Source organism: Chenopodium album, chromosome 4, assembly GCF_948465745.1.
Source record: "Chenopodium album chromosome 4, dcCheAlbu1.1, whole genome shotgun sequence".
Taxonomy (NCBI): Eukaryota; Viridiplantae; Streptophyta; class Magnoliopsida; order Caryophyllales; family Amaranthaceae; genus Chenopodium; species Chenopodium album.
In genome coordinates, this window is record NC_137837.1 from 40675852 (window position 1) to 40747940 (window position 72089).

The window sequence follows — 72089 nt, forward strand, 5'->3', positions numbered from 1 at the left end:
GTTTTCGTAGATTTGGTTGACTTTTACAGGGATTTATGCTTTTGGAGTATTTTCCCGAGATATTTTGGAGCAATCACGAACATTGGAGAAGCACGACCAGAGTTTATAGCCCAGGGCCGGTTAGACCCAAAGAGGAAACCCAGATTGGACCGAGTTTATACCGGGGCATTTGGACCGAATATTCAAGACCCAAAGAGGAAACCCAGATTGGCCCGAAGAATTGGAGCCCAATCGAAGTCCAAATAGTGGCCCAAATGAGCCGCCCGGCCAAAAAGGCTGGCGCCCGGAGGCGCGCCCGGCCGGGCGGGAGAAGCTTAATCTGGCGCTCGGTGACGCGCCCGGCCGGGCGCGAGATTGCTATTAGAGACAAAAAAAGGTGCGCCCGATCGGGCGGTGCCTCCCCCGATCGGGCGCGTGTTTTATTAGTTGATGTTTAACGTAGTTTTAATTTGTTTTAGTTTAGGATTTTTTGTACGGAGTATAAATACTCCTCCGTAATACGTTTTGATTATCTCTTCTTCTTCTCTTCCTCTCCTCTTTACTCTTTCTTTACTCTCTTAATTAATTTCTTAGAATTCTTTCTCTAAACTTTTGTCCTTAATTCTTCCATTAATTCCAGATTACTTTTGGTAACAATTTCTTCCCCTTTAATTTCAGTTATTTTATTTACTCCCTTGATTATGCTTTTATTTATTTATTTGATTAGTTTAGTCATGATGATTTGTGAGTAGTTTAATTTCTAGGGTTTATGAGGATCTAATAAATAATGTGAAGGGGTAAATTATTGTTGTTGATTATCAATGCTAGATTAATTTCCTATTGATTGATTTAATGCTCTGTGACTAGATTAGGCCTATCTTTTATGCATGAGTTTGACAATATTGATTCAAGAATCGAGAGATGAGAATTAATGTTTAGGTCTAGTTTCAATAGGCAAGTTAATTTATAAATGGTTAAGTCAAGATTCGAGAGATGAGATTTAATACCGGTAAATTAATTGTGTGATTGTAATACGTAGCGAGAGCCCTTTACAATCTGGTTAATTGATGTATTGATGATTGACTATTATTGATTATTGGTATTGCATGATAATTTCTTATTGGATTGTTTTAATGTTTTACAATTGCGGCTTGTAAAAGTATAGCAATATTAAATTGATGAATCGAGCAGATGTTAATTTGATATTAAAGGCTATTTTCAATAAGAACTTAGATCTAGTAAATTGCGAGAGCCTGTTAGATCTATGTTGGTTAATAAATTGCGAGAGCCTGTTAATCATGTTATTTATGCAATGTCAATGATTGATTACTATGTTTTACCCTGGAGTATTATTTATTGGTGAACCTATGCCCTAGATCCTTTCATATATTGTTATCTTCCTATTCTCAACCTTAGTAGTTTAGTTTCTTACTTAATTATAAATATTGGTTAGTTAAATAATTTAGATTATAATAATTAATTAGAATTAAAAAGACCTGTTTCCCTGTGGAGTTCGACCCTACTTCCCTATCTACTTTAGTTAGAGATTTAGGTAATTATTTTTTATTAGGGGATACGACTTTACCCTGTCAAAATTTGGCGCCGTTGCCGGGGAAACGGTTTTATTTTTATTTCTGATTGTTTTTGTAGTCTAGATTATTTCCCTCTTTGTCTTAGAGAGTGTTAGTTCTCTAAGACAAATCTCACATTTGCTTCTAGTTTTTTTTTTGTTTATGCCCAGGTGTTCCAGATCAGGTTACATCCCATTCGATCCTGAGATCGAACGTTCCTTTCATAGACAGAAAAATTTCTACAAGCAAATCCTGGCGGATTCTGGTGATAATAACAATAATCACCGCGATCCTCCAACTGATTCCAGCGATTTAGAGGCATCATTAGACGCAGAATCAGAGATGACGGCTCCAAAGAAGCTTAGTGATTATTCACAACCAAAGCTTACGGATTTTCCACATCTCACCCCTACTCCGGCTCTTGATGGGGTTCAATTTGAAATTAAACCTCAATTTATAACGATGATAGAGAGGAAGCAATTCAGTGGAGCCAAGGGTGAAGACCCGAATCTTCACATTGCCGACTATTGTCAATATTGCAACACCATCAGGCAAGCCGGGGTCACTCAAGACCAAATCAGGGAGATTCTCTTTCCTTTCTCTTTAACTGGAAAAGCTAAATTGTGGTTTAATGGCTTAAATAGAACTACACTTGGTATAACTGACTGGGAAACTCTTGTTTTGAATTTCTATAACAAGTATTATCCTGCAGAGAGAACAGCAGTACTACGGAGTGCGATTCAGAACTTTGCCTAAGAAGCCGATGAGTCTTTATACGAGGCTTGGGAGAGGTTCAAGGACTTACAAAGAGAATGCCCTCACCATAATTTAGCACAATGGCAGTTAATCCAAGCCTTTTATAACGACATTGGAAATTCCTCTAGAATAATCTTAGACTCTGCAGCTAGTGGGAGATTTATGAATCTTAATGTTGATGATGCAGGTCAGGTTATTGAAGATATGGCGATACACAATTCCCAATATGGGAATCCCAGAGGATTTGCTAACAAGGGGAAGCATAGTGTCGACTCTGTATCCTTTTTGCAAGCTCAATTAACCGCTATTTGCCAAATTAGATAACCTGAGCACTGCTAATGTAGCTAATGTTTCTGCGATTAATAATAATTCTAATGAGGCTTTCTGTGAAAATTGTGGTATTGTAGGTCACTGGGAGCAAGATTGCAGGAGTTCCGTGGAGCAAGTTAATGCCTTCCAAGCTTATAGGCAGAATAACCCATACTCCAACACTTACAATCCTGGGTATCGGAATCATCCATACCTTTCCTACCGGAGCACTAATGTTCAAAATCCACCACCACAAGAACCACAGGCGCCACAGCAACAGCAGTAGAAATATTATCATCCCAATGCTAGCCAGAAGAACCAACCACAACAACCCTCCTCATCTTCCGACCCTTCTCTGGCGGAAATTAGAGAAATGTTGGTCAATATGCAAAAGCACATGGAGAGCAGAGATGCGACAATTGATCAAATTTTAGCGCATAATAAAATTGTAGATAATCAAATTGCGCAACTCTCCGCTACTCTACAAGCCCGCCAACAGGGAGCCTTGCCGGCACAGCCTACAAGGCCTACGGATCAAGCATTTGCAATTACTCTAAGAAGTGGTTCGAACTATGAAGGGCCCTCTATGCCCAGAGTTGATGAACCTGTTTTACCAAATAATGCTAATCTTGATTCCATTAAACCAAATAATGTAGTTGATAGCCCTGCAGGGCTAAAGGATAATACTAACATATCTAATTCTACATTGCAGGGTACAACTCCAGAGAAGGTGGCTACTCCAGACAAGAATAAGAATGCTCCAAAGCCAATCATCAAACTTCCTTTCCCCAATCGTCAATTGAAGACAAACTTGGATAAGCAGTTTAGTAAGTTCCTGGAGGTGGTTAAAGATTTGAAGGTAACAGTTCCCTTTACTGAATTGATAACACAAATCCCCTCTTATGAAAAATTTATGAAAGAAATATTGACGAGAAAAAGGTCTATTAGTGAGGTAGAGACAGTAGCTTTCACTGTAGAGTGTAGTGCCGTACTTCAAAATAAGTCTCCACCTAAATTAAAAGATCCGGGTAGTTTTTCTATCCCTTGTCATATTGGCAATCTCTTGATTGATAATGCATTATGTGATTTGGGTGCTAGTGTTAGCGTCATGCCATTATCTGTGTGCTCCAAGTTGAATATGGGTAAGTTAAAAGCTACCAATATAACTCTACAAATGGCCGACCGTACTTTCAAATACCCCTTAGGTGTTTTAGAGGATGTCCCCGTTAGAGTAGGTAAATTTTATATACCTGTAGATTTTGTTGTTCTTGATATGGCTGAGGATATGCAAACCCCAATTATTTTGGGTAGACCATTCCTTAACACTGCAGGAGCAGTCATAGATGTAAGAAGTGGTAAGCTAACACTATCAGTAGGGGACGATAAAGTTGTTTTTAATATGAATAATGCCCCTAAAAGCTCCATGACTGAGGAGAAATGTTTTAGTGTTAATGTGGTTGTAAATTATTCTAACAAGCCCCAAGCTCTTGAAAAAGATCCCTTGGAGGCGGTATCTTGTGTTTCATCCTTTTCAAATGAGATAGACAAATGGCAGAAGGAAGTCGATGCAATAGAAAGAGCACTCTACAATGTTGGTCTTGGTTTCGAGGATGAACAAGTGGAACCGATCGAGCAAGTTGTGCGAATCGAGCCTACGGTAAGTGTTCCGCCAGATCGAGCTGCAAGTGTTGAACGCAATGACAATTTGAAGCAACATTCGATGGACTGATATGTCTAGTTTATATAGTGTTTTATCCCCGTCCCTTGGTCGTTATTAGTAGTGTTTTTGGCTCTTTCGGACCACTTTTATTACTAATTTGTGTGTTCTAGTGTTTTCGTAGTTTTAGTTGTATTTTACATGAAATTGCACTCTTGGAGCATTTTCTCGGGCTTTATTGGATCGACTACGGAAGCTAGAAGGACACGACCACTTTTGGAGCCCAAGATCGGTGAGAGCCGGTGATTAAGGGCTCGGTAATAGGGATCACGAGGCATTTGGACCAAGTATTCGAGACCCGTGAGGAAATCCGGATTGGGCCGAGAAATCAAGCCTAATCGAAGTTCAAGCCTCGAAGAAGAAGACCGGGCCCGATCGGGCAAGCATACGCCCGATCGGGCGGCTGCGCGCATAAGGGCCCTCAAGGAAGAGGCGCGCCCGATCGGGTGAGCTAAGCTCGATCGGGCGCGGCACATCAGTAAAGGCATTGTAAAAAAGGCGCGCCCGATCGGGCGGCCCTTCGCCCGATCGGGCGCGTGTTTTCTTAGAAGCTGATTAGTTTAGTTTTAATTCTTGTTTTAGGAGAGGTTTAAATACGTTTTGTACGGAATTATTAGTCACTTTCTTTTCTTAGACTTTCTCTCTCTACTTAGTATTTTTCTCTCTCTTAAATTCTCTCTAAACTTTTGTTCTTAATACTTCCTTTAATTCCAAATTTATTTTTGGTACAATTTCTTCCCTTTTTAATTTCAGCTATTTTAATTGTTTTCTTGATTATGCTTTTAATTATTTATTTGATTGGCTTAGTTATGATGATTAGTGAGTAGTTCCATTCTAGGGTTTATGGGGATCCATAATTAATATGAAGGGATAGTTTGTTATTATTGATTATTGATATTGCATGATAATTTCCCATTGAATTGTTTTAATTCTTTGCAATTAGATTATGAATCGAGCAGATGTAATTTGATTGTGAATGTTTAGCAATATTGAATTGATGAATCGAGCAGATGTCGATCTAATATTAAAGGCTATTTTTAATAGGAACTTAGGTCTAGTAAATTGCGAGAGCCTGTTAGATCTATGTTGATTAATAAATTGCGAGAGCCTGTTAATCATGTTATCTGTGCATTGTTAATTATTAATTACTTCGTTCTATCTCGGAATATTAATTATTGGTGAACCTGTGACCCTAGGTTTCCTTATTATTGATTCTTTTCTCCCTAAACTTATTCTTCATAGTATAGAATTCATACTTAAAAATATTGGTTACTTAGATAATTTAGATTATAATAATTAATTAGAATTAAAAGACCTGTTTCCCTGTGGAGTTCGACCCTACTTCCCTATCTACTTTAGTTAGTGATTTAGGTAATTATTTTTTATTAGGGGATACGACTTTACCCGGTCAAAATTTGGCGCCGTTGCCGGGGAAATGGTTTTATTTTTATTTTCTGATTATATTTTTGTAGTCTAGATTATCCCCCCTTTTGCCTCAGAGAACATTAGTTCTTTGAGGCAAATCTCATATTTGTCTTTAGTCCTTTGTTTATGCCCAGGTGTTCCAGATCAGGTTACATCCCTTTTGATCCTGAGATCGAGCGTTCTTTTCATAGGCAAAGGAGACTCTATAGACAAATTCTGGCGGGTTCTGTGGAGGACAACGATCGAAGAGATCCTCCCCCTGATTCTAGTGACACAGATATTCCTTCAGATTCAGAATCAGAGATGATGGCCCAGAAGAAACTCAGTGATTATTCGCAACCGAAGCTCACAGATTTCCCGCACCTTACTCCTACTCCGGCTCTAGATGGAGTTCAATTTGAGATCAAGCCCCAATTTATCACTATGATAGAGAGGAAGCAGTTCAGCGGAGCTAAGGGTGAAGATCCTAATCTTCACATCGCAGATTTCTGCCAATATTGTAACACCATTAGACAAGCCGGGGTTACGCAGGACCAAATCAGGGAGATTCTTTTTCCCTTTTCTTTATGTGGCAAAGCAAAATTATGGTTTAATGGTTTGAATAGAACTGCACTTGGTATTACTGACTGGGAAACTCTTGCTTTGAACTTTTATAATAAATATTATCCTGCAGAGAGAACAGCGGTGCTAAGAAGTGCTATTCAGAACTTCGCTCAAGAGGCCGACGAAACACTATATGAGGCTTGGGAGAGGTTCAAGGATCTACAGAGAGAGTGCCCCCACCACAATCTAGCACAATGGCAATTGATCCAAGCATTCTATAATGGACTTGGAAATTCTTCCAGATCAGTACTAGATTCGGCAGCTAGTGGGAGGTTTATGAATTTAAATGTGGATGATGCAGGACAGGTTATCGAAGACATGGCAATACACAATTCCCAATATGGGAATCCGAGGGGGGTTACAAATAAGGGGAAACATAATGTCGATTCTGTATCCTTTTTGCAAGCTCAATTAACTTCTATTTGTCAAAAATTAGATAATCTTACTACTACTCCTAACTCTGTAGCTAATGTTTCTGCTGTTGCTAACCATGAAGCTTTTTGTGAAAATTGTGGAATTGTAGGTCATTGGGAGCAAGATTGTAGTAGCTCTATGGAATAGGTTAATGCCTTTCAAACCTATAGGCAAAATAACCCCTATTCCAATTCCTACAATGCCGGTTATAAAAATCATCCTTACCTTTCATACCGGAGTACCAATGTACAAAAACCTCCACCTCCACAACAGCAACCCCCACCACAGCAAAAATACTATAATCCTAATGCCGGCCAGAAAAGCCAAGTATCACCCTCATCATCTTCCGACCCTGCCATGACAGAAATTAGAGCGATGCTAGCTAATATGCAAAAGCACATGGAGAGTAGGGATGCGCAAATTGATTCTATCCTAGCCCACAATAAAATCATGGACAATCAAATTGCACAACTTTCATCTACCCTACAATCCCGTCAGCAGGGAGCTCTACCGTCATAGCCTATCCATCCTACAGATAATGCTAATGCAATCACTCTAAGGAGTGGTTCCCATTATGATGGACCTCCTATGCCACAGGAAGATGGACCAGTTTCTAATCTAGATTCCTCTATATCAAACGGTAATCCTGCTAGCCCTGCAGGGCTACAAAAAGACACTAACCCTACTAATGTTTCTGTGCAGGGTAAATTGCAGGATAAGGGAGGAGTTGTGCAAAGCCCAGTTATCAAGCTTCCATTTCCTAATAGACAACTGAAGAGTAAGCTTGATAAACAATTCGGTAAGTTTTTAGAGGTTGTGAAAAACCTGCAGGTAACAGTTCCTTTCACTGATTTAATCACTCAAGTACCTGCTTATGCTAAATTCATGAAAGACATTCTGACTAGGAAAATGGCCTTTAATGAAGTAGAAACTGTAGCTTTCACAGAGGAGTGTAGCGCTTATTTGCAAAATAAATCCCCTCCTAAATTAAAGGATCCCGGTAGTTTTTCTATCCCTTGTCACATTGGGAATGTTTTTATTGATAAAGCTTTGTGTGATTTGGGTGCTAGTGTCAGTGTCATGCCATCATCTATCTGCGCTAAATTAAATATGGGAGAATTAAAAATTACTAATATAACTTTGCAAATGGCAGATCGTTCGGTAAAATACCCCTTAGGTATTTTAGAGGACGTACCTGTCAGAGTTGGTAAATTTTTCATACCTGTTGATTTTGTTGTTTTAGATATGGCAGAGGACACACAAATACCCATTATATTAGGTAGGCCTTTCCTCCACACTGCAGGAGCGATTATTGATGTGAAAAATGGTAAACTAACCCTTTTTGTAGGTGACGATAATATTATCTTTAATTTAGGGAAGGTTTTGAAAGGGCCTATGTTAGAGGAAAATTGTTGCTACATTGATACAATTGATATAATGGACGATATTTGTGATGATATCTTGCCACAGGTTCTTGCGAAGGATCCCTTAGAGGAAGTTCTCTGCGGGAATTTATCTAGCGACAATGCAAGCGTTTGGGGTGATGAAGTACAGGATATTGAAAAGGCTCTTTCCTTAGAAGAGTTAAGCCCCAAGGAGACAATGAAGGTAGTAAATTTAGTTCAGGAATCAAAACCTGCAGAGGTCAAGAAACCTGAGCTAAAACCTCTCCCTTCTCATTTAAAGTATGTTTTTCTCGATGAACAGGAACTACACCCCGTGATCATCAGTACTGCACTCACTGACCTACAATCTTCCCAACTTCTAGGGGTCCTCAAAACCCATAAGAAGGCTATAGGGTACAGTATTGATGATCTCAAGGGTATTAGCCCTGATTTTTGCATGCACAGGATTCATCTAGAGGAAAATTACAAGCCCTGCATTCAACCCCAACGAAGATTAAACCCCAACATGCAGGAAGTAGTCAAGAAGGAGGTGATGAAATTACTTGATGTAGGTATTATCTATCCTATTTCTGACTCCAAGTGGGTAAGTCCTGTGCAGGTGGTACCGAAGAAGGGTGGGATGACTGTGATAACAAATGAAAAAAATGAATTAATTCCCACTAGAACTCTAACAGGGTGGCGTATGTGCATAGACTATCGTAGATTAAATATCTCCACTAAAAAGGATCACTTCCCTCTTCCCTTTATAGATCAAATGCTTAAGAGGTTAGCCAATCACAAATTCTTTTGCTATTTGGACGGGTATTCGGGATTTTTCCAAATTCCGATTCACCCTGAAGATCAGGAAAAGACTACCTTTACATGCCCCTATGGCACTTTTGCATATCGTAGAATGCCCTTTGGTTTATGTAATGCACCCGCTACCTTTCAACGTTGCATGATGAGTATTTTTTCTGATTTCATAGAGTCTATTATGGAGGTCTTTATGGATGATTTTAGCGTATATGGTTCTTCATTTGATTCATGTTTAATTAATCTCGCTAAAATTTTGAAAAGATGTGAAGAGTGCAACTTAGTCCTTAATTGGGAAAATGTCACTTTATGGTGACAGAGGGAGTAGTCCTTGGCCATATTGTATCTGATAAGGGCATACAAGTAGACAAGGCTAAAATATCAGTGATTGAGCAATTACCTCCCCCAGTTAATGTTAAGGGAGTTAGAAGCTTCTTGGGTCATGCGGGGTTTTATCGCCGCTTTATCAAAGATTTTTCAAAAATTGCTAAACCACTGACACAGCTTTTGCTCAAGGATGCCCCATTTATTTTTACTGACGAGTGTCTTGAGGCTTTTAACAGGATTAAGCAGGCTTTGATATCGCCACCCATCATATGTGCCCCCGATTGGAACCTTCCTTTCGAGATCATGTGTGATGCAAGTGACTTTGCACTAGGAGCCGTGCTCGGACAGAGGAAGGACAAGGTTTTGCATGCTATTTATTATGCTAGCAAAACCTTGGATGAAGCCCAAGTCAACTATGCCACCACAGAAAAGGAGTTTCTTGCTGTTATTTATGCTTTAGAAAAATTTAGATCATATCTAGTTGGTTCTAAAGTTATTGTTTTTACTGATCATGCAGCACTAAAATACTTGATAGCCAAGGCGGAATCAAAGCCAAGGCTACTCCGGTGGGTTCTCTTGCTCCAAGATTTCAACATAGAAATAAAAGATAAAAAGGGAGCAGAGAACGTAGTGGCAGACCACTTGTCACGTATCAGGTATGATGAGGGTAAGGATTCTTTACCTATAGATGATTCTTTCCCTGATGACAACCTGTATGCAGTTGTAGAGCATCACCCTTGGTATGCTGATCTTGCTAATTATTTAGTGGGTGGTACTCTACCTCCTGACTTGTCCTACCAACAGAAAAAGAAATTCCTTTATGATGTTAAACATTATTTTTGGGATGATCCTTTTTTGTTTCGTGAGTGTGCAGATGGATTATTTCGCAGGTGTGTTCCCGAATGGGAGGTTCACGGCGTCCTTACCAGTTGTCATACTTCACCCTATGGTGGACATCATGGCCCCACTAAAACGGTGGCTAAGATTAATGAGTCAGGCTTCTTTTGGCCTACTATGTTTAAAAATGCTAACACTTTTGTGCAGGCTTGTGACTCTTGCCAGAGGGCTGGCAACATTTCACGGAGGCATGAGATGCCCCAAACTGGGATTCTCGAAGTTGAAATATTTGATGTTTGGGGTATCGATTATATGGGGTCGTTCCCATCTTCCAATGGGAATTGTTATATACTTGTAGCCGTAGATTATGTGTCCAAGGGGGTAGAAGCCATAGCTTCACCAACAAACGATTCTAAGGTAGTCATCAAGCTCTTCAAAAAGATCATATTTCCCAGGTTTGGTGTTCCACGAGCTATTATTAGTGATGGGGGTACCCACTTCCATGAAAAACAATTGGATAACCTCCTTAAGAAGTATGGCGTATATCACATAACAGGGCTTAGTTACCACCCTCAAACTAGTGGTCAAGTTGAGGTCTCTAATAGGGAACTCAAGGCGATCCTAGAAATGGTAGTAGCCAAGTCAAGGAAATATTGGAGCATGAAGCTTGATGACACACTTTGGGCATACCGAACAGCATTTAAGACACCGATTGGTACTTCACCTTATAGATTGGTTTATGGTAAGGCATGTCATCTTCCCGTAGATTGGAGTACAAAGCCTTTTGGGCGATCAAAGAGCTTAATATGGATTCTAAGGCCCCGGGTAAGAAGAGACTTCTTCAACTCAATGAGTTGGATGAGTTTAGATTGACGGCATATGATAGTGCGCGGATCTACAAGGAGAAGACCAAGAAGTGGCATGACAAGAGAATATTACCAAGAGAGTTTGCACCGGGTGATAAGGTTCTTCTCTTTAATTCTAGATTAAAGATTTTCCCAGGAAAGTTGATGTCTAGGTGGTCCGGTCCCTTCACTGTCACAAAGGTGAACAAATTTGGTTCGCTGGAGTTGGTGAATGACAAAGGTGAAGAGTTCAAGGTAAATGGCCAAAGGTTAAAAGTGTATCATGAAGGTGCTACCATTAGAGATGTGGAGGAGACTCTCCTAACTCCACTTCCAACATGAGCTTCAAGGTGGTAAGAAGGTCGTGCGGGACCTAGATAAACCAGCGCTTTGCGGGAGGCAACTCGTATTTCATGCTTTCTAGGCTAGTTTTCCTTTTCCTTATTTTTGTTTTTTTAGAGAGGCGAGGAGAGTGATATTTCACCTGTTTTAAGTGTTGTTGTACAGGTATGAATTTGACAGGTATAAAGACTTAGAAAAATTTGAAGAAGAAAAGAAATCAGAGAAAAAGGGCTGCTCAGGCCCGATCGGGCGAGGCTCGCCCGATCGGGCGCGACAGCAACCTAGATTTCAGCAGCAAATTCGCCCGATCGGGCGCGCAAGCAAGCTTGAAATCGGACCTATTTTCGCCCGATCGGGCGAAACAGCCCGATCGGGCGCGCAAGTAAGGTTGAATTCAGAGGCATTTTCGCCCGATCGGGCGAAGATTGCCCGATCGGGCGCTTTTTGTGGAAAATCGAGTGAGAAGGAAAAGATATGTCGGGCGAAGCTCGCCCGATCGGGCGAGCAAAGGGAGAAAATTCTCTTCGCGTTCGCGCCCGATCGGACGGACCTCGCCCGATCGGGCGCGCAACTTGAGTTCTGGAAATCCCCACCTTCGCCCGATCGGGCGAGGCTCGCCCGATCGGGCGCGCCATCAGCCCGTCCCCCTTTATCTTCTTTTCTCTTCTTTCTTTCCTCACTTTCTCCTTATTCCATCTTCTTCATTTTACTTTCTCTCTCTAAAACCTCCATTTTCAAACCTTCAACCTACACTTCAATCCAAGATCTCCTCCAATTCTTCCATCCAAACTCAAAAATTCTTACATATTCCATCTCCCCTCATCCTCCTCTACAATCTACACTAATTTTCCCCTGTTTTCTCTCAAATTTTCTCAAACTCTAAGAGAGAGAAACCTTCAATTTGCCACTATTTTACAAGAAGATGGCCTCAAAGCGTTCAAGGAACCAAAGGGGTGAGAGTTCGAGGGCACCACAACCAACAATCAACCCGGATCTTCAAATTCCGGGATGGGAGGAGGTTGTCATTACCTTGGAGGAGCAACGGGTTAGGATGGTCAACCTCATCGATTGTCAGGTAATCTCTACCCGTTTCATTCATCACCCCACATTAGTTAGGTTAGGCCTAGATAAATATGTGGAAAAATTGTTCAAAGGTATAGGCATGAGTGGTTTCTTTCAAATGTGCCATAATACATGATGCGAGAGCATGGACACTACTTTTGGGCCAAATTGACTATTGTTGACTTGATCAAGTTCGGAAAATATTTGAGCTTAAATTGAATTATTTAGATAATTGTCCTCGTATGTGGGATGTGACTTTGGTTGTATTTATTTAGTTACTATCTTGTAATTAATCCTAGCCTTTTATTTTGTATGGTTTAGATTTAATGAGGTTTAGGGTTTTATTTCATGTATTAGTGCCTCCCTATAAAAGGAGGTATTTTATGATGTTATAGAATAGATTTGTTTTGAATATTGAAATTATGAGAGTTTTTCTCTTCTTTGAGTTCTTTGTGATCTCTCCTTTGTGGTAAAATCTCAATCTTTATCAAACTTTGTGGTTGATTAGATTGAAATCCTTGTTTCTCTAGACTATGTGACTAGTGACTCAAGTTATTTTGCTAGATAATCTTACTTTGTGTTGATTATTTTAGCTTAGATCTTGATCCAAGATCATATCTTTATTTTTTTTGCACTCAAAAACTCACAAAAATTCCTTAAAAATAGATCTTTGTTTTTCTTTTCATACCAAATGGTATCATGAGCCAAAGGTTATCAACCTTTTGATCCAACCAAATTAAAAAAAAAAAAAAGGGAAACCCACGAATTTGTGTTGCTGCCTGTTCAGTTCCCCATTATTAACACCATTTCATTATCACCACCAACCATTATCATATTAATCATCACCGCTCACTAACCTCTCATTCAAGGTCTTCATTTTCTGCGAGAATCCACCGTAAAAAACCAACCTTTCATCCAATTTCTCCAAGAAATTCAAAGACCCACAAATTTTGAACCAACCCAAATATTTTTTATTCGAGCGTCGTCCTTAAGGCTGTTTCCATCACCACATTTTTACAGCTCCACCACCAACCGCGACCACTGTTATTTTGTGTGATTAATACCCAGTCAAGCACCCAACTTGATTCGGTTTTCATCGGGCTTCATTCGGGTCTCTATCGGGCCGCATTTGGGTTTGCTCTTTGCAGAACAGAGGAGTGTGGCTCCGTAGCTTCGAGGCTCCGTAATAGTGAGGAGCGGACGCTTCAATTATAGGAGCGGGTGTTCTGAGATACTGACAGGACAGTTTGGTAACGGTGCTCAATTTCGACATTTATTCTGGATTTATTATTATTGTCATCATTTGAGATTATAAGTTGTTCATATGAGTTATTGGACAATGGGATTGGATTTGTTTGTAGAAAGGGATAATCTTGGCTCCATCTTTGATGAGCAAATTGATTTTGTTGGACCCCCTATTTTTGATGAAGAAATTGAATTTGAACTTAATATTCCCTTTCAAATGTTACCTTGTCTTCCATCGCATGTGTCTCTACTCAATGATTGTTATTACTATGTGAGAGCAAGTATTAACAAGCGAACATGTGAATTCATTTCTAAATTGGGCTTAACTAAGAATGGTGATTTCATTTTGGGAGAGTGGAGAAATACGCTTGGACATCTTAATTGCGTCTTTGTTTGGGTGATGTACTCCTTGGTTCTATATTATTACACTCTTGGATTTGCTATTTGGGTTTTTGATCCGGGAGGTTTGTTGACGATGCTTCTTGGTTATGAGTGATGTTTATTTGCTTTCAATAAATAACATCTCCATTCGTTTGATCATGTCGGCTTGCTGTTACCACTAGGAATTGAGGACAATTCCTTTTGAAGAGGAGGAGTTTGATGCGAGAGCATGGACACTACTTTTGCGCCAAATTGACTATTGTTGACTTGATCAAGATCGGAAAATATTTGAGCTTAAATTGAATTATTTAGATAATTGTCCTCGTATGTGGGATGTGACTTAGGTTGTATTTATTTAGTTACTATCTTGTAATTAATCCTAGCCTTTTATTTTGTATGGTTTAGATTTAATGAGGTTTAGGGTTTTATTTCATGTATTAGTGCCTCCCTATAAAAGGAGGTATTTTATGATGTAATAGAATAGATTTGTTTTGAATATTGAAATTATGAGAGTTTTTCTCTTCTTTGAGTTCTTTGTGATCTCTCCTTTGTGGTAAAATCTCAATCTTTATCAAACTTTGTGGTTGATTAGATTGAAATCCCTGTTTCTCTAGACTATGTGACTAGTGACTCAAGTTATTTTGCTATATAATCTTACTTTGTGTTGATTATTTTAGCTTAGATATTGATCCAAGATCATATCTTTATTTTTTTTGCACTCAAAAACTCACAAAAATTCCTTAAAAATAGATCTTTGTTTTTCTTTTCATACCAATACATATGATTACTTAACATTGGAATTTATCTCAAGTTTTAATGTTATTAAAATGAATGCACTAATTACTCATGTACAATTCCGATTACTAAACAACGATGTGAGACTAACTCTTAAAGAATTTGGAAAGTTGTTTGATTTAAAATCGGATAAACCTATTGAACCCTCTCAAGACCACACCGCCGTGGTCTATAAGAGGCTAACTGGGGAGGATTTAGTGAACCTCCAGCATGCCAAAGGGACGTGGATTCAACATCCCGTCCCAAAACTTTGGCAAAGATTTGCCGGCCTCACTATTTTTGGGAGGCATGAACCGGCAAATGTTAGGAGAGATGAATTGGAACTATTGGCATCCTATATAATTCCCACTGCTGAAAAATTTAACATACCCCATAGGATAGCCAATCACTTCCAAAGGGCGGCCAATGCGGCCGAGGCTAGTAGGTCTAGGGCACCTATTTACTTTGGGGGGTTAGTGACCCACATTGCTAGGAAACACCTAGGTTGGAACCCAGATGGGCATAGGAAAGTTGTGGGATCGAACCTCATGGACCTACCCTATTTAGGGAGTTTGAACTGGGTGCAACCTGTGGGGAGTGATACTTGGTGGATAGTCCACCCACAATCGGGTAGGAGAGACCAAGCCTTTACCTTACCCAACCCCGCCTTGACCAAATTTGAGAGGGGGAAGCCCTCTTATACTTTCGAGATAAATGGTCAAGGTGAGGTTCAACCACCTCACCCCTCACCACAACCCCACCATTCCCCCATTCACCACTCACCACACTACCAACCACCTCCACCCTTCACCTATGGCATGCCCACTTCCTCAGTCGATTACAACGTCGACCCCAATGCCCCATATGACTTTTTAGCTTTTAGGAGCCAATTAGACCGCATCGAGACGGGGCAAGGGAGAGTTGAGGGTATGATGCAAAACCTAGACTCTAGGTTAAGCACCTTAGATGGGCGGGTTGGTCATATAGAGAGGAACCTAGGGAGGGGCCTTTATCCCATGTATGATGATTACGCCCGTCGGGGGGCTATTCCTCCCGATTCACTTACTCCCGATTGGTTCCAATACCCCCAAGGAGGGTATTCTCACCCCGGTGCGTATGGTACTTACGTGGACTACTCTTCGGTCCACGGATATGGGGGTGATGCTCCTTTTGGGGGTATGGGTGGGAATGTGGACCCTAACTACTATGCAGGTGGTTCGGGGTATGGAGGTGGTGGCTCTAGCCATGGAGGAGCCGGTTCTAGCCAAGGCGGGGGCTATTTGAGGATGGATGAGGATGAGGAGTAGGCTACTCTCCCAAGTCAATGAGGGCATTGCTTGATTTGGCTTGGGGGGGTGTTCTTTCACTTGGTAATTCTCTTCCTTTCTCTCTTTATTTGCTTTCTAGTATAGTTTTTATTTGCTTTCCTAGTGTAGTTTTTATTGCTTTCTTATATATGAAAAATACAAAAAAAATTGAAAAATAAAAAAATTCAAAAATACGTTCCAATGAATTGTAAATCATGCTTTCCTGTGCCCCGTACTTGAGAAAAATTGTTTTGATTCTTGGTATTCGATGATGAATATTGTGGATTTGTTGGTCATGATTTGAAGTTTGATTGCTTGGATTCCTAAACATGCGTCAATTTTGTCCAACTACTTGTGAATATAGTGCTTGACTAGTTGATTTGGTTAGGAAATGTGTGATAGTTCCATAATTCCTGGTATGTCAATGAATTTGAGTATTGATTTGCAACTATGAGTAGTGTTTCATGACTTATTATTATGCACATGAGGAGGACGAAGGCGTTCATTCTTTTAGGTAGCCTTCAGAGTATTAGATACATTTGTTCCCTTCTTGTTACCCATGTTGTTGCTTGTGCCCTTTTATTGTTTATTTAGCCACATTACAAGCCTACATGAGCCCCATTGGTTACTAGTCCCAAGCTTGGCTTGGGGGAGCTATTAGTGAGTGAGGTGAGGGAGTTTGTAGTGTGCACATTATTTGCACAATTTGGGTGGGTTTTGAGAAGTAATTCATTCTTGATCATATTTTTGTTTTGTTGAGTTTAAAAGTTGTATATTGTTGAGAAAAATAAAAGTGTGATGAAAAAAAAGAAGTTCAAAAAAAAAAAAGTGAGAAATTTGAAAAAAAAAAAAAAAAAAAAAAAAAAAAGGTGAACTTCTAAGAAAGAAAAAAAAAAAGAAAAAAATGTTTGATGTTCAAATGTTCTAAGTGAAGGTTAATCAAAAGAAAAGAAAGAAAAAGAATAAGTGGTTCAAAGTTTGTTTCAATTCACTCTATTCCATATTATTATATTCTTATGAGTGAAATTGTAAGTGTTGGGATTGTTTATATTTTTTGGAGTATATTTGGTGGATTGTTGTTTGGAGTTGGTTATGTTGGACATGTGTATGATCATTATTTTTGATCATGGGTTTATTAGGATTTGGCTCCTTTTTAGCATAGCTTTTCTCTCACATAATCCCAAATTTATCCTACCTTTACCCTAGCCTTACATTACAAGCTTAAAAGACCTTCCGACCTTGTGCATAGAAGTTATGTAAATGTGAAAGTGTTGTTTATCAATGCAAGTTATGACTTGGCATATTACGAGTCGACTAGTAGGATGAGCGTTCAATGTTTTTATACACACGAGAGTGTGAGTTGGGAGGGCATTGTTCACATTAAAGGGGTTGGTTGGAGAGCGATTGACAGGGTAAAGTCGTATCCCCTAATCAAAAATAATTACCTAAATCACTAACTAAGGTAGATAGGGAAGTAGGGTCGATCTCCACAGGGAAACAAGTCTTTTTATTCTTAATTAATTATTATAATCTAAATTATCTAAGTAACCAATATTTATAATTAAGTATGAAACTAAACTACAAAGAATAAGAGTAGAGAGAAAACGATATATAAAGGGATCTAGGGTATAGGTTCACCAATAAATAATACTCCATGGTAAAACATAATAATCAATCATTGACATTGCATAAATAACATGATTAACAGGCTCTCGCAATTTATTAAACAACATAGATCTAACAGGCTCTCGCAATTTACTAGATCTAAGTTCTTATTGAAAATAGCCTTTAATATCAAATTAACATCTGCTCGATTCATCAATTTAATATTGCTATACTTTTACAAGCCGCAATTGTAAAACATTAAAACAATCCAATAAGAAATTATCATGCAATACCAATAATCAATAATAGTCAATCATCAATACATCAATTAACCAGATTGTAAAGGGGTTTCGCTACGTATTACAATCACACAATTAATTTATCGGTATTAAATCTCATCTCTCGAATCTCGACTTAACCATTTATAAATTAACCTGCCTATTGAAACTAGACCTAAACATCAATTCTCATCTCTCGCATCTTGAATCAATATTGTCAAACTCATGCATAAAAGATAGGCCTAATCTAGTCACAGAGCATTAATCCAATCAATAGGAAATTAATCTAGCATTGATAATCAACAACAATAATTTACCCCTTCATATTATTTATTAGATCCCCATAAACCCTAGAAATTAAACTACTCACACATATTAAAAACTAAACTAATCAAAGTAATAAAATAAATCATGATGAAAGGAATAAAATAAATAACTAAGATTAAGGAAAGAGAAATCGTTACCAAAATAAATCTGGAATTAATGAAAGAATTAAGAACAAAGGTTTAGAGAGAGATTAAGAGAGAGAAAACTAAGTAGAGAGAGAAAGTCAAAGAGAGAAGATTAAGAGAAGAAAAAGAGGTAGAAGTCGTCCTAAAATCGTATTACGGAGGAGTATTTATACTCCGTACAAAAATCCTAAACTAAAACAAATTAAAACGACGCTAATCGTCTCCTAAATATACACGCGCCCGATCGGGCGAGGCACCGCCCGATCGGGCGCGCCTTTTTTTATCTCTAATAGCCATCTCGCGCCCGGCCGGGCGCGTCACCGGGCGCTTCTCCCGCCCGGCCGGGCGCGCCTCCGGGCGCCAGCCTTTTTGGCCGAGCGGCTCATTTGGGCCAATATTTGGACTTCAATTGGGCTCCAATTCTTCGGGCCAATCTGGGTTTCCTCTTTGGGTCTTGAATATTCGGTCCAAATGCCCCGGTATCACCTATACCGAGCCCTTAATCACCGGTTCGATGGCTCTAACCGGCCCTAGGCTATAAAGTCTGGTCGTGCTTCTCCAACGCTCGTGATTGCTCCAAAATATCTCGGGAAAATACTCCAAAAGCATAAATCCCTGCAAAAGTCAACCAAATCTACGAAAACACTGGAAAACACCAATTAGTAATAAAAGTGGCTCTAAAGAGCCAAAAACACTACTAATTACGACCAAGGGACGGGGGTAAAATACTATATAAAATGGACACATCAGCGATCGAGTACATTCTTTACTCGCCACATAAATGAGAGTTGAGTGTGTGAGCACTAGTCTTGAATTCTATATGCTCTTGTGGTTTGCTCTACTTGACAATTGTTGGGGAGGAAGGGTGAGCACTAGTCTTGTGGTTTGCTCTACTTGACAATTATTTTTTATCATGGTTTTATTAGGTTATGGCTCCTTTAACCATAGCTTTTCTCTCACTTATTCCCAAATTTATCCAACCCTTTACCCTAGCCTTACATTACAAGCTTTAAAGACCTTCTGACCTTTGTGCATATAATTGTATGAATGTGAAAGTGTTGCTTATCAATGCAAGTTATGATTTGACATATTTCGAGTCGACTAGTAGGATTGAGCGTATATTGTTTTTATACACACGAGAGTGTGAGTTGGGAGGGCATTGTTCACATAAAGGGGTTGGATGGAGAGCGATCGAGTACATCTTTTACTCGCCACATAAATGAGAGTTGAGTGTGTGAGCACTAGTCTTGAATTCTATATGCTCTTGTGGTTTGCTCTGTTTGACAATTGTTAGGGAAGATTGGTAATTAGAGGGATTTGATTGGTTGATTCTGAAGCATGTTTATTTGATTTACCCTGGATTGTTTGTGCTTGATTTTTACTTTGGGGTGAAGTATATTTATTGATTCATTGATGAGATCTTTGCTTAGGGACAAGCAAAGGTTTGGCTTGGGGGAGTTTGATGTGTCTATTTTATATTGTATTTTACCCCCGTCCCTTGGTCATAATTAGTAGTGTTTCCGGCTCTTTAGAGCCACTTTTATTACTAATTAGTGTTTTCTAGTGTTTTCGTAGATTTGGTTGACTTTTGCAGGGATTTATGCTTTTGGAGTATTTTCCCGAGATATTTTGGAGCAATCACAAACATTGGAGAAGCACGACCAGAGTTTATAGCCCAGGGTCGGTTAGAGCCATCGAACCGGTGATTAAGGGCTCGGTATAGGTGATACCGGGGCATTTGGACCGAGTATTCAAGACCCAAAGAGGAAACCCAGATTGGCCCGAAGAATTGGAGCCCAATCGAAGTCCAAATAGTGGCCCAAATGAGCCGCCCGGCCAAAAAGGCTGGCGCCCGGAGGCGCGCCCGGCCGGGCGGGAGAAGCTTAGTCTGGCGCCCGGTGACGCGCCCGGCCGGGCGCGAGATTGCTATTAGAGACAAAAAAAGGCGCGCCCGATCGGGCGGTGCCTCGCCTGATCGGGCGCGTGTTTTATTAGTTGATGTTTAACGTAGTTTTAATTTGTTGTAGTTTAGGATTTTTTGTACGGAGTATAAATACTCCTCCGTAATACGTTTTGATTATCTCTTCTTCTTCTCTTCCTCTCCTCTTTACTCTTTCTTTACTCTCTTAATTATTCTCTTAGAATTCTTTCTCTAAACTTTTGTCCTTAATTCTTCCATTAATTCCAGATTACTTTTGGTAACAATTTCTTCCCCTTTAATTTCAGTTATTTTATTTACTCCCTTGATTATGCTTTTATTTATTTATTTGATTAGTTTAGTCATGATGATTTGTGAGTAGTTTAATTTCTAGGGTTTATGGGGATCTATTAATAATATGAAGGGGTAAATTATTGTTGTTGATTATCAATGCTAGATTAATTTCCTATTGATTGATTTAATGCTCTGTGACTAGATTAGACCTATCTTTTATGCATGAGTTTGACAATATTGATTCAAGAATCGAGAGATGAGAATTAATGTTTAGGTCTAGTTTCAATAGGCAAGTTAATTTATAAATGGTTAAGTCAAGATTCGAGAGATGAGATTTAATACCGGTAAATTAATTGTGTGATTGTAATACGTAGCGAGAGCCCTTTACAATCTGGTTAATTGATGCATTGATGATTGACTATTATTGATTATTGGTATTGCATGATAATTTCTTATTGGATTGTTTTAATGTTTTACAATTGCGGCTTGTAAAAGTATAGCAATATTAAATTGATGAATCGAGCAGATGTTAATTTGATATTAAAGGCTATTTTAGATCTAGTAAATTGCGAGAGCCTGTTAGATCTATGTTGGTTAATAAATTGCGAGAGTCTGTTAATCATGTTATTTATGCAATGTCAATGATTGATTACTATGTTTTACCCTGGAGTATTATTTATTGGTGAACCTATGCCCTAGATCCTTTCATATATTGTTATCTTCCTATTCTCAACCTTAATAGTTTAGTTTCTTACTTAATTATAAATATTGGTTACTTAAATAATTTAGATTATAATAATTAATTAGAATTAAAAAGACCTGTTTCCCTGTGGAGTTCGACCCTACTTCCCTATCTACTTTAGTTAGAGATTTAGGTAATTATTTTTGATTAGGGGATACGACTTTACCCTGTCAGAACTCCAACATTATAGTTAACAAGCATGTCTTACATCACGTGTTTCCATTTGGAGCGCGCGCATTAGAGAGAAACCAAGAGATATAAAAGGGAAAGGGGGAAGTGAGAGGGGGGAAGGGGGTTTGTAGAGAAGGATCAAGTGCAACCTTTAATTGTCAAAGCCTTTTAGAGGATGAAATAAGGACAAGTCATCTTAATCGTAGCACATTTAACATAAAAGTTAAACATTATGGTAGAATTGTGTTAGATTCATGAGTAAGTGCTTTTTTATGTGTATACAACCACAATGAGAGAAGGAGAGAAAGATGAAGATAGAGGATGAGAGGAAGGGGAGAAGGAGAGAAAGGGAAATGGAGGTAGAGAAACAAGGGCCAAAATAGAGAGAATCATCGAGAAAGAGAAAGGGAACTAGGAAAGCGAAGGGTCTGAAGAGGGAGAAAAGGAGAGGCTAAGAGATAGGGCAGGCCGAAAGATAGAGATACCAGTTTAAAAGAGATAAGGGGTAAGCTAGAAGAAAGGATAAAGGCCGGGAGAAAAGAAAGTTAGAAAAAATGGAAGAGATAGAAATAATATGGGTCATGAAGGAAAGAGGATGAGATAGAGAGAGGCTAAAAAAAATATAGGGACAAGAGAGATGCAAGGGGGTTGGAAGAGAAATAAAGAGAGTGATAAATAGGGAATAGGACTGAGAGAAAAGGACAGAGAAAGAGCATATGATATAATAATAAAGAACGAAGGAGAAGGCTCAAGGGAGAGAGAGAGGGAGTAAGTGCGACCTATAATTTTCGATTATTGTTTTTTCTTTTCTCACTTATTTGAACTCGATTTTGTCACAACATATATTATCAAACAACAAATTTTTGGTGTAGCAAGCCACACCGTGTGGCAGGGGTTACCCAAGTTATTTTGTTAGGGGTAATCTAAGTTATGCAGTAAGGGGTTACTCGAGTTACTCGGTTAGGGGCTATTTGTGGGGTTCAGATAAGGGTTACTCGTGAGGTTCACTCGGTTAAGGGTTACTTGAGGGATTACTCGATCAAGGGTTACTCGAATTACTTGGTAAATGGTTACTTGAGGGATTACTCGAATTACTTGGTCAAGGGTTACTCGAGGAGTTACTCGTTCATGGGTTACTCGAGTTACTCGATCAAGGATTACTCGAGTTAGAAAAGTCAAGAGAGATAGAAGGATCGGAAGGGGGGGGGAGAAGGGCTAGGGGAAAAAAGACCAAGTACAACCTATTATTTTCAAAGCTTTTAGAGGATGAAACTCGGACAAGAAAGAAAGAAAGGGAGAGAAAGAGTTTGGGCTAATAAAGAAATGATTAAGTAAGAGGGGAGCAAGTGTGACCAAGTTGTTGAAGAAGGAATCCCTGAAAATTATAAACTTCCAATACATGATACTATTTCCAATATATAAAATTCTACAACAATAACCACAACTGAAATATACTTAAACTCGATTAAACTGCAGCTAAATCAATATACTATCGACATTCAAATTCATAATAACTATTTAAATTCGATTTAACAAAGTTCTTAAATTCAAATTCCTAATAACCTATTTTTGCACAAAAACGTTTAACAACCCATTTTTTGAATCAACAATTTAATAATGACTTCTACCGCTTTTGAAATCGTGAGTAATTTGCTGAAATTATTTTGCTAATTAACACACACATATATTACATTAATACATTAGCAAAACAATCTTATTTACCTATAAAACATTTGAAATAATCTACACATATAGCAACGACTAATTACATATTAATCATTGAGCATATATCACTAAATTAGGGGACTACAGCGCGGGCCAACAACTAGTATGTACATCAGAACGACTCTAACTTTTGGGACACAAACTAGATTACCGATAAAATAAAATAAAACACGATAAAATATAAATAAATTGAGTGGGACCAATGTCACATTGTCACACAATAGTACACTACTATCACATAAACACAAAAACATTACAACCCTAATCCACAAACTAATTATTGAAACTTACTCTCATCCGTAGAAGTCAGACATGTTTGCCATTCTTTTGATTCCTTCTCCTGTCATTTCTTCTTCCACTTGCACTTTTTAAAACTTTATTCAACCAGAACTCCTCTACCTTTATCACGAGCTCTTCCTGAACCAACAACAATGGCGGAAAAAAGGAAATCTCATAAATCATAAAGCTTCTAATTTTGTCTCAACTCTTCCTCTTTAAGAATCAATTAAAGCTATTTTCCCCACCATTATTCCCTTTCTCTCTCCTATTGTCGGTGATTGTTGAAACTTTCTGGATCTCTCACATTATGTGTATTTCTTTAATGGCGTCGAATTGTTGGGATTATCCTACATTTGGGTTGTATTCGGTTTCGGTTTTCGAATTGAGTTCGATTTTCTCATGAACAATGTTTAGTTTAGCTGAATTTTTTATTTAGCCCAGATTTTTGATTTTAGGGTTAGAAAATGGAGGATATTGGGTTGGTTCAGCAAGGTTGGAAATGGGTGCAATCTCAAAAGTATGCATGTTCATTTGTTCGTACAACTGCTTGTTGTATCAGAGATAGGGTTTGGGTCGCCATTGATCGACATTGGCCAATGGTTTGTAATGGTTGCAAGAATTTCTGTAGGTTTGTGGTTTTAGTGTTGGTTTATTGGAAGGATAGCTTTTTAAGGGGTTTTCGATCGTTGATTGGGCTTCAATCCGCGGCATTGCTGGTCATTATGTGGAGTTGTTTTTTGAGCTTGACCTCCATATCTTGTTTGGTTTATATCTTGATTAGTACGGTAAGTTGTGGATTTGATTTATTTTTCGCGGTTTTAAATTACTCCCCTTGACCCCGTATTTAGATAGATATGTTGATCTTATTAGATTCGTTATTAATTATGTGGTGTTTTGAATAGTCTTGATTATGTGATCGGGTTTCACGTTTGTCACTGTGTGTTAGGATATGGTGTAGTGTGTGTTCTGTGGATGTTATGTCTCGAATATTCTTAGTGATTATGTGACCTGTCGCCTTCTAATAGGGTGGTTGATGATGAGAAATGTGAAGTATGAAGAGAATTGATTACTGGGTTGCAAACCTTGTGGCCAATAAATTGCTGATTCTGCCGATGGGCTTTTGGCATTGTTATACTTTATCATACACGCAGTTTCTTCACTTAGAGTGTTTGGTTATGCGAGTATATGACTGGGTTTTACAACAGTTGCTCTAAATTATGCTAGATTCTTGATGGAAAAATTGTGGTGTACAAGTGTACTGTTGTGTGGGTGTTTTGCTTCCTTGAATTGTTTAGTGACGGAGTTGATTTGAACTGTGGGTTTCTAGAAGGCTAGTTGTTAATGAGAAATGATAATTTTTTACTGAATAACACAGACTTGCTTAATCCTTCTTGGCAATGACATGTAAATTGTAAGTAGTGCTTAGAGGCTGCTCACACACTCTCATACTTTATCTTATCTGAGGTGTCTACGTGTAGAGTGTGTTTGGTTTGGACTAAATTATCTTCCTCCATTCAGTTGTAGAGGGGTGGAAATTGTTTCTTGAGGATGGAACTACTTTTCCCAAGGAAAGTTTGTCCACATGTTCCTTTGTATTTGACTGTTTTTTATTGTTTTTGTTATCCTCTCCGTTCTTTTGTCAATCTTCCATTGGATAAAATGTGACATGAATGATGCATCATCTACACCACTTCATATAAAATAATTTCATGCCACTACATATATGTATAAAAAGAAACATGAAATGCATAATACTTTGTGCTTCTTTAGAATCCTTGACGATTCCTCAGTAGAATCATATCACCGTGATAAAGGCACTCTCTCTTTATGCCTTGTACATCAATGCCTGAACAGCTTCCGCTATTAACTTTTTATGGTTAATTCATCATTATGGAACGAGCTGCCACTTTTCTCTGATTACGTAGTAAGAATGTGTAAGGTTTGATTAGTAAAAGATAATTTGAAAGAATGTGGGTAATTTGCTATTGCACCTGTTGTTCAATAGTTCAATTTTCCAAAGTGCAATATATTTATGAGCATCCAAGTTAAAGTTTGCTTCTAATTCCTGGCTTGTCTTAATGAATTTAGAGCTTGACTAAATTTGAGGATTTTCTTTGAGGACTTCCACAGATGACTAGATGTTGAGTTTCCTGTTCTTTGATCTACTTTGATGTACGTAGTGCAAGAATTTGCTGACTTAGGTTTTCGTAAACTACTGTTGCCATGCATATCTTCCTTGCAAAGTACTGAGTGATCACCACATAATTAACTCAGTGGTAATAATCATCATTTGCTCATAACTAAAGAGAATTTCAATGCTAATCAATTCATTTTAAAACACAGCAGGGCTGAAGTGTTACATCTATTTGATTCTTCCTTTTTTTACTTATCACCAACTAAACTTTATGTGTTGTTTAGATTCCTAATTATGCTACCAAATAGCTTTGGACTTATGCACTTGAATTTGAAAATTTCAGGCAGCTGCTGGAGTTGCTGTTCAGTACTTGGGCTACACACCTGGTCTTTTTATTGTAGGGCTGTTTGCCATTTTAATTTTGTGGATGTATGCTAACTTCTGGATCACAGGAATATTGTTCGTGGTAGGAGGTAAAGTTTATTTTCTTACCTGCTAGGTCTTGCTGTCAAAAGAAATAGATAAATATATCTAACTTTAACGATTCATATGCTTGCTTATCTGCCTTATCGTTTTCAAATACTGCTTGTAGAAATTCAATAGCTTATTCAATGTGAATTTAATGAATTAAAAAAAAAAGATAGTCAGGTTTAGTTAGTTAATGGAGTTTTTTTTTTAATATATTTTTTTTTCAAACGGTGAATAAAAGTAAGTGGAGAAGTGTTATTTTTATTTAAGTACTAGATTTTTGGGTCAAATGGGACTTTTATTTGGGGAAGGATGACATTTGTTTCCTTCTGCTGAAACTTACAGTACCTTTGTTTGTTTTTTTAAAGAATAGGCAATTGTAAAAAGTTAGAAAGACGATAAAATAGATAGAGACAGTGATTTTGGATTGACAGCCCTTGCATAAAATGTTTTTGTTAGAATAATATTTTGTATATTATCAGCTCATTGAACATCTAGTACTTCAAAATTTGAATGGTCATGAGATCCTAGATTTTAAACATGATTACTGAAAATTAACATAATGGAAGGTAGGCAACATAGCTGCTGCATCTTTATTTTCTATTTGTAGAATATATAGGGAGGTAGATTCTAGTTCCCAATAGCCTCATTTGCTGTATATATTAATTTTGTGAGCAAACTATAACGCTTTGTAAGTCTTTTGTTATGCAGGTTACTTGTTTTCCCTAAATCATGCACGATTGGTGGTCTTGATGGCAATGCTTTATTCTGTTTACTGTGTGAAAGTACGAATAGGATTGGTTGGCTCTTTCCTTTCAGTTAACCTTGCATTCCTATCAAATGATGCATTCAATTATTTGTTGCAATGGTGTGATACTCTGAACGAGAATACACGCTATGAGGAGCATAAAGCATCAGAAGAATTTACAGAGGATAATTTTTCTGGAGAATGTGAGTATTCTATTCCCTCTGATGAATCTGAAGAACAGCCCTCATTTACTTCAGCTGGCAAAGCATCCAGTAAAGCTGTAAATAGAACAACTTCTAGTACTGCAACTGTCTTGAAAAATCAGAAAGAAGCTTCTCCTAGTCAGGTGATCAAAGAAGACAAATGTTCATTAACTGAAATGAGAAGAATTTTAAGCTGTAATGACCATTATGAAGCATTGGGATTTCCTCGCCACAAGAAAATTGATGCTACTGTACTAAAAAAGGAATATAGGAAAAAGGTACAAAGTAAATCTTAATTTCCTGTTCAGTTTTCAGCTTACCTTTTAATCTCTTTGTAATTTTGATACTAGTGTCGTTAATTAGATAACAAAACCAATTGGCATTTGTCCGACTGCTATCTACTTTTATTCTTGCGTTGCTTTGATTCCCGAACTTCTACAATACAGTCACTTTAGTGATTGTCCAGCCAGATCTGCTGCTGTATACATGTGGCTACCTTCCAGCTAAATGGATTTAATGCAATTAAATGCCAAAGTTGGTTGTCCTTATGCAGTAAGATCAGTAAACTTTTCATGTTGAAGTGCTGAGCAATGGGCTCTTATAAAGTGCCGAATATTTCATGTTATTGATGCATCTTTCTGTTGCAACAATATGCAGAATGGATGTACGTGCTAACAAAAGGATAAATTTGTTTGCACTTTTATCCTTTACATTCATTTTCTTTTGCTGAATCGTCTCTTTTAATCATTGCTTGGAAGTCAGAAACTTTCTAGAATTGGAATTTTTCTGTTGACATAGCGATGTGACGTGTTTGTTTGTTTACCTTATAATAAAGAGAATTATTCTTGCACTTTATCATCTTATCTGTTTCTTTTGATCTGTAATTTCCTCGCATCAATTCATTCTTTCCATTGTACAGGCCATGCTAGTGCATCCCGATAAAAATATGGGAAGTCCACAAGCAAGTGAGTCGTTTAAAAAGCTTCAGTGTGCTTATGAGGTAATGAATATGGTTCTAATGTTTAATTAAACCTTTTATATTTAATCCATTTGCTTTACTCTACCTGTATTATTATAAGTTGTTTTTGATTACCAGGAAGAATTGTTTGTTACTTTGTATCCACAACTTAGTTCATTACTGATTTCAGGTACTTTCGGATTCTACTAAGAGAAGAGATTATGATGAGCAATTGAGGAAGGAGGAATATAAAAATATTTCCCAAAAGTCTCCTAGCACCTCAAATCAGGTATCAATTGGATTAGTCATTGAATTAAAATATTAATATAATCTCTGTAGGAGCATTTCATATGTTGGCAACTAGCTTCTTAGGTATTTTATCATGATCCATGCTAGTGTTTTGTAATCCACATCATACTAAGAATAGGTAGAGTTTCCAAATATGACTATGCAACTATGCTAGCATCAAGCTTAGAAAGAAGTCAAGTATGCACTTGTGAATGACCTTTTTATTTGAACAATTTAAATATACATTTTTCCTATTACTACCTTTGTTAAAATGTATTTGCAACATGTACCATAAATGGAAACTACAATTTATTTGCAACAAATGGTTTCTTTTTTTACTTGTCATTTCTCTCTATCCCTCTCTCCTCATTTATTTCTCTCTCCATATACCACTCAAACAAATTTTACCTAGATATTGATGAAATGTCACATCACTACAAATAAATTGAAACAGAGTTATTATTATTATTATTTTTTTTTTCAATTGGGGTAGGAGTGTTTGTTAACACAACTTTGGACAGTGATTGTGCTTTGGCTAACAGTATTTATGGCAACACAAGGGTCAAATACGTTTGAGGACATTTCTTATCTGAGATTAGGTGAAAGTGAGGGGGAGGGGATTTCCCGCATTGACATTGGAAAACTTTAAAAGTGAGGAAGGGGGTACAATAAGGATGCTCCCTGATCACTGAACATAATGAGCTATTATGCAATGTTTTTGCTTAGCGTATGGTAGGACATGTTTTCTTTTCAAAGCGTGGTCTAAGTTTGAGCAGTTTATAAAAGGCATGCCTTGGTGCAAGGTGGTGGCATGGACCCTGTGGTTATATTTTTTTGGTCTAGGCACACCAAAAGGTGCACTGAGGCGCACAACTTGTTTTCCAGAACTTTTTTTTCTTCACATTTAGTAAGTGTGCTCAACTCAGTGAGGTTAGGCACGCCTAAGGTTTACAGAAATCCTTATCGCCGTGTTGCGCTTTGGAGCTTTTTCATACACTGAATTCCATGAGATAGAGCTAGCTGTGGTAGTTAAAGGTAGGATGTCATTGTGGCCAGCAGTACATGCTGCTTTCAGTTTTGCTAGACGAAAAATTCATACGTCAAAACAATTTCTCGTCTCTTGTTGAAGCTATCATAAATTGATTATTTTTTCCATTTTAGTTATGTGCTGGACACAGCAGCTTTTCATCCTCTTTTTAACACACTTACACTCAAATTACTCTGCTGTTTTTTCCACTATCAATTTTGGACTAGTTTCTCTGACCTTTAATTTGTTGGCTACATACTACATGCACCAAGGTTATACAAGTGGCTAAGTTTAGTTCTTCGGGTTTTTCCTCTTCTTTTATTCGGGCTCTGTTTGCTTTGATGGAAACCTTTCCTAGGAAAATGATTTGGTTTGTTAAGAGGTGCAAGACAAATTTCCAAAAGGTGGAGGGTAGCTCTTCAATGGTGCAAAACATTTACCTTTTGTAAGAAAGGGATGCCACATATTTTTCCCATAGCTAGAATCCCTACTCTTACATCTTCTCTTTCAATCTCTCCTCCCATTCACCATCTACTCTTTCTCTATATCTTTCCTTCTAAAGAACCTGACAATGGAAAATTATTTTATAATTGTGTTTACCCTTGAAAATTGTTTACTATGGGAATTATTTTATTTTTCATCAAACTAAATGGGGCTTGAATGACTGAATAGGGAACTCAATTATGGACACTTACATTGTGGATATCGCTCAACTATATCAGATGACTGAAAAGCATGTCTGCAAGACTTTGTAGTTGGAGTCTGATGCTTTCATCTTTTGGCTCTGTGAGCCTCTCCAAGTCTCCATAATAAGATTTTCCAGCATTATTATAGGTTATTTCTGGTACATGGCATGATGGCATCAATAATCACCATAAGGTGGTTTTAATTTATTATTTTTGGTGGGTGGTGTGCTCACCATTAAAATGAATGCATACTCATCTTTATGAAACAGTATGTGAATATCACATCTGATGATATTTTTGTGCCTTACACAGGAATCACGTGAGTTTTTCACTGAGGAGTCAAGACGGATACAATGCACAAAATGTGGCAATTCACACATATGGGTTTGTACTAATCGGTCTAAGGCCAAGGCACGATGGTGTCAGGTGCGTGTTTGAGGAATTTAGTCTTTATTGGATGCCTGTGTTGCTTCTCTCATCTTTATTTTGTTCATTATTTTCATCCCAGGACTGCGGTCAGTATCATCAAGCTAAGGATGGAGATGGTTGGGTTGAATACAAAGGATCACTTGTCTTCAATGTACCTCAAAAGGTATGTTTGAATTCAAATAACCATGGATAGATGTTCCAAATATCCTAATATGTTGTTTGCCAAGTTAGTTACTTGAAGAAGATTCCATGGTCCTTAATAATTTTTTGTATAACGTATCTTTCTTTTGTGTGATTTGCCTCTCATTTACAATGAAATTGAAGTTCCTATATCCACTAGGTGCCACACCTCACCCACATATAAAATTTAGTTTGGATGCTTGTTGATACTAGCCCAATGTGATTTTGTTCAGGTAATTAGTGTGTAATTAGTCGTAGTGTATTTATTAATGTAAGTTAATTTGCCTATTGATCAGTTTAGTTATAGTATATAATGAGTAGGTATAGAAGTTAGAGTGGGGATTATTAGAAGGCTTGCATAAGGCATATGCGCATGTTAGTAAGTTCATGTGTATTGGTTAATCATGGAGCATTGAGTTGGCTCCAAAAGCAAACTAAAAGAATAGATATTCGACTCCCAACAATAGGAAAATTAGGTGCAGCACAATCTCTAGTACAACTTTGTCTATTAGCTATTAATATATTTACAATGTTGTAATTGCTTTATAATTACTTAATTATTGATCTATGAGGATCAGATTGCATAATTACTACTAAATACTATAATCGGACTCTGGTTCCTCTATAATTTGAGTCTAATCTAAAGGGTGCAGCTATAACGACTCTTCATTGTTCATAGCTTATCTTCTTCTTATGCCCTACTCAGTAGTGCCTCCCGGTAAATTCTGCTCCTCATGATACTGCAACCACAAACAAATACAGCACGATGAATTGGTTGTCAAAGATCAATTTTTAATAGTTCTTGACAATGACCCATACCGAATTATTTGAACCAATCTCAAACAATATCCAAAATTACACGGCTCGAACAAAAATTGACCTAACCTGAGCTAAAAATTAGTAGGTATATCATTGATAACCAATCATAATAATCTACTTATGAAAAATGAATATGACCCGGGCCAAAATTAAACAAGGTGAGTAAATCACCAAAATTTGCCCCAAAACATAGTGCCTACGCTAAATAATCCCTTTTTGAGCATTCTAGTTCTAACAATCATAACTCATGACAATAATGAGGCCATAAAAAACTTTTCTTACAGGAAAAGCAAAGGGATTACCTGCTTTGCTTCCTTTCTTTCTCAATTTCATCCTGTTATAATAAGCAACAATTGTGAGACAAATTATAGGTGGGAACTTTGGTAGTAATAATACGCGCTTGAAGAGAAAAAAAAACGTTGAATTCAACAGGATACTCAAGTTATTAACAGGACCAATCATTCGGAACAAAACCACATTGTTTATAAATCGTGTCAATAGCAAGATTAAATACTTGCTAAAGCTAGGATTTGACAAAAAAAAAGTATAACTGGTATTGCCAAAAAAAATTAGAATGAACATTATTCACAAAACAATTTGACTACCATTAATTATTTATTTATTTTTTTATAGAGCACATATTCACAACCAGAAGTATCTAAATTAAAATTGGGTCGCGCGAGGCATTATGTTTGATGACAAATTGATAATTCACAGCAACTGCTTACATAAACATTATGCTTAATGAGAGTTCTGTAGTCTGTACAGGGTTAGGCTCATCATTAGTGAACAACATAGCATCATAATCTTCCACTAAGATGAGAGCAAAGAATAAAATTGGGTCAAACTTGACACCTTTTCATTGATGTACAAGAAGAATACTCAGAATAGAGAAGTAACGCATGTAAGGATGTTAATTTGAGCATGTAAGGCTTGGCCAATACTCAGCAACGCCTGGACACATAAATTATGGAAGAAATCAGACACAGAGAGATAACGAGCGCAGTGTTCTATGCAATAATATTCTACACTGAAGCTCCTTTAAGAAAACTTATATTTGTGGCCAACTTTCAAAACACAAGTATAAGCATGTACAAACAAGATTGAAGAGTACCTCTTCAGACCTTGACTGAGGCTGTGTTTGGTTGGGAGGAAAATCATTTTTCTGGGTTACCAGTGTTCTCATTTTCTATTGTTTGGTCAGTAATTGGTGAATATACTTTTAATTTCCCTTTTGTATTGCCACATTTTCTACCCTTCACCTTACTTCTGTCATCCTTCCCTCTTCCTTTCCACTCTAACCTTTCTATCAAAGCGCCAAACAAAGGAACACGGAGTTATAAATTGGGGTTTTTCTTTCCATTGAAAATAAAATTTTGTTCAAAAAGCTTTCTTTTAAAACAAATATGGCTGTGAGCCTGTGAGTGCAAAACTAATAAAGATGAGTAACAAGAACAAGAATTAAGGTTGAGTACTCACGTCATCAAAACTGGCGTTCAAAAGGAAAAAAGCTACCTTTGCTCTTCTGAAGGATTCATCAACCATAGGCAGAAGATATATGCTGCCGCAATAGCAGACAGGAGTGAAAGCATATCTAGAAATCCAAAATGTGAGATATCATTTGCGATTATTGGCTATGCCTAACATCATAAACTCAGCCAAACTGGCACGGAGACCTCTGTCGTCCTAATAAGATTAGCTTTTGATGATGGGATTCCAGTTTGAAGAATCTGCTGGCCAATTACATCATATGACATGTGTCCTAGCCTTGATAAAACCTGCATATCAAAGCAGAATGGGAGATAGAGAGAGAAAACATGACAACTAATAACAGGTGTGTGTATCAAACAATCTGCAACAATAAATGAAACCCTTCATCATCACCATAAGAAACATCTTTAAAAAAAGGGACAATATATGTAGAAGACTACCACAATTTACTAACAATTGTGTCAAATTCATTGGTAAGACGAGCATTTCATCAATCAAACCAAGGTAGATTGAGTTGTAAGATATAATTATGATTAGGAACAAGAAGAATAAGATGGGTGTCTGCTGAGAAAGATTTCCACTCCAGTAAACTGCAACTGCTAGAGCAAGAAGTGATGCCTTGAAAATTAACCTAACAGCCCCAGCCTGCAACATTTTATTTTATTTTATTTTATTTTTATTTTTATTTTATTTTATTTTATTTTTTTTGAGAAAATATCTCAATATGATTTTAAATAAATGAGAGAAAATTTACAACAGCAGCAACCTTTAAGATACCAAGCTCTTCGATGAGTTTAGCAGATGCAAATGTTGCTGCAACACCCATTAAAGCACATAATCCACTAAAAGCACCAATTATGGAGGAGTTAAAACCTGTCAAATACTCCAAAGTTATACGTTAGACATATACTTTTAATATAAAGATATAAATACTTGTGCATGCATGGGCAATGATGCAATGGAAGCAGGTAATCACACATAAAACAGTTCTACCTCCAAAGACTAAATGCAAATGACCAGGTTGTCACTTTTTACAGCTATAGGCCTATAACTATAACAATTTTGATGATTGATATTGACAAAAACTAATAAATCTCATACTAATAGTAATAGAAACAATTTCATTAATATTCTGTGCATGTCTTTGTATCTTCTTACAAGTGGAAGATTATTTTTTTTATCACAAGCACTGACCTTCATATATATTTGGTGACGGGTAATTTTAAGACCTTTGCTACTTATCGTGTGAGTATGATTAGTGTCGAATCCATAAAACTGATTTTGAGAAAGTTATATGTTACTACCACTTTCATCTAACAAACAGAGAACACATATACACTCCATATCACTTGCTCTCCCTACCAGCTTTACTTCTCTTTCCCCCTTACTCTTTCTATCACTTAAGTCTTTATGGTGTTGCAAATTTTAAGTCTTTAAATACTTTTGTTTATTGCTTCCTGGTTATACAATTGACCTCCTGAAGTGCTCCTTATCTCTTTGTCTTCTTTCTCTCACATTGTCACTGTCACATATTGGGCCCTATCTCCCTCTACTACTTTTGTTCCCTCATCATTAGCTCCTCCCTTACCTCCTCTTGCTTCCTATTCTTCTCTCTTTTTTCACTCTTCTATTGTGGTCTTGATAATTGAGTTCGTCCTAATTGCTCCCTCACCCTTTCTCACACCTTTTTTTCATCCCTCCTCTCATTTATCTTATATGTCGTGGTTATTAAAGTTCGTTCTAATTGCTCCCTCATCCTTCCTCATCGCTCCTCTTCTTTATCTTATATTGTTATTAAGATGTTCACTTTTATAATTTATATTTTTGTCATGTCATTAAAAAGATATTATATTGTATAACAGTCTCCTAAAAAAGCTGTAATTGTCACGACTTTTCTCTGCCTAGTATCCTTAGACGACCTCGATCTTTCTTTAACATCTTATCCATCACATAGTCACCTTTTTTTTTGCTCTCTTCCTTATTCCTTTCTCATTCTCTCCCTAACCTGTTTCTCTTGATCCTTATTCTTCTCTCCCCCCCACCCTCTTGCCCGCTCTCTATCTCTGTCACACTCTTAAATGATTTTAACATTTTTTTTTTTGTAATCATAGTCCTACGCCCATATCACTTGATTTTGAGAAAGTTATATGTTACTACCATTTTCATTTAACACACAGAGAACACATATACACTTCCTCTCCCTACCAGGTTTACTTCTCTTTCCCCCTACTCTTTCTATCACTCAAGTCTTTATGGTGTTGCAAATTTTAAGTCTTTTAATACTTTTGTATATTGCTTCTTGGTTATATAATTGACCTCCTCAAGTGCTCCTTATCTCTTTGTCTTCTTTCTCTCACATTGTCACCGTCACATATTGAGACCTATCTCCCTCTACTCCTTTTGTTCCCTCATCATCAGCTCCTCCCTTACCTTCGCTTGCTTCCCTATTCTTCTCTCTTTTTTCACTCTTCTATTGTGGTCTTGATAATTCAGTTTGTCCTAATTGCTCCCTCACCTTTTCTCGCACCTTTTTTTTTTCATCCCTCCTCTCATTTATCTTATATGTCATGGTTATTAAAGTTCGTCCTAATTGCTCCCTCATCCTTCCTCATCGCTCTCCTTATTTATCTTATATGGTTATTAAGATATTCACTTTTATAATTTATATTTTTGTCATGTCATTAAAAAGATATTATATTGTATAACAGTCTCTTAAAAAAGCTGTAATTGTCACGACTTTTCTCTGCCTAGTATCCTTGACGACCTCGATCTTTCTTTAACATCTTAGCCATCACAGTCACCTTTTTTTTTTGCCCTCTTCCTTATTCCTTTCTCATTCTCTCCCTATCCTGTTTCTCTTGATTCTTCTCTCCTCCCCTCTCTCGCCCGCTCTCTATCTCTGTCACACTCTTAAATGGTTTGAACATTTTTTTTGTAATCATAGTCCTACGCCCCCCCCCCCCCCCCCAATGAAATGAAAACCCCTTGTATGGCATGGAAATTGAGCTAAATTTACATTGAATACTAATTGCACCGGTTCATGGAGAAAATTTCAGTCTAAGTGCATAAATAAACAATACTCGTACTATTTAATAGTTTTAACATTTTTAGTAATCGTAGTCCATCGTCCCACACCCCTCTATGAAATGGAAACCCCTTGAATGGAAATTGAGCTGAATTCACATTAAATATTAAATGCATCGGTTCAGGGAAAAAATTTCAGTCTAAGTGCATGAATTAACAATACCCAAATCCCAAAATTCAAAGTCACCAAAATAAATACCAAAAAAAACATGAATAATGGACTAAACATAAATAAACAAAGTAAGATACCTCTCAAAGAATTCAAGGATACCGAAAACTGAAGGCCTGAAGAACAGGAAACTCGCCTAATGCTGCTCTTTCTCTGGCTGTTAGCCTTTTCACTTCAGCTCCGAACCTTTTCACCTCAGTAGTTTCCATTTACTTCCCTGGTTATTCTTTCACGAACAAAGCAAAAATCATCTGAAAAAACAATCATAATTGGATTTTTACATGAAAATAATTCCCGCTCAAAATAAGTGACCTTTGTATAATCAAATACTCCCTCCGTCCCCAAATGATAGTCCCTTATGGGAAAAAATCACGGGAATTAAGAAACTTAAATAAAAGTAGTAAAATTACATTGAAAAGATAAATTTACATTGAGTATGTAAAATAGAAGAGAAAGTAATAAAAGTATATTAAAAAACAAAATTTACATGGGAAAGTTAAATTTGCACAAATATTATCGTAATTGGAGGGAATTTTCATAAAAAATTGATATTAATGGTACTTGAAAAAAGCAAATGAGACTATCAATTTGGGACTAAAAATATGCCATAAGGGACTATCATTTGGGGACCGAGGCAGTACAATATTATAATCAATATAATAAAAAAAATTGAATTGATTAACCCAATATTATATGTTGCATGACCTTTGTTCATTTCAACTCTCTTTTCATCCCTCAAATATTATCAGCTCCTTGACATAACCCGATATTTACACTTTATAACACGTTTCTATTTTAAGTATAGTTTATTTTTCAAACCCATATTTTTATTGTTTCAAGAAACTCATAACACAATTATTTCAATATCAGGCTCCTAAAACCACAATAAATTCTTCTTGCTTAAGAATAGTAACATAAAAAAATCTTAACAAAAATTGTTCATTATAATTTTTCATAGCTTCAAGAATTAAAACCAATAATCTAAGCATATGCAAAGAAAAATGCTGAGTTCATGGTAATTTGATCAAACCTGACCAATATATGATGACAAATAGTGGATCTTCTCTTGGTCATATAATTTCAAAAGATCTTCCAGTTCCATATCAAACAGTAATTTCAAGTTTTTCTTTTTCTTTATGACTGGCTTCTAGAACCAGTGAGGACTCAAGATAACTGCTCTTTTTAAAAACGTCATTATTTCCTACAATGCCTAAATGTTGCCTGTACTTGGATGGATCTAAACCATTTCTTCTCAACCATGACTCAAACGCTAAGAACTTCCACTTTGCTGCCAGGTTTCAGTATGGCAAAAATCCTATTAACGACCCATAGGATACCTGAAAGAGGAGCCAATACATGTAAGATAAAAACAAATATAGAAAACAAGGAAGAACGAATTTGTAAGCTTCAGTCAAATCCGTACCACAAATCCTCTTATACTGCAATTAATTAATTCCACATCCAACTTATCTCAAAGATTAAAGTGATGCTCCAATTGTGTCCAAGCAGTCTCTTCAGTTGCCTACGAGAGCATAGAGGATCAGATCTACCCCCATTAATAGTGGTTAAAACCAGTGGAACATAAGAAATCTAACTTCAGAGGCTGTGGCTGAGAAAATTTTTCCTGGACACCTTTACGATCGAACCTTTCGGGATATGCATGAACCGTACTCTCTTGAATTGGGTAGGATGATGTTTCTTTTACAGATGGGTCTAATCTATTATTTAAAACCCTATTAGCATACTAAACTTGTTAAGGTTAAGAAACATGTGGAAAGAAACCAAAATTTTATACCTTTTTGGTTTTCCCCGGAGAGCAGAATCAACAAAGAACTGAGAGGCAGTCTCTGTTACACCTGAGGAAATACACACCCCGTCTCCATTCCCTGAATTCCCACCATCAGTCTGCTCAAGCTTTTGAATTCCTTGGAAATAAATACTTACAAGCATTAATAGCTAGTCTTCTGCAAATACCTTCAGCCTAGAATAGAATGCAAAATCAAAGGAAATGCATTATGTACCTGCCGGGGAGATCTGTCCTGTCCATCTTGCTTTGAAATCAATTTGCCTCCAAATTCTAGAAACATTTCAGAATAATCCTCTAGCATGTCATCCATTCCATTAGGCATAGAATTGCTTCCAATCCCTTCAGTACCCGGGCACCATGGCTTGGGGTTTCTCCAACAGCATTTCTTCACCAAACCCAGTCAAGCTTTGACCTTCACGATCCATATTAGACTCAAATTTGTTTGCTGGTTTGTTCAGTAGTCAACCGTACACTGATCCATCTCTTGAACCATTTTCATTTGTACCGCCGTCCTCATTCACTTCACTCATGTTAGGCTTCTTTAACAATGTCATCCCACTTTAACTCTCCCTCACTGGTTCTGTCCTCATCGACAATGTCAAATTCGGCTTAATCTTCAACCTCGATGAATTATACAGAACCCTAAATAAACTAAACTGACAATATAAATTGTTGGTCGAATCTCCAAAACCAACATAATTTAGTCTAATTCAATGTAATTCTTCCCCAAACTAACAAAAAATGTGGAAATTTTTCACATTGAGCTATAATACATCAAAATCTAGATTCAATGGAGCTATAAACAATCCATGTAAAGAGATGATCAAGAATTTAGCTGCTATCTTCCCAAAAATTTAAGAAATCAATGACAATATAACAACAATAATCATGAAATCAAATTATACCATATTCCAATTAATTAAACTAAAATAAAACTAAACAATCAATTTAATTACAAAAAATATAGAAAATCTCACCCATAATAATAAGGTAAATTAAAGAGAAGGGTTTCAACAACATAAAAAACCCAAGCATCCTTTTAATTGCCGGAAACATTAGCGGACCTCGCTGATTCCAACTCATCTACGGCGACAACTTCCGAGTTCGACAAGTAATGGTCACTGGTTAATAAAAGCATCGGGTTGGAATGGTGTCCCAAATTCCGGCATCGTCTGTTGTAACGGAAAACCGACATCTTTCGCAGAATAGTTGGTCACATACAAATTTTGAGTTTCGAGCCTCGAAAGATCTGATTAACAAAGCTGCAACATAATTCAATTAATTTGATATTTTAGATTGATAATGGAAAAGAGATTCGGATGAACAAATGAAAATCCAACAATTCAATTTATTGGATATTTTAGATTGAGGAAAAACTTACAAAAGAATTGAAGCCATACAAATTGGTATTTCGAGGAGTAAATTAGTGGAAGGCATGATTGATTGATTGCTTGCTTTGCTTTGATTCGATTAAAGAAGGTCTAGAGCGGTTGAAGAAGAACTCATCAATTGAGGAGAGAGAAAGTGAATGAAGAGAGCAAACACATGGACACCATTACATGGACACAAGTATGATATCTATATCTATCTATACTCTATACTTAGTATTTAAAAACTATAACCAAGGAAAACACATGTCTCCATCCTATTACACTTCAATATATTTTTCTCTAATCCAAATGCCACATGTCTTCTTACATTATTAATTAATTTTTTATTACACTATATTTCTTTAATTCTTTCATTAAACTTATATGCTTCATCTTCCATGTACATTTCATCTTCATCTCCCCTCTTCGATTCAACCTTTTGCTTTTCTCTCTTTAATTTAAATCCCTCCACCCTTTTCTCTCTTTAATTTTAACCCCTCCCTTATTTAATCCCCATTTCAATTACAATTCCAAAAATTAAATTTCTTTAATCATATTTTTGAACACACATATAACCATAGTGGCTTATTGATATTTCCTAATTCATCTTTCAATGTAATTTTTTATGAATAATCCGTGCATTGTACGGGTCAGAAGACTTGTTTTTCAATTCAAACACGTCCCTATATATTTCTAACTGAAACCCGACCTTCGCCAGTCAATCTCCTTGATAAGCGAAATAAAAACAATCAAGATTTGCGACTGTATATATACTTGTAATGTCCAATTAAATCTGTGATTGTTATTGTTAATTTGTTATAGTAAATTTTTATACTTAATTAACGAATTTCTCATTTTCTTCCTTTGAACGTGATCAAATAGCCAATGATCACTATATTTAATCATTGAAAATTTGCAAAAGAATGATTACAACAAATACCTATTGGATCACTTTAACCAAATTTTAAGTTGCACTTAGAAAAAGATAAGGGTTTTTCTACTTGGTACCCCTGAGTTCTTGCTAATTCTACGTTGTGCCCTTCTAAATCAGGAATTCTATACGGTGCCCATGAGTTTAGTCGTAGTTGTAAATTGTACCCTTAATTTTAACAATTTAAAAACATAAGTTAACACATGGTTAAATATTAACCACACTCCCTATAATACAGCTCCTCAACCTTAGTTTGAGAATTAATTCTAACAACTCATCAACATAATAATACTCATTATTAATTAAAGCCATATCCAATACCAATTTTAGCACTGGTGAATTTTGTTGGCTCAACTTTATAAGCTCACTTCTTACACATTCCATGAATTTGTCCCTTATTTAATAGATTTAGGTTCTCTCCCACTTTCTGCAGTAAATAAGTTTGCAATGCAAACGAATTATGATCCAAATATAAAGGGAACCAAATCTTATAGTAGTATGAAGTGCATACTCTTTTCCAGAACTTGGACAAAATGGAAGTTCTTACTGCATCTTTTATGGGAAGAAATGACACTATGTAGTGCATGTTATTGTCTCGTAATTGCGAAATCCGGTTCATTTGCACTATGTTGTTAAGAGTGTTGCCCACTGCAACTTCAAATCCAATTTATTATAGGGAGTGTGGTTATTATATAACCGTGCTTTAGCTAATATTTCTAATGCTGAAATTAAGGGTACAATTTACAAAAATGATTGAACTCATGGGCACCGTATAGAATATTTTATTTAGAAGGGCACAACGTAGAATTGGTAATAACTCAGGGGTACCACGTAGAAAAACCCAAAAGATAAATAGAATAATTATAAATAAATAAATATGCATCTAAACTCGATTTCTTTTATATATCTGGTTAATCTTATGAAGCAAAGAATATATTCGAAAAATAACCCTAGAAATCAAAATTGTAGAAAATAAACCAAATACAAAGAATTTCATGGATTTGATCGCTCAGTCATATACTAATTGATTAAATAAACCTAATATGGACGAAATGAAATCAAATTCAAGCCACATTTCATCAATTTAATAGATTGAAATCGAAGAAGTAACAGTGGAAATTCAATCACCCACATCACAAAAAGATTCAAACAAACCAAATTCAATAATTTCACAATCAAATTAATATGAAAAACAAAGATGAAAAGAGAAACCTCCAGAATTCTTCAACAGTAGAGAAAGTGTAAATGGGTCGAATAGAGCTACACCCAAGCAGCTTGTTTCGAGTTAGCAGTAACCAAAAACTCATTTTAATTAACTGTAAAGGAAATGACGTAGCTAAGAAAGAGCTCCATTGGAGGATTCACAATGTGCATTTCAATCGAAGGGAGAGCTATAAAAAATGTGAGGATAGAAGCAAAAGCAGGAAGGAGTGAAATGGGGAACTGGACAGCAGAGCAAGAGTGAAAACTAAAAAGACAAATATACCCTGGAAAATCGGAGAACTTTGTTCAAGGAGAAGAGGGCAAATAGGGAAATCCACTATTGGTAATGAACAGTAAAATGTGATACAGTAAGGGTGCTTGGGGCTTTTATTAAGGTTAAAGATTTGGCTTTATTGATATTTGGCTTACTTTTCCGGTCATTGCATTGACCTTCAAATCCAACAGAAATAATTCCAGGGGACAAAGTCATTGGCTAACATTTGTTTTCTCTTTTAATTACCAAAATACAGTGAAGAAGCTGCTATACAGCTCACCTGACCATTTTTTTCCATTCATCCAAGGGTTTTACTTAGAATTCTGGCAGAGCTATTTGAATTGTAGTTACTCCTCTAGTCCAATGTTGCAAGAACAAAAACAAGCCCACAAAACTGTAACATTACCCAAAATATGATTGGTAGATGTAAGATTTTCACCTGGTTTTACAGGAATCTCTTCACCTTTCCACCTCTGTTTATCCTCCAACAAGCTTCATTCACTTGTAAATTGTTATTGGAGTAGAATTAAAATGTTTCACTCACTAAAAGCATAGGAATGATGTTTATATTCACTCTCTAAATGAAAAGTGACAAAAGAATTGCAAAACTTTGTTGGGGAATTTTTCTTGTTATTTAAGTAAAAACCACCATTTTATCAAAAGCACAATTGCACAAAGCTATCATTTGAATAGCTGAAACTTAAAAAGTGTGTAAGACTTTACATTGTCCCGCTGATCTGTGGGCTCAGAAAGAGTAGGAGAACTAAATAAAGTCTTAAACCTTTAAGAATAAAACTGCAGAGAATTTAAGTACAAAGCAACCAAACTCAGTAATAGTGTACCATCAATCAACATTATCCAAGAAGGATAAAAAGAAGCCTGGAAATGCACAATACTCTTATTAGTGTAATCGCATCATATCTTGTTATGGCATTACTGATGTTATATGGCTACCAACTCCAATATAGACGTACACAAAATTAAATGATTGATGATTAAAGGATATTTGAATTCATATCTCTAATCATGGGTGTATGCTGAACGTAATCGCCTAACAAGGAATGGGCAAATATGCATGGTGATAGAACCTAAGAAATATTGCATTTTAGGAATTAATTTAGTATAACAATATCAATTAGTGTCTGCTGTCTGGTGACTAAATCAGTTAAATGCAGCCATCATTGACCCAGAGGGATTACTTACTGGGTCTTGAGCTTATTACATTTTATAGTTGGCATTTTTTGACATTTTGTTTTATTTATTTATTTATTTTTTTTTCAAGAAATTGTTGCCCATTCTTAATTCATTGCTTTCCAGATAGATGTGGCGGAGCTTGAAATATAATAATTGTCTGTAATGGAAAGAAAGATAAGTTGGAAAAAACATTCTAAAGCTATTTTGGATTGTTCTCGGCAGTTTCAATTTTGTATCCAGCCACCCATAATCTATGAAGAGAAAGGATGTTAACGGGTATAATAAACAATCTATGCTTATGTATGAGAAAAGATGAATTATAATATTGAAAACCATAATATATAAAAATAAATTAAAAGCCATCAGTACTAAAGTGTTTTAAGTCCTGTAAGGGGTCTGAAAACCAAGCTTTTGAACAATGAACTTGTACTTCCTCGGATGAAAATAGTAAAGATATGATTATCTTTTTTTTTTTCTTTATTATTATTATTGTTATTGTTATTGTTATTATTGTTATTGTTATTGTTATTATTGTTATTATTGTTATTATTGTTATTATTATTATTATTGTTATTATTTTTGGTGGTGGGATTTTCTAAGTAAGTGAGTAATAATATTATTTAGTGGATGTAATGTTTTTATATCATATTCACCAAGTCAAGCGAAAAATGGGGAGTTTTTGTGGGACAAACAATAAGAGAGATGACTAGATGAGAAGTTTTTTGTGAGTCGGAGGAAGACCTTTTTACCTTAAGATTAGTCTTTGTTTTATCATCTTTCTGGTTATTAAATTGAGGGGATGTTGGTTAGATATATGAATAAACTCGGGGTGAGTAGGTAACTGATAACAATAAGGCTACTGTTGCATACATACATACTTTTTATGAGTCTGGTGTCCTGTATTCTGCTCTGTAAATCACAAGCATTTCCTTAAAATGTTTTAACATTCATTATGACTAATCATGTTACTGGCCGTATATTTGTCTGGTCACATTGTATTTGTCTATTTATTTATTTATATTATTTGGTACATGTAAATTTGCAATTTTGTGAGTATGTGTTTGATGTTTGTGTCGTTAATTGTATTTGCTGACAACTATTTTATCTGCTGACAGATGGAAATTCCTCGTGCCTTTGTTTGTGCTGAAAGTAAGATATTTGATGTTTCAGAATGGGCTATCTGTCAGGTATATTTACCCACTTTACATTTGTACCCTTTTTTATGCAGCTAGTTATGAAGTTTACATTACTAGGTTTTATTTTGGAGGCTGCTCTTACATCCAATTTATCTGCTGTTAAATCTTTCTCAAGGCTGCTTTATTGCACAACTTTTTTCTGCTTTTAGTTTGGAGGAAGCAGCATTTCAATATTTACTGTTAAAAAAGTATAACCCCTGTTCGCGGACCTAATAAATGAGCAGAATCATCATAGGACTCGGTTTGTATCATCATCCATTACTATTAAGTATAAACCATATTAGGTAAGTAGTCTAAGCTATTGATTTTGCATCACTGATATAAGTTAAAGATACAATTATGGTTGTGTATTACAACCATATCACATATCTGAGGGTTGTAGTATTCCATGATGATTTACTAATTTCCCTTATATCTGAAGATTAACTAGTAATTAAGCTCTTGAGAAGCCTGCTATAGTTCATCCGGATGGCAGTTGCTTTGAGTGTGCTACATTATTGAGGAGATGACATTTAGCAGACAGGCCTTCAGTTTATTTATTATTTTTTCCCCCTTAATGAGTTGCTATATGCAGCATTATGGAGGGATTGGCCTTCATTGACACACAATCAGTTTTCCCCGCCATTTCATAACAAATTTAGTATCTTCATTTAAGCAAAAGATTTACTTGAATTTGCTAGGTGACAAGTTAAATCCATCAATTGGTATTAATTGTAAATCAATGACGATGATTCAGATTAAGGATTTAAGCTAGTTGGGCCATCCAGCCTATGTCTTTATGAAGTGATGCGGCTGTTGTCCTTGTGGATTTCCTTTCTCTTCACCGGTTCCATTTTGAGTTATCGAGATGACTAAGGGATATAAAGTCTAGTTTAAAACAGTGTCTTTCATGAATAAGGATGTAAATTAACGCTACTAGGCAGTGGTTTATTGCTACATATCTTTTTACTGACTAACTGAACATATTTCCCTTTTTTTATTTTAAAATGGAAATAAATAATCCCACCTTTGCGTGGTCTGACAATAACAATCCCACCTTTTGATTATTACGAGGCAATCCCACCTTGGTATGTGATTTTCTTTTAATAGACCTTTTGACCTACAACCTGTTAAACAAGTTAATTTTTTTTTTTAGTTTTTTAAAGTCATCAACCACCAGCCACCGCCCACCGTGAATTTCTAACACTTACCCTAGCCCCACCAAAAACCAGACGACCGCAACCCTAAACCCCAGAAAACTGCCGGCCGGAACCCTCAAATACCAAAATCATCTTTGCCGACCAAAAGCCACCCCCGAAACCACCCTGGGCCCAAATCCCACCCCCGGAATCACCTTAACCACAACAGCCACCACCCTAAAAACCCCACCTAGCCGCCGAAAAACCTCCGAAACCTACCTCTCAGCCCCGGAAAACCCCCGAAACCTACCTCTCAGCCCCGGAAAACCCCACCCAACCTCCCTAATCATCCCGAATGTCCCCATCTAAGCCCGAATAAGCCGCTTAAAACACCCTAAAAACCCGACCCTACTGCGCAATTTCCACCGTTTACATGATGGGTAGGTGTCGACCAGCCGTTTCGGAGGTAAAGGAGGGCGGCCGGCCGGTGTTTGATGGTAGCTAGGGTAGGGGCTGGAGTTCACGGTGGCTAGGGTTTTTAGTTGGTGGCAGGGGTTTTTTTCTTTTTTTTAAAAAAAAAATTTTGTTTTCTGTATTTTTGTTTTATTTATTGTTTTTATTTTTTTTAATTTTTTTTTTTAATTTTTTTTTTATCTTATCATTCAAAAAATAAAATGAACCTATTAAAAATTGATAACCTACAAAAATAAGTCACCAAGAGGTTAAGGTCTATTAGAAGAAGATCACATACCAAGGTGGGATTGCCTCGTAATAATCAAAAGGTGGGATTGTTAATGTCAGACCACGCAAAGGTGGGATTATTTATTTCCATTTTCCCTTTATTTTATGTATAATTATTTGATTAGAATCATGATTTTATTCAACATGTTTTAGTTTTGATATTATAGCCTTTGACTTTCTGATTTCCTCCAAAATATTGCTTTTTTTCTTTTATCAAATTTTGCATCATTGATGCAAGAGATAATATTTAACAGACAAATTGAAGGACTTTTGTCAAGTAAATAGATCCTTCAGTTTTTCAGAAAACAAGAGTAAAGATTACTCTGCAGTCTATCTGGTATCTATCAGTCTATCACATTTGGTATTTGCTTTTACTTTTGGTTTTGCTTAAACTTTACATAACTGCTATTGAAAATGAATCATAAATAAATTAATATCCAGTTTCTGAATATGTAAATTAGGTACTACCTTTGTTCACATTTTTTGCAACTTTGAAAGGTGCACGGGCTTCTTGGCAAAATTTGTTTGTGAGTGTAAGACAAAGAGAAAAATAGGAATGCATGTGACAAAAGGCAAAATTTGTTTGAGTGTAATATTTAACAGACGAATTGAAGGACTCTTGTCAAGTAAATAGATCCTTTGCACTTACCAAACTGTCGGGTTATATGGCTCTAGCAGAAGTTAGAAACTGTGAGTAAAAGCCATTGATATATGTGATCCGTTTCTCTGGTAGTGGTGCACCTGTCATTTGGATCTGGTACAGTGAAACAAATAGATGCTGCTAATTTGTCCTTGAATTGCTTGTCATCTGTTTAAATTCATGATAGGAGTATTGCTGATTGTAATTTCATAACCAAGTCCAATTAGATGTGGTAGTGAAGTCGATTAATGTGGTCATTCTCTAACCGATAGAAGTTTTTCAGGGAATGGCTTGTAGACCCAATACCCATCGACCGAGTTTCCATGTAAACATGGTTGGTTTGGAGAAGACAACTCGTTCAAACTCGAGTAGATTCCCATGGGGTTTGGATGCAGAAATGATGGATGAAGATGAAGAAGAGTTTGATCTGTGGCTTCAACAGGCTCTGGCATCTGGTCTTTTTTGTGAGACTTCAAAACGGCGAAAGACCTGGAGTCCATTCAAATTAAACCAAAAAAAAAAGCAATGGCGAAGATCATCTTCAGGATTGACTTAAAACGTGGAATCATAATTTGATTTCCGTTTAGATAATCCTGCTCGTTAATCAAAGAAATGATTGATTATAAAATTGGGTAATTGTCACAAGATGGTGGCTGTTCCTTGACCTCTGCAACGTATGATTCGAAGAGGATGACTTCGATGGGGGGTAGCTGTACCGAGAAAGTGAAATATGAGTCCCAGTATCAGTTTGACGTTCCCAAATTGTAAATATGAATGTAAATGCAACTTTGTATTTCTTAGCAAATATCAATTTTGTTGCATTTCGGGACGGTCCATGATAAACCCCTTGAGAGCAGTATGTGGTACGCAAATGCTAGGATGTGCCCACTGTACATTATTAAAATTGTAAAAGATGATGTACTGTTTGGTTGTAATAAATAAAAAAAGGAAAAAGAAAAAAAAACATTTTTCAGAAAACAAGAGTAAAGATTACTCCGCAGTCTTTGCTAATTAATTTACTATCTGGTATCTATTTGGTTTTTGCTTTCGAAAAATATTGTGTAGAACGGACTCATGTGAGTCCGTTCTTTTAGTTGGCCCGCACGCGGCCCATTTATTAACAGTTCAGCCCGCGCGCGGCCCGAACATTAAATAAACTTTTTTTTTTTTTTCATTTAAAAAAAAATCAAAATTCATTCCAACGTTCCGCTTTTCTCCTTCTTCTTCTTCCCCACGTTTTCTGCAGTTACACTCCATTACTATCAAATTGCCTCCATTTTCCCGAATATTTCGCATAACTCCTTCAGTTTCTAACTTAAATTTTATTTGCAGTTACACTCCATTACTTAATTTTAATATTTTTATATAAACCCTAATATCGTCCTTTTCGACTACATTAATGGTTGACCTTTCATCTCTAAAAGTTTATAAGAAACGAACTAAACAATCACCAACACAGAAGCAGATAGTCGCAATGGCTGAAATGTTTATTATTTTTCAATTATTTTTGGGTTATACTTTTTTAAAAAAATTCTTATTCACTAATTTATTATTTTGTTCTGCAGGGATCATTCACAGCCTCCATTGAAGAAGCGTGGTCCAAAACCAGATTCTAAACGAAGTCGATCTGTTAGGTGTGACATTTGAAATAAATTATTTTAAATTCGGAAAAAATTTTGTTTGTATAACCAGATGCATGCTAGGTGTTCGATAAAATGCAATTTGTTGTTAGTAAACATAGCACTTAAGGTATTTATGTAGAATATTTTTGTGTACAATTAGCTTACTGTTGTATGTAATTATATTGCTGTAATTTGATAATACATTTTTTTTGTAAGGATTCACTATTATATGTTTAGGAATTATATTCTTTCTATCAGAAATTAGCATTTTATAATATTATCTTGAATTTTATTATTTTATTTTGATAATAATTTATATTTGTCATGATTGAGATGATTTTGATAAGAAATTAAGTTCTTCTTGTCAGTATTGAAATTACTTCAGTAATGAATAATATTTCTTCAATTAGGATTAATATTATTTTGGTCAGAAATTAAGTTATTTTTGTCAGGAAAAAGATAATTTGCCTCAGAAATAAGACTACTATTATCAATGATAACATAATTATTGTCAAGATTAAGATCGTTTTATTCTTTTCACAATTTTAATGTGATATTTGGTCAAAAATTAAGTTCTTCTGAGTATTGAAATTACATCAGAAATGAATAATATTGCTTCAATCAGGATTAAGATTATATCTTTTATCAGGATTAAGATTATATCTTTTATCAGGATTAATATTATTTTGGTCAGAAATGAAGATAGTTTTGTCAGTAAAATGATAATTATGCTCATAAATAAGATTATTTAAATCAGGCCTAAGATATGTGTCATTACATTTTATAATGCTTTCATCATGATTAAGATTAGTCAGAAATGAAGTTATTTTTGTTAGGGAAAAGATATTTATGCAAAGTAATAAGGTTACTATTATCAGGGATAACATAATTATTGTCAAGAATACGTTTGTTTAATTCATCTTATAATCTAAATACATTATTTTTGTCAGGATGCACTATTATATTGTCAGGAATTATATTCTTTCTATCAAAAATTAGTATATGTTTGTCAGGATTTAGATGATTTTGATCAGAAATTAAGTTCTTCTTGTCAGTATTGAAATTTCTTCAGCAATGAATAGTATTTCTTCAATCAGGATTAAGATTATTTTGGTCAGAAATTAATTTAATTTTGTCAGGAAAAAGATAATTAGCCTCAGAAATAAGATTACTATTATCATGAATAACATAATTATTGTCAGGAATATGTTTGTTTTATTCATCTTATAATTTTAATGTTATTTTATACTTTTTAATTTTTCAGTGCTCTTACTAAAGATGATATTTCAGACTTTGAACTTGGAAATAAATCTGGTCCTAATTATCTTTGTTAAATTCTAGAAGATTTAAGTGATGAGCAAAAGAAGGATGTAATAGACATTGGTTTTGGAGGATTGCTTCATATGAATCTGAAGGAAAATATTATCCGTCAGTTGTACAGTTATATAGTAACTCATTATAATCCCAAGGCTAGAAATCTGATTAAGGGTAAAAAGGAACATGCAATTCATATTGATAGTTCTGATATTGCTGATGTGTTGGGTATTCCTTATACCGATATAGCTGTGAAAGAGATTTCTAAAAACAAGAAATCATTTAATCCTGATGAGTATTTGAAGATAGAGTGGAGGAATTTTTTGTGTTTGGATATAGAAGATGATTTAGAAAAAGGAAATGAATCTGAAGCACAGAATAAAAAGAAGAGGAAAACAGAAGAAAAAGCTGTTCCAAGTAAGAAGGAATCCGAAAAAGCTGTTCAGAGTAAGAAGAAGAAGACATATGTCAATTTTCTTACTTATCAAATGTTGTTTGAGAAAAATAGACAGGGTGGTACTGATTTTAAGAAACTATTTGTTATGTTTTCCGTCTCTAACTTTTTGGCTCCAATGGGTGATAAGTCCCCCAATTTTAACATCATCAAGTCTTTAGAAGATGTACGTTTCATTAAGTCTTTCAATTGGGCTGGTTATGTTATGGACGTCTTATGTAGTTCAATAGTAGACTTTCAAGCATTTCTTTTGAAGAAGAAGGCAGGAGAGGAGTTGAAAACTAAATCCAAACAAGTAAATGGCTGTCTTGTTGCTTTTGTAATTGCATTTTTGCAAAAGTTTGAGTTTGGAACCACTTTGCATCGGAAGCCATTTGTAATGAATTGGAGTTGTGAAAGTCTGAATGAGAGGATTAAGTCTGTTGCAGAAAATATTGATTTTGGTACTGTGAAACTGTATCCTCCTGTCATACCAAAACAATATGCTGGTGTAGGGAATAATTTCAAGCCTTTAAAATCCCACTAGCTCGAACCCCACTGTGATCATACACTAAAGTACGGTGGCGTCCAAAAGGGAAGAAGATAGAGCAAAAGAGTCGCCAACAAGTTTTTAAGGAACTTGTAAACCGTTCATAGGATGAAGGTTACACCCCTTAACGATCCAAGAGATCGTCAACTCCATAAGGTCATGAACCAAATAAGGGTTCGGGGATGAAGGTACAAATCCAACCTAAAAGAGATTGAACCTGCCCTAATAATAGGCCTCTACTTTATTCTGATCGTATTCATGTGTGCTTTCTGACTAACATACAATCAGTAGGATTAACCCTAAACCTGTTTAATCTATGTTGGTTGAATTTAATGCACAAATAAACTATTATTGGTGATCACTTGAATTATAATCACAATAACCCTAACAAGATTATTAATTATCTTATTAAGCGTGATTACAAGTACAAATTCCCTTTAAACACGCATAAAAGGTGATCAAGCAATAAATAATAAATATCATCAAGCAACATAATAAATAATCATAATAATAAAAATATGATCATCATCAAAATAATAATAATCATAATATTCATAATCACTATAATCATTATAATCATAATCATATTCATGTTAATATTAAAGCATAATAAAAATAGCAAGATCCTAGGCATGATACTAACAAGATTAATAACAAACCCTAGCATGTCACTAAGCAATAAAAATCAAATCTTTAACCCTAACATGATACTAACAATCATAAATATTAGGAAGAATATAGGAAGCATTGTACTAATCATATTTAATATTAAAAATACCCTAGACATGATACTAGGAATATCATAATAACAATGTAAACATGATTTTTACATCATAATATCAATAAAATCAATTAAAGTACTTACTTTGATGCCTCGTACCTCTTTCTAATTACAAAATACACACATTAGTAACTTCAAGGAAAATATAAAACAAACAATTAAATTAAATAATTGAAAGAGAGATTTGGGACTAAACCCTCATAAATTAAACCTTTCACGTCTAGGGCGAAGGCAACTTCGAATATGGCTAGGTGTTTCTAGATCTTGTGAATGCGGAATTTTGTATGAGAAAATGCTAGTTTTGGAAAAGATGAATGAAAGAGAGATGAATGATTAAGAGATTTAAATAATGCTAATGCATGAACGATTTAACTTGCGAATGAAAACTGATTCTTGATGAATAACTTGTGAATGAAGAGAATTGGTGAATGATAGATGTAGATGATGATTGATGATGATTGGTGATGATTGGTGTATGAAAACGGAGTTTTTAATACGATATTTACAGAGAAAATCAGCCAAAAAAGATAAATTAACAAAACAGAGTCTGACGCTCAGGAAACAGAGCTGGCGCCAACCTTGGCTAGCTGGCGCCAGGCACCAGCCTTAGCGCCAAGCGCCAATGGCTAGCGCCAGGCGCCAGGCCTGGTTCCAGGCGCCAAGGCCTGGGGTTGGACGCCAAGCTTGATTTCGACGCGTTTTCGAAAATCTGATAAATTTACTGTACTGGAGGATAAAATAATATAATTTCTTCGAAAATACTATTTGATTTTGATTAAAACTCTGAAAAGTCAACAAAGTCAACTTATCAATGCTAATCGAATTAGGAATGAAAAGAACCTTCTAGAAGATTCTAGAAGACTTAAACCATTCCTAATTGTATTAGGAATGACAAATCATATTAGGCCCTCCCCAAGATCATTGGGCCGTACATAAAGCTCAAACCGGACCTAGTTTAGTAAATTGGCCATAACTTCCTCAATATTCATCGGAATTGGGCTTATAATATATCGTTGGAAAGGTCTTTGCAAGCCCCATCCAACTACACCACTATTGGACCCATATCATGGACCAACCAAACTGGATTGACTGTTTTCTTAAAATAAAGTTTTCAAAAACAGAAAGAAGAGAAAAGAAATTAAAACTTTTCGCAACACTAGGCCTTTCCACACTTTCGTTTCATTCGATTATGATTCGACGTGAAAGGTACTCATCATTGGGTTTGGTTTTGGGGAGACACAAATGGGTGTCTACAGAAGCCCCCACTTTGACTGAGTTTGGAGAAACGCAAGTTTCGAAAACGAAAGTCAAAGTATCGATAGGGACGGAGAATGATTCAGAACGTTCTGCGATCCTAAATCAATCTTGTAACGCCGATACCTGCAAAACTAACATTAGTTAAACAGATAAAAGAGTCAAGAAACGCGTATCTTGCACCGTCGAGCACACGTCTCTGAAAGTAACCGATTGTTGCTGCTTTACTGTTTTGATGACCTCCTGCAAGATAGAGAATGCCATCCCGCTTGAAAACCGCTATGCCCGTAACTGCTTCCAAATTAGAAGATTGCTTCGCCTGAAACTATCCTCCTCCGCAATGATAATATTCCACATCCTAGGGAATACTATCGAAGATTGCTTTTCTTGAAACAATCTCCATCCGCATTGATAATATTCCGCGTCCAAGGGAATACTATCGAAGATTTCTTCTCTTGAAACAATCCTCAGTTGTTTGTGACAACTCTCCATAATCCAGGGAACGCCACCTTGCTGTTTCGATGTTCACTCGTCTCTGAACAAAGAGCTTCCTTTTGATATGTTCACGCGCCTCTGAACAAAGAGCTTCCTTTTTTTATATGATCTTCTGAATGAGGTGTCCACGCGTCTCTGAACGAAGATTTTAATAATAGGATGCCCACGCGTCTCTGAGCAAAAGAGCTTGAAAATAGGAAATGTCCACGCGTCTCTGAACAAAAGAGCTTGAAAATAGGGAATGTCCATGCGTCTCTGAACAAAAGAGCTTGAAAAGGATTGTCCACGCGTCTCTGAACAAAAGAGCTCGAAAAGGATTGTCCAAGCGTCTCTGAACAAAAGAGCTCGATTGATATGCCCACGCGTCTCTAGAGCAAAAGAGCTTTTGATGGAAATGTTCACACGTCTCTGAACAAAAGAGCTTCGGTGCTTGAATTTTTGTTGCGATAATGTTTTGAAGAAAAATTTCCGAAGACCAACGTTTGTCGATCTCTAAAGCTCGCCTGAACTTTGCTTTCGCTAAAACCAGTATGCCGGTGTTTCCGTGATGAGCCAATTCTTAGGCGCTTCAAGCTAAGTGAGACGATCTTTCATCAGGTCGACCACTTATTGTGATTGTAATCAAACTGACTACTTAATCATGTCAAATTGCTTATAGGGGTTAACTGGCGCACCAAGGAACCCAAAATTGCTGTATGAAGTCAAAATCACCTTTCTGAGAGGCTTCGAGCTCTGTCGTTGCTGAGATATTTCTGGCGCCAAGAATTGATTCTGTCGCCGAACGCTGTGATAGGGTCTTCCCTGTTCTGCTACACCTGTATTTATTTTGACTATCGAATTTTGCTAATCTTTTTAATTATCTTAGGGTTGACCTAAGGTTTAGCGTTGCTTGACTCATCGACTTGACACGACTCAAGGTATAAACTTGACTCGATATGTTTGACTGACTCGAGGTTGACTCGACTCGAAGTGTAATGACACATGTGTTAGACTCAAATCAAAGTGATATGGCACGACATGACTCAATGTGTACATGACTCGTGTGTGCATTGTAATGTGATCATGCGACTCGAAAAATGCAAAAAAGAAAAAATTTCCGTCATTTTTATGGAGGGTACCGAATTTATCCCGAAAAAGAAAGACGCGAAAAAAGAATCTAAGTGTTGAAGATGCATGTTGAATGAGCATAGTCAAATGTCATTTGATACTGTCTCTCAAGGTGCAAGGATTAATCCATCCTAAGCTATCTCAATGGTTGACTCAATGATGAAAGTATTTGGGTAACTTAGGCACGGAGGCTAAGCACTTCATACTTCGTGATGCAATGATAATTATGATTGATGAGTGAATTTTGATATGACAAGGCATGCTTCAGCATTAAGATTTCATGACAAAGGGTTCCTAGGGGAAGTATATTTTGTCATGTATCTGTGCAGTGTGTGATAGTGATTCTAAAGCTAAGCCACAAGAGCTAAGTGTGTGGAAAAAAAATATTATTTGTTAAAAGAGTCAAATGGTGGTGACTCTTAGGCTAGGTAAGCTAATGATATAGGGATCAAGCCCCCAAGTCTAGCTCTACATGAATAGGGATGAGCATTGGAGATCCCTTGATACGATCATGGTGTAAGTGTGTGAATGTGAATATGAATGCATATTTATTACGGCCGCACCTCGATGTGAGGTTGCCTACGTATCCGTTAGGAATCAGGCCGAACGTAGCTCTAGCTGAACCTCGCACAAGTGTGTATACCTCAAAAAGGTCTTTTTAAGGATTGTAACGTGGTTAGGCTAAAGGTTATAGAAAAAAGGGATAAAGGCTCAAGACCCTAGATAAGCCCCCAAGGTGTGAAACCTCGCTTTCGAATCTTTATATTTTTATGCTTGAGTTTCTATTCTTTTTTAGCTCTCTTTGCTTTTGCTTTAGCATCTATTTTATTTTTATAAGTGTGGGCAATCCCGATCATGCGGTCTATCACTCACTTGGCATTCATGTTTCTCAGGCACGGTACCGAGCACTCGATAAGAGACGCGATCTGAGACGTGTTCTTATCAAAGATATTTTCATATCAAAGACATTGGAACACTTGCCCTTTTGTACACTTTTATTTATTTATTTCTATTTTTGCTATCTTTTGAATTATTCAAGCTCTTTTTTATGATTGCATAAGTTGCACACTATCCCATCCCAAGGTTAGGTGGATGTAGGTTGAAAAGAGAAAGGTCTATCGTTAGGCGAAGCTCAAAGTGGTTTATGAAGAAAGGATTGCATAATTGAAGGGTGAAAGGTAATATGATGTGGCTACAAGGGGTGCCTTAAATCATTGGTATACCTTGTGCTTAATTCGACATGGATTTTTTTTTTATTTTTTTATTTTTTTTAATGCAATGCAATGAAATGATCATATGCAAGGAAATAAATACTCATTTTATTAAAGGAAAATATATAAGGAATCTACAAAAATAATCTAAGGGAAAAGAAAGGTGCCTATTCTAGAATTATTGGGGAAAGGAAAAAAGAAAAAGAAATAGAAAAAGAGGTCACGAAATCTTTTCGTTGAAGCTCGCCTCTTGTCTTGTGTTGTTTCATCATTACCCTCATTTTTTGTTTGTCAATCATATGACTCAAACTCGATTCAACACACATGGATGGAAGAAGTGAAGAAAGATTGGAATAGAATGCGAAGGAAAAATGATGTAGATGGAGGGATGTGAAGGATTAGGAGTAGAATGTACCCCCAACTCAAATGACGGAAAAGACCGACTCATGCATGAACCTAAGACATGGTGTAGGTGACATATACTCAAAGTGTGTGCTAAGACTAGTGAGTGTAAATGGTGCGTTAAGACTCGTGTCATGACCATGTGGCTAGACTATGTGACCAAGACTCGATTAATGACTTGACAAGGTGTTATTGACAGGGAAAATTAACCGAATTAAACAGAGGACTGATTAATTAGACCCTAGGTGATGACTCGACCAATAATCCGAACTGTCGGCCAAGCGACAGGACTGGCGTCACACTGAGGAGCTTGGCGCCAGACAACATAGCTGTCGTCAGGCGCTACATTCCACCGTGTGGCGCTACAGCTCAGACCTTGGCGCCAATATTGGAACTTCGGTCTGGGACTGTTTTTGGTGTTATTAGTCAACTGGGGTATGCCTAAAGTCGTACTAGGTCAATTCCGATTAAAATATTAGACTTTATTGACTCAAATTAAATAATTAATTAATTAATTAATTAGGCAAAGTTTTTTAAGTCATTAATTTATTTAATTTCAACACAAGTCAACAAACGGTTAAGAGAAACATAGAATATATATGCATAACAAATAATGCACAATTAGTCAAGTAGGCACAATATAATGCAATGAGTTTGCAACCTAACCATGGCTCTAGTTCTCTAAAGTTCGGGATATGGTTTAGTCAATAGAGGGTCCATGGTTAATTGTCCGGATGCACCGCGCGGAAGCCTAACCGTGAAGGGTTGGCGCGAGTGGATGGGACACCGCGAGCTTTAGAAAAAACTCGCTTCCATGGTTTGGTGAATTCAACATCTCGGATGTACCCTTTGTTGCACGGAGCGTTCAATCGGGTAGATGGAGCATGAATTCCCAGAGGGTTATGTCCATATGTAGAACACATATGGGTTTCAGAAAAGTGAGAAAAAATTCAATCAGGAAGTAGGATCGAGCAAACAATACGAAAAACCGGTCGAAATTAGAACGCATATTTCTGGCTCGGTATTGGGGGAAATTGGTGCCAGCAAACAGAGACTGGCGCCAGATTTTAACTGTAGCGCCTGGCGCCAATGCTGGCGTCTGGCGCTACGGCTAAAAGTCTGGCGCCAAGCTCTGGCCCCTGACACTACTTCCCACATGCCTCAGCAGCTTTCTGTGCTCGATAAAATCTTCCAGTTTCGCGCGGTGTTATTTCAGTCCTAGTTGTGAAAGATATTTCCCAAATTTCCTACGTGTAAAATCCTATGTTTTTAACTCATTACGGATGGTCTTTCCAATGAGATCTTTTTTATGCATATGACAATAATGTTAATCAAAATTACGCACATGAAATACTTAGAACGTTTCGAGTCTCATCCACTCATTCTAAATCATTGCCGAAACAAATTCAGGAATTAAAATAGAAATCCTCCCCAGCGGAGTCGCCAAAAACTGTAGGGAATAATTTCAAGCCTTTAAAATCCCACTAGCTTGAACCCCACTGTGATCATACACTAAAGTACGGTGGCGTCCAAAAGGGAAGAAGATAGAGCAAAAGAGTCGCCAACAAGTTTTTAAGGAACTTGTAAACCGTTCATAGGATGAAGGTTACACCCCTTAACGATCCAAGAGATCGTCAACTCCATAAGGTCATGAACCAAATAAGGGTTCGGGGATGAAGGTACAAATCCAACCTAAAAGAGATTGAACCTGCCCTAATAACAGGCCTCTACTTTATTCTGATCGTATTCATGTGCGCTTTCTGACTAACATACAATCAATAGGATTAACCCTAAACCTGTTTAATCTATGTTGGTTGAATTTAATGCACAAATAAACTATTATTGGTGATCACTTGAATTATAATCACAATAACCCTAACAAGATTATTAATTATCTTATTAAGCGTGATTACAAGTACAAATTCCCTTTAAACACGCATAAAAGGTGATCAAGCAATAAATAATAAATATCATCAAGCAACATAATAAATAATCATAATAATAAAAATATAATCATCATCAAAATAATAATAATCATAATATTCATAATCACTATAATCATTATAATCATAATCATATTCATGTTAATATTAAAGCATAATAAAAATAGCAAGATCCTAGGCATGATACTAACAAGATTAATAACAAACCCTAGCATGTCACTAAGCAATAAAAATCAAATCTTTAACCCTAACATGATACTAACAATCATAAATATTAGGAAGAATATAGGAAGCATCGTACTAATCATATTTAATATTAAAAATACCCTAGACATGATACTAGGAATATCATAATAACAATGTAAACATGATTTCTACATCATAATATCAATAAAATCAATTAAAGTACTTACTTTGATGCCTCGTACCTCTTTCTAATTACAAAATACACACGTTAGTAACTTCAAGGAAAATATAAAACAAACAATTAAATTAAATAATTGAAAGAGAGATTTGGGACCAAACCCTCATAAATTAAACCTTTCACGTCTAGGGCGAAGGCAACTTCGAATATGGCTAGGTGTTTCTAGATCTTTTGAATGCGGAATTTTGTATGAGAAAAGGCTAGTTTTGGAAAAGATGAATGAAAGAGAGATGAATGATTAAGAGATTTAAAGAATGCTAATGCATGAACGATTTAACTTGCGAATGAAAACTGATTCTTGATGAATAACTTGTGAATGAAGAGAATTGGTGAATGATAGATGTAGATGATGATTGATGATGATTGGTGATGATTGGTGTATGAAAACGGAGTTTTTAATACGATATTTATAGAGAAAATCAGCCAAAAAAGATAAATTAACAAAACAGAGTCTGACGCTCAGGAAACAGAGCTGGCGCCAGGCCTGGTTCCAGGCGCCAAGGCCTAGGGTTGGACGCCAAGCTTGATTTTGACGCGTTTTCGAAAATCTGATAAATTTACCGTACTGGAGGATAAAATAATATAATTTCTTCGAAAATACTATTTGATTTTGATTAAAACTCTGAAAAGTCAACAAAATCAACTTATCAATGCTAATCGAATTAGGAATGAAAAGAACCTTCTAGAAGATTCTAGAAGACTAAAACCATTCCTAATTGCATTAGGAATGACAAATCATATTAGGCCCTCCCCAAGATCATTGGGCCGTACATAAAGCTCAAACCGGGCCCAGTTTAGTAAATTGGCCATAACTTCCTCAATATTCATCGGAATTGGGCCTATAATATATCGTTGGAAAGGTCTTTGCAAGCCCCATCCAACTACACCACTATTGGACCCATATCATGGACCAACCAAACTGGATTGACTGTTTTCTTAAAATAAAGTTTTCAAAAACAGAAAGAAGAGAAAAGAAATTAAAACTTTCCGCAACACTAGGCCTTTACACACTTTTGTTTCATTCGATTATGATTCGACGTGAAAGGTACTCATCACTGGATTTGGTTTTGGGGAGACACAAATGGGTGTCTACAGCTGGCAAAAGTGAACATGGTCTTTTAAAAGCTTTACGGCTGGACAGTATTGAGTTTAAGCTTGAAGACACTGATGATGATGAAGATTTATATGAAAAGAAAGTTGAAAAGAAGGAAGACCAGGGTGTACAATTTACTAGCATTGATTTGAAGATAGTTGAAGATGACAAATCTAGATATGTAATGAACAGGTTTCCTAAAGAGTATCCCACTGATGCTGATATTGATAATATGGATATTGATGTAAGTTTAAAATTTCATCTTTTTATTAATTTTTTAAAGTTTATATTTCAAGTTTTTATTTTGTATAACTTGCTTTTATGTTAATCAACATTAATATTGTCAGTTGGAAATTACATTACTTTTATCTGCAATAAAAAACTGTTAGTCAGGAATATGTTAATTTTGGTCAGGAATGAATTAATATATTAAGGACATAAGTTATTTTAATCATGAATTAAATTATTATAGACAAGAAAAAAATTATATTAGTCAGGAATTAAATTACTACACTAAGCATTAATATATTTTTAGTTTTTATTATATAACTTCTGTTAGGAATAAGAATTAGGATATTTTATTATATTTTACTTATTCACTTTTTATTCTATTTTTTATTAGCATGTGAAGAAGAAAATGATGAAATTTGGTCGCGACTTGAAGATCGTATCAGAGAACTGAAAGGAATGGTGTCCTTGGAACAAGTGTATTATTCTGATAGCAGGTTCAGAATTATTAGAAAGCTAATATATTCAGCAAGGTCAAGTGATCGGAATGCCTGGGTGGAGGCCGCTTCTGATCTGTAATATTAATGTATAATTAATATTACAGCTTAATCTTGACTGAACCCTTCGGGTCACACCCTAGCAAATATACGAACCGACTCGACGAATTAATACGGAAGAAATTAATTCGTCGCCCGAGTATTAAATATTTAGGCGTCGGAAATTCGAGCTTAGAGCGTCGAAACCAAGCGTCGGAAGTCGAGTCAAAATAATAAAAGACGAGACACGAAAATAATAAATCAACAAGACCAAAATACCCCTAGCATCGGAATGCCCCGAGCAAACCGAGTGCTAGGGGCATTTGGTATAGCATGGTGGCTAGCATGCGCACCAAGCCGAGCCTAGGCTGGCTGGTGCGTGCTAGCGCACTAATGCTAGCATCACATGCTAGCAGCGCTGGCCAACGCGCGTAAGGAGCATCGGCACTCAGCAGCAGCCCGCATCCTTGATGCGCGGCTTGCTGGTCGAGTGCACGAGCAGCCCGCACAAGCTGTGCTGGGCTTGTTGGCCAGCAGCGCATGGCATCCCACCTTGGGTGCCTTGGTGCCCAAGTGTGGTGCCATGTGGCGCATTGTAAGGAGAGGCTTGAGGAATGAGGTGGCCGGTTTTTGGAGAGGGAGTGGGGAGCAAGTTTGGTCCCCCCCTCCTCCAAATGGTCCTCACCTAACCTCTCTCATGAGCTTGCCACTTGTTGATTTATTACTAGTTTGATTATTTATTTTATTTTAGCTTTAAAATAAAATGGAAAAATTAAATTCTCCCACATTGATGGGAGATCCTTTTCACTCTCTTGTTTTCCCTATAAATACCCAAGTTGGGGTTTGGGAAAATCACTTGAGTGAGAGTTGAAAAAGGCATTACCATTTATTGTGAAAACCTTTGAACTCATTTAATCACTCGGGTTTTGGTCGGACCTTGCTAACTCCAAGGTAGCGGACCTAAAAAGTCGGTGTTCGTCCTTTGTGGGTGGATACCGTTGGAGGCTCGGTATTTTCGGATCTAAAGCTTTCAAGTAAGAGCCCATTAGGTCGGGCGAAGCACGCGTCAAAGGTAAATTCCGATTTTATCCTTTTATGTTTATTTCTTATGCTTTATGGTTTTATTAATTGTGAATGGTTCTTTGGGTTGGGGTCGTTTCCGCGGTAAGTTGGACTTACCAAACCCCAACAGTTGTAGACACCCATTTGTGTCTCCCCAAAACCAAACCTGGTGATGAGTACCTTTCACGTCGAATCATAATCGAATGAAGTGAAAGTGTGGAAAGTTTAGTGTTGCGGATAGTTTTAATTTCTTTTTCTCTTCTCTCTGTTTTTGAAAACCTATTTTTAAGAAAACAGCCAATCCAGTTTGGTTGGTCCATGATATGGGTCCAATAATAGTGTAGTTGGATAGGGCTTGAAAGGAGCTTTCCAACGATATATTATAAGCCCAATTCCGATGAATATTGAGGAAGTTATGGCCAAATTACTGAACTGGGCCCGGTTTGAGCCTTATATGCGGCCCAATGATCTAGAGGAGGGCTTAATAGGGATTTATCATTCCTAATGCAATTAGAAATGGTTTTAGTCTTCTAGATTCTTCTAGAAGGTTCTTTTCATTCCTAATTCAATTAGCATTGATAAATTGACTTTTGTTGACTTTTTAGAGTTTTTATCAGAATAAAAGAACGTTTTTGAGGAAAATACGATTTTATCCTCCTGTACGGTAATTTCTATCTGATTTTAAGAAAACGCGTCAATTTCTTAGTCAGCCCCAAACGCCAGCAGTAGCGCCTGGCGCTAGCCTTAGCGCCTGACGCTAATGTCAATGTTTGGCGCTAATCTGGTTTTTCGCGTCAGAACTCTGTTTTTCATTTTCTATCTTTTTGGCTGATTTTTTCTATAAATAGATTCCTAAAAACTCCGCTTTGATTCACCAACTCTCATCAAGATTTTCTTGATTTCTTTCTCTCTCTCCTTTCTAAACTAGCCTTCTCTCAAAACATAAAAATTCCACATTCATTAGACTTAGATACACCTAGCTATATTCGAAATTGCCTTCGCCCTAGACGTGAAAGGTTTAAAATCTGAGGGTTTGGTCCAAAATCTCTCTTTTAATTATTTAATTTAATTGTTTTGATTTATTATTTTCCTTGAAGTTACTAACGTGTGTATTTTGTTATTAGAAAGAGGTATGAGGCATCCAAGTAAGTATTTTAATGGTTTTTATTGATATTATTATGTAGAAATCATGCTTAGGTTGTTATTATGATATTCCTAGTATCATGTCTAGGGTAACTTTAATATTAAGTATGATTAGTATGATGCCTTTTATGTTATTTCTAATATTCATGATTGTTAGTATCATGTTAGGGCTAAATATATGATTTTTATTGTTTAGTGACATGCTAGGGTTTGTTATTAATCTTGTTAGTATCATGCCTAGGATCTTGCTATTATTTTTTTTGAAAGAAGGATCTTGCTATTATTATTATTATGCTTTAACATGATTATTTTTATTATGGTTATTATTTTGATGATTATGATTATAATTAATTTATGATTATATGCTTTAACATGATTATTTTAATTATGGTTATTATTTTGATGATTATGATTATAATTAATTTATGATTATTTATTATGTTGCTTGATATTTATTGTTATTGCTTGATCACACCTTTTATGCATGTTTAAAGGGAATTGGTACTTGTAATCACGCTTAATAAGATATTAATAATCTTGTTTAGGGTTAATTTGATTATAATTCAAGTGATCGCCAATAATAGTTTATTTGTGCATTAATATTCAACCAACATAGATAAACAGCTTTAGGGTAATCCTATTGATTGTATGTTAGTCAGAAAGCGCACATGAATACGATCTGAATAAAGTAGAGGCCTATTATTAGGGCAGGTTCAATCTCTTTTAGGTTGGATTTGTACCTTCATCCCTGAACCCTATTTGGTTCAAGACCTTATGGAGTTGACGATCTCTTGGATCGTTAAGGGGTGTAACCTTCACCTCGTGAACGGTTTACAAGTTCCTAAAAAAAACTTGTTGGCGACTCTTTTGCTCTATCTTCTTTCCCTTTGGACGCCACCGTACTTTAGTGTATGATCACAGTGGGGTTCAAGCTAGGGGGATAATGCTTGAAATATTCCCTACAGTTTTTGGCGACTCCGCTGGGGAGGATTTCTATTTTAATTCCTGAAATTTATTTCGGCAATGATTTAGAATGAGTGGATGAGACTCGAAACTTTCTAAGTATTTCATGTGCGTAATTTTGATTAACATTATTGTCATATGCATAAAAAAGATCTCATTGGAAATACCATCCGTAATGTGTTAGAACATAGGATTTTTAAACATAGGAAATTTAAGGAATATCTTTAACAACTAGGACCGAAATAACACTGCGCGAAACTGGAAAATTTTATCGAGCACAGAAAGCTGCTGAGGCATGTAGGAATTAGCGTCAGCGAACAGAAAATTAGCGCCAGAAATTTGACTGTAGCGCCAGACGACAGCTCTGTCGCCAGGCGCTACAGCCAAAATCCGGCGCCAATCTCTGTTTGCTGGCGCCAAATTCTTCCAATACCGAGCCAGAAATATGCGTTCTAATTTTGACCAGTTTTTCTCATTGTTTGCTCGATCCTACTTCCTGATTGAGTTTTTCTCACTTTTCTGAAACCCATATGTGTTCTACATATGGACATAACCCTCTGGGAATTTATGCTCCATATACCTGATTGAACGCTCTGAGCAACAAAGGGTACATCCGAGAATGTTGAATTCACCAAACCATGAAAGCGAGTTTTTTTTTCTAAAAAACTCGCGATGTCCCATCCACTTGCGTCAACCCTTCACGGTTAGGCTTCCGCGCGGTGCATCCGGACAATTAACCATGGACCCTCTATTGACTAACCAATATCCCGAACTTTAGAGAACTAGAGCCATGGTTAGGTTGCAAACTCATTGCATCATATCGTGCCTACTTGACTAATTGTGCATTATTTGTTGTGCATACGGTATATGTTTTTCTTAACCGTTTGTTTGACTTGTGCTGAGATTAAATGAATTAATGACTAAAAAAACTTTGCCTAATTAATTAATTTAACTAAATAAAGTCTAATATTTTAATCAGAATTGACCTAGTACGACTTTAGGCATACTGTAGACACCTAAAAATGTCTCCCCAAAACCAAACCCGATGATAAATAACCTTTCACCGCCACTATTGGTCGGGTTTAGTATTTAATCCTGAGAGTGCTTAAAAAATCGTATTTTATTAAATTCATACTTTTGAACGGTCCATGGATTAGTCTTGATGTTTGGTAAAAGCATAGTTTTAATTTCAGTCCAAACTTATTAATTAATTTTTAGCCCAAACCTTTTTTATTTTATTGTTTTATTATTTATTTTTGGCCCAAACTCTTTATTTATTTTTATTTAATTATTTTCTTATTTTAGCCCGAATAACAAAAGTTAGAAAAAAGCCCGAAATTATCAATCGGCACTTAAAAAGCCGAAAGAAATTAGGGTTAAAAATGAATTTAGACGGAAAAATGGACTGGAAGTTCCCGCGCCATGGCAGACTGCCACCGTGTCACGGGAATCCTTCCCGTCTGACGGTGGGACTTCCCGTGACACGGGAGGTCTGCCGTGACACAGGACGTTCCGTGTCCTTTCCGCGTAAACCCTTAACGCGTTTTTCATCCCGTTTTCTGAAAATTTCCCGCGTCACTCCAAAACTGTACCGTGTTACGGGAAAGTGTACCGTCTGACGGTACAGTCTGACCGTGTCACGGTACAGTATGACCGTGTCACGGGATACTTTTTAGGGTTTTTATCATTTTAGGGTTCCGTGTGCTCCATCAACACATTTTCCCTATAAATACCCCCTCATTTTTGATGTACGGGGTACCGAGTAATTCTCTAATTTAATTTTCTCTCTTTTATGCTTTAGCCTAAACACTAGCCTACCCCTTTTCTACTTCAAAATTCCTTCTTCAAGTACTCAAAGGAGTCCATATTTTACTCGAGGTTCTGTCCTTAAACCAAGGCGTGAAAGGTAGAACTGTTTGAGGGTTTGGCCCCAAAATCAACTTTATTTTATTTATTTTAATTTAGTTATCGTTTTATTATTTCCTTGAAGTTACTAACTCGTTTATTATCTTGTAGTTGCAAACAAACAGAATCGAAGTAAGGATCATGCTCCTTTTATTTCTATTATTTTTCTAACGATTTTATGTTGTTGGAATTGTGATTAAATTGGTTCCAATATTAATGTTTATTCTATTATTGATCACCATATTGCATGTTTATAGGGAATATGTAATTGAAAATCACGCCTAATAAGATAATTTGGACAACCGGTTTAGGATCCTTTTTAATCTTATTATTAATTGAAGTGATCACCAATATTTTAGAATTATATGTGCATTAATCTTAAATCAATTTAGTTAAATAATAGTTTGGAGCGACTTGAATTATTGTTTGTATGCCTTTGAGATCGTAGGAATCATTTTTCACTATAAGAATCGAGTAGAGGCCAATACGGGCGAATGTGACTCCATGACTCACTTCGTACCATCATCCCCGATCCTCCTTTCGTGGTTCCGAACCATATGGAGTTAGTAATCTCATGGATTATGAATGGGGTGTAACCTTCACGGGTCAATCGTTGTTGCCTATCGTTGTCCCTTATCGTGGTTGCCTTTTTATGATCCGTGAACGGTTTACAAGTTCCTTAAAAACTTGTTGGCGGCTCCTTACTTTCTTTGTCCCTAATCATATTATGTCAATTCCTACTTCCTATGAGTGCCAAGCATATTCACCACATGCTTTTAACGTAGGCGCACTTCGAGCGACGCCTACAATTTGGCGACTCCACTGGGGAGGATTCTTAATTATTTATCGATTTGAGTGATCGGTATTTAATTAAGATGAGTGGATGAGACTTGAAAGATTCTTGAAAAATATTCCTGTGATTAATTTGGCATTTTTGCATCTGCATAGACGTTTTAACGTCGCATTCAGGTCTGTCCCGTAAGAAAAATTGGATAACTTGGTTGCGCGCGAAGGAAAACAGGGCACCAATCAGATCTTCTGACTGCCGTGCCACGGCAGAATCTGCCGTGTCACGGTAAAGTGCACCGTCTAACGGTGCAGAGTACCATGACACGGGAATTTTTGCCGTGTCACGGTACAGTGCACCGTCTGACGGTGCACAGTATCGTGACACGGGAATTTTTGCCATGTCACGACAGTCCTAAAATCAGTCCGGTGGCTTATTTTCTTTCCTCACAGTCGACTTCCTTCGATTTTTCTGAAAAAACGTATGTGTTCTACATGCGTCTTAGCCCCGGGGGATTTAAGCTCTATCGACCCAAAAACGCTCATGGCAATAAGGGTTCATCCGAGTTATTAAATCCACCCAAACCATGGAGTCGAGTTCGATTTCATCACGAACTCGCGGAGCCGCCCGTTGGCATACACCCTCAAGGGAGGCTGCCTTGCTAACGCGTCCAAACCCTTAACCATGGTACCCTTTTGACACCCAAAGCTTGACCAATAGTTGAACATAGATCTTAACTCTAGGTTGCGAACTTTTTTACATCATCGTGCCTAAATGCTATGTGATTGTTTGGTGCTAACCTTCATGTGTTTGCTCTTTTGTTTAACCCATGACCGAGGGTTCTTATTCTCACATAGTAATTAGTACGGATCTAAAATCGGTTAAAATCTGGAAAAATCACAAAACTGACCTGAAACTGCGCACCGTGTCACGGCATGTTCTGCCGCGCCACGGTGAACAGTACCGTGACACGGGGCTTTCTACCGTCTGACGGCAGACTGCACCGTGTCACGACAGTCTGTACCGTGACACGGTGCCCAGAAAAGTGTCCTGTCAGTCCTTTTTTCGATTTTTGTGCGAATGCTGTGTCCAGTTTTGTGTCGTGTCTAGTTTTACAGTCAAAACACGCGTCCATAACCTCACTTAATCACTCACATGTCGTGTTCACACACTTTTTTGCTTTAAGTCGTGCACCACTTTTTTGACCGTATTTTAGGGAAGTCTTGTTTTGGTGTCGTTTTTTTTTTTTAGAGTAAGTCGGATGGTATCCCCCCTTTAAAAATAAAAAAGTAGAATTTCAAAATTATAGTTTTTTTTTTAAAAAAAAAAAAAAAAAGAAAAAAAAAACCCGTGCCACGTCAGCATCCACCGTGGCTCGGGAATGATTGCCGCGACACGGGACTGTCCACCGTGTCACGGCACAGTCCACCGTGGCACGGTGGACCTGTAAAAAAATAAAAAAAAACATGTAAAATATTCCCGTGACACGGGATTTTATCCCGTCTGACGGGAGAAGTTCCCGTGTCACGGGAAAAAAAAAATGTAAAATATTCCCGTGACACGGGATTTTATCCCGTCTGACGGGAGAAGTTCCCGTGTCACGGAAACAAAAAAAAAAAATCCCGTGCCACGTCAGCATCTACCGTGGCACGGGAATGGCTGCCGCGCCACGGGAAACTCTACCGTGTCACGGCAAATTTCCACCGTGACACGGTGGAATTTACAAAAAAAAAAAAAAAAAAAAAGAAAGCGTCAGTCAAGTCTTCCGTGTTAATTTGGTCCTCGCGCCAGTCATTTTGGTTATTGTTCACATGTCTAGCCATACGATCATACCACGAGTCTTATAACATCACTTAGTCACTCACGAGTCAAGTATAGTCCACACACTTTCTTTATGTTCCGACTCGAGTCGTGCACCAGGTCGTTTATGATCGTATATTAGGTTCATGCACCCTTTTTTCGTCATAATAAAAAATGAGTGGAGTTTTCTCACCTGTTTTCAAATGTCTATTTTTTCCTTCTTTTCCTATCTTGAGCAATGAGTCAAACAATTAAGTGAATTATTTTATTTCACAGTACTTGGTCAAGGAACAGGGATAGATTAATACGGTTCGAGTCATTACCGCAACAATCTCTCAGATCTAATAGGCATTCAAAGAGAACTTTGCCATCTCCATTACTCATCACCTTTCAATGGCCACTAAAGAAGATATTGAGAACATCAACAAATCCATCGAGGCACTGTCTGCCATGATGCAAACCCTTACCACTAGGGTCACTACCATGGAACAAAACAAGGTCACTATTTCCACCCTTGACAAACTGAAGGAACAAATGAGTAAGATCTCTGAGGATTTCACTTATGTGGAACGGCCTCCCACTCCTTTGGATGTGAAGGATAGACTCCCTGAAAAGTTCTCCACTACTGATATTCCAAAGTTCAAGCCTACTGACAATCCAATATTCCATTTGAAGGCATTCTCTGCAACCATGGCTCTTAAGGGATTGGACGTAACACTCTTCCCTATGGTGTTCCCTCTCTCCTTAGAACATGCTTGCCAATAATGGTTTTATTCCTTAGATGCCAAGCATACTGCGACTTGGCAAGATGTCACCGAAAGTTTCATGAATCGTTACAAGTGTAACATTCAAACTAAAACTTCTAAACGTGAACTGTCCATTCTCAAACAGAAAGAGAATGAAGGCTTCACCGCTTACCTGAACAGGTGGAGGGAAACAGCTTCACTCTTGGTAGATCCCCCCAAAGAAAGAGAGATGGTTCGCCTCTTTATTCAAAATCTGACTCATAAATATAGGGAACATCTCAAATTTCTTCCACTGAACACTTTCGAAGCTGTATACGACGTCGGCATCAATATCGAGGATGAGCTAATAAAGACTGCTGGTAGTAACAATAATAACACTTGGAAAAACAAGAATAACGACCATCCTTCTTCTTCGTCTTCTAAGCACGAAAATACTACCAACAATATAAGCCAAGTTGATCTCAATGAAGTGTTAGCTCTTGATACTCCATTGCCCAAGAAGAAAAGAACTTACACTCCTTTAGGAATGACTTATGATGCGGCCTTTGATCGCCTTTACAGTTAAGGCTTGATCACACCTATTGGGCCATTTCCAGAGCCAAAACCTGAAGAAAGGAGCGCCAAATGAAATCCCAATGCCCATTGCAAGTACCATCAAGGAAGGGGCCACACTACGGAGCAATGTTGGAATTTGAAGGACGTCATTCAAGACTTGATGGATGCAAATAAACTTCCTGTCCCTCTAGGCGGCAAGAAGTAATGAATACAAGGCACACAGATCCTTCGTGCAAGATTTCATGCTTTTTTTTTTATTCTTTTGTTTCAACCCTCTCCCCCAATAAGTCTAGCATAGGTTCCCGTTATCCATGTGTACTGTCTATGTGTCATATTTCTTACCTTTTCCATCAATGAGCATTCCTTTCCTTTGCAATCGATCATCGAATTCATTTGCAAAATAAAAAAAAAAAAAAATCAATTACCGAACTAAATCCAAGGTACACCAATGACTTGAGGCACCTTTGCAACCATGTCATTCCCTGTTAACCGTTCAATCACATTCCATTTCTTCATCAACCATTTAAAGCCTCGTCTAACGTTTGGCCTTCATTTCTTCAACCCACATTCACTTAACCCTGGGATTGGAAGATGTGTAATTGTACAACATTCAAAAAGCAAGTAAAAAAAAAAATGTCTAAAGGCAAGTGTTCCAATGTCTTTGATATGAACACGTCTCAAATTGCGTCTCTCATCGAGTGCTTGGTACCGTGCCTGAGAAACATGAATGCTAAGTGAGTGATGGACCGCATGATCTGAGATTGTCTACATTGATTCAAAAAAAAAAAAAAAAAAAGAGAAAAGAGAAAAAAAGAAATTCAAAACAAAAAAAAAAGGGGTTGAAAATAAACTTGCAAAATTCAAAATTTTCAAATCCAAAATTACACATCTTGGGGATTCTCTTGGGTCTTGAGCCTTTTATCCCTTTCTTCCTTAAACCATCAACTTAACCACATTACAACCCTTGAAAGACCTCTTTGAGGTGTACATACACTTGTGCAAAGTTCGGTTAGAGCTACGTTGGCCTGATTCCTAACGGATACGTAGGCAACCTCACATCGAGGTGCGGCCACATTCACATTCATATCCACATTCACATTCATATTCATACATGATCGAGTCAAAGAATATCCAATGCTTATCCCTACCCATTTAGAGCTAGACTTGGGGGCTTGAACCCAAATCACATTAGCTTACCTAGCCTGAAGAGTCATCATCTTTAACTCTTCTTACATCTCTTTCCATCGCTATAACCCTTGCAGCCAACCTTAGTATCACATTCACACACTTCACTCACACATCCATATCCATATCAATTATCCTTCCCTTTAAGAGCCCTTTATCATGAAATCTTGTTTCAACACTGTCCATGTTTCATCATATTTAAAGACAACATTCAGTAGAAGAAACATTGTATTCTTGCTTAGCTTCCTGACCTGAGCAATGTTCATTGCATCGCATAATGTGCCGAGAAACATTTATATATCAATGATTTTTAATCATACAAAGCATATCGTGCTTAGCTCCTTGACCTAAGCAACATTCATTATGCAATAATCACTATACGTGCTTAGCTTCCAGACCTAAGTGACGTTCAAAATCGCTTCTTTACACCATATATGATGCTTAGCTCCATGACTTAAGTTCATTCATCTATCGTGTCACATGATGTAATTGTCCTTAGCCTCCTGGCCTAAGAACATGCATCATGCATACATTATTTTCAGGACAAACAATTCAATCCATACGATTCATTTCGTCTTGCTCAAGGAGGAAGTTCAAAACTTCTCTCCCTTTTCATTATTTTATTTTAGGGAAGTTCAAAAAACTTTTTCCAAGTTTCATCGAAGGAAGTTCGAAAATAAAAGTTCAGTTTTCACATCTTTCTTTTTCGGGAGAAAGTCGGTACCCTCCACTCATGACAAAAATTGACGGAAAATTTTCGCTTTTGCATCTTCGTTTGCTTGTGTCTGCACACACACATATACACACACACACACACTCACAAGTCATACACATGTTATGTCACATCAAGTCAAACTTGGTCAAGTTAGTGGTCAAGTCAATCACAGTATATACGAGTCCATTGGCAAATTTATTTTTGCAGGTCTTATCTACAGCCCACGTCTTGGGACAAGCGGACTATCTACAGCCCACGTCCGGGGACAAGAGGACCATCTACAGCCCACGTCCGGGGACAAGCGGACCACCATCATTTCATGACGCAAGGTTCTCGATACATAGAGACTTGAAATCTCATCATCTTTCGACTTTCCTCAAGCATGGAAAGTATTATCCGGTGGATTTTTCTTCAAGTATAGAAAACCGCCAAATCGGCTTTCCTCAAGCATGGAAGGCATTATCGGTGGAATTCTTCAAGCATAGAATGACACCATATTCATTAGTCGGCTTTCCTCAGGCTTGGAAAGCGTTATCGGTGGATTTTTCTTCAAGTATAGAAAACCGCCAAGTCGGCTTTCCTCAGGCTTGGAAAGCGTTATCGGTGGATTTTTCTTCAAGTATAGAAAACCGCCAAGTCGGCTTTCCTCAGGCTTGGAAAGCGTTATCGGTGGATTTTTCTTTAAGCATAGAAAACCGCCAAATTCCTTTGCCGGCTTTCCTCAAGCATGGAAGGCATTATCGGTGGAATTCTTCAAGCATAGAATGACACCAAATTCATACGTCGAATTTCCTCAGGCATGGAAAGTATTGTCCGGTAGCTTTCTTCAGGCTTAGGAAACTACCAAACTCTTCAGTCGGCTTTCCTCAAGCATGGAAAGCATTTCAACAAATGTCACTCGGTGGATTCCTTCAAGCTTAGGAAGCTACCAAATTCGTTTGTCACCGATACACTGGTGCCAGATACGTATTCTATCCCTTTACTCTTTTATCAGTGGAATTAACATTTTTCTGCAGGTATCGGCGTATACAGAATGGTTTAGGATCGCAGAACGTCTTAAATCATTCTCCGTCCCTATCGGCTACTTTGACTATCGTTTTCGAAACTGACGTTTCTACAAA

General features: G+C 36.8%; 1 protein-coding gene and 1 non-coding gene across 2 annotated transcripts; one reads left to right on the forward strand and one right to left on the reverse strand.

Moving 5' to 3' along the window:
- Window positions 1–2273: 2273 nt before the first annotated feature.
- Window positions 2274–2380, reverse strand: LOC145629755 (small nucleolar RNA R71). Its single transcript, XR_014111904.1, has one exon. It is a non-coding gene; the product is annotated as a small nucleolar RNA R71 (small nucleolar RNA).
- Window positions 2381–23482: 21102 nt separating this feature from the next.
- On the forward strand, window positions 23483–47702 carry LOC145626943 (uncharacterized). Its single transcript, XM_081679379.1, has 9 exons — window positions 23483–24341; window positions 26034–26163; window positions 26870–27387; window positions 28029–28109; window positions 28258–28356; window positions 30381–30494; window positions 30577–30660; window positions 44135–44206; window positions 46998–47702. Exons 1-9 carry the CDS (start codon window positions 24021–24023, stop codon window positions 47268–47270), a joined length of 1692 nt encoding a protein of 563 aa, XP_081535505.1. The 5' UTR covers window positions 23483–24020; the 3' UTR covers window positions 47271–47702.
- The last annotated feature ends 24387 nt before the right edge of the window (window positions 47703–72089 follow it).

Excerpts from the sequence above, each read along its gene's own strand:
- LOC145626943 (XM_081679379.1), top strand. The coding sequence starts at position 24,021 with ATGGAGGATATTGGGTTGGTTCAGCAAGGTTGGAAATGGGTGCAATCT. Across the intron at positions 30,661-44,134 it reads TCTTCAATGTACCTCAAAAG|ATGGAAATTCCTCGTGCCTT; the intron begins GTATGTTTGAAT and ends ATCTGCTGACAG. Across the intron at positions 44,207-46,997 it reads CAGAATGGGCTATCTGTCAG|GGAATGGCTTGTAGACCCAA; the intron begins GTATATTTACCC and ends GAAGTTTTTCAG.